This window comes from Ruditapes philippinarum, unplaced genomic scaffold (assembly GCF_026571515.1).
Source record: "Ruditapes philippinarum isolate M1 unplaced genomic scaffold, ASM2657151v2 ctg5347_1_1_1_1, whole genome shotgun sequence".
Classification (NCBI taxonomy): domain Eukaryota; kingdom Metazoa; phylum Mollusca; class Bivalvia; order Venerida; family Veneridae; genus Ruditapes; species Ruditapes philippinarum.
The window spans coordinates 67,457-122,076 of NW_026853221.1; the positions used below are offsets into that span (position 1 = coordinate 67,457).

At 30.5% G+C, this 54,620-nt stretch overlaps 3 protein-coding genes across 4 annotated transcripts; 2 read left to right on the forward strand and 1 right to left on the reverse strand.

Moving 5' to 3' along the window:
* Window positions 1–3,974: 3,974 nt before the first annotated feature.
* Window positions 3,975–6,029, reverse strand: LOC132736150 (uncharacterized). Its single transcript, XM_060723232.1, has one exon. The coding sequence runs from the start codon at window positions 6,027–6,029 to the stop codon at window positions 3,975–3,977; it is 2,055 nt and encodes a 684-aa protein (XP_060579215.1).
* A 3,425-nt stretch (window positions 6,030–9,454) lies between these two features.
* Window positions 9,455–20,700, forward strand: LOC132736154 (probable methyltransferase-like protein 24). 2 transcript variants are annotated; one of them, XM_060723235.1, is made up of 7 exons: window positions 9,455–9,562; window positions 12,285–12,331; window positions 15,335–15,402; window positions 15,710–15,838; window positions 18,233–18,307; window positions 19,032–19,170; window positions 20,041–20,700. In XM_060723235.1, exons 1-7 carry the CDS (start codon window positions 9,505–9,507, stop codon window positions 20,392–20,394), a joined length of 870 nt encoding a protein of 289 aa, XP_060579218.1. In that variant the 5' UTR covers window positions 9,455–9,504; the 3' UTR covers window positions 20,395–20,700. The 2 variants fall into 2 exon arrangements, with proteins under 2 accessions (XP_060579218.1, XP_060579219.1); XM_060723236.1 differs by having other exon boundaries at window positions 19,032–19,063; window positions 20,041–20,160.
* A 6,262-nt stretch (window positions 20,701–26,962) lies between these two features.
* On the forward strand, window positions 26,963–28,783 carry LOC132736151 (uncharacterized). The gene has a single exon (XM_060723233.1). It carries the CDS (start codon window positions 26,963–26,965, stop codon window positions 28,781–28,783), a length of 1,821 nt encoding a protein of 606 aa, XP_060579216.1.
* Window positions 28,784–54,620: the final 25,837 nt, after the last annotated feature.

The following is a 54,620-nucleotide window of genomic DNA, read 5'->3' on the forward strand; positions in this document are numbered from 1 at the left end:
AACGAACTAAAACGAACTAACCAAAACAAGATAACATTTCCTTTTATATACCACGTAATGCACGTAAAAATCATGAAAATCATGTACATATAATTAAACATAAACCCGCCGGTGACAAACCCGGCGGTTACAACAAATACCCGGCGGTCACAATAATTAAGTGCCAAGCCGGCGGATAAAAACAAAATAAACAATAATATTATCGCGTTCTTCGCGATACTCCCGGCCAAAGTTTATAGTTACTCAAAATCATCATAATATTCTTGATCGGCACTCATGTGTGTCTCAATTTCATTTTGTCCAATGTATGTCGTCTTCTTTGTAAATGTTAATATCAAAGTTTGAGTCCTTGTTGTAGCCTTTGACGGCACTACATCTGTGCATTTGTTGTCAATGTTTCCATGTGCAGACTCACCATCACTGCTTAAAATCACTTCATCATCATCAACACTTATATCACTATACTGGTAATCACAAATACCACTTTCATAGTCGTTGTTGTTTTCGTCTTTTGAACTTACGTCACTATTTATATCATATGTAGCACTCACTTTATCACTGATATAATCATGATCACTTTCTTCACTTCTTTGCTGCGTATTAATGTAATCACTTTCCTGTTCACAATCATTATAGTCAAGTTCGCCGCCGTTGTCATCTTCTACCAAGCTATTATCATTTGTTTCATCTCGTTCCTCATTTTCCATATCATTTACGTTTATTTCACATTCTCTCTCATCGTTATCTTCTGCTTGCATTTCATTTTCTTCATTAGGTATTCCACACTCTTTTTGTTTTTCTTCATCTGTTTAATTATTGGTTAAATGTTCATCATTTTGCAGAAGAGTCAGGTCAAAATCCAAGATTGTGTTAGCAAACTGTTTTTCGTCGTGATTTCCATCTCTTTCTGCTAACAAACTAAAAATACTTTCATCTTCGCTCACGTCTTCATAATATTCACTCTCTTTTAAATCTCCTCTTTTTGCACGTAACGCTGCATCCCTTGCCAAGTCTGCTCCATATCTGTCCTTTAAAATCAAATGTTTCCTGAGGTAACTTCTACTTATAAATCTTGACGAACAATCTTTTCCCACACAGTTCCAATATTCTAAGATTGTATGCTTTTCTTTGATATGCCTTTTCAAATTTCTTATATTTTTATAACTTTTATTGCAGGTATCGCAATAGCACAAAGGCATTTTTTTCTTTTTTTATGTCCTTTCTGGTCAATTGACACAAGCATAATGATTCAATTCTTATTGAATTATACTTATAAAAATTTCGTGCAAATCTTTCAAATTTTTTACTCCGCCGCACGATTTTCACGTGAATTTCATGTTGTAGTTTTCACTCTAATACTATGCTCCGCCGTCAAAAACTTTGCGCGTGAATTTCATGGCTAATGTTTTATCGCCAAGTATGCTCCGCCGATGTATACATTTTTTTTAAATTACACATGTTGTAAGCGACATTTTTTTAAAACGACTTTTATTCGTTAGCAATTTAATTGCTTTTTGATCAAGATTTTAGCACTTTCTGCTGCTTTGCGGGGCGGGCGAGATATTTGCTCGTATTCATCTATTTTATCATTTTCAGTACTTTGAGTTAATTTATGATTGATAGTTGAGGACATCTCAATAGGAAATAATAGTTTGAGTGGACGTTTCAGCACTTTTCCCGATGGTATTTTAACCATTGCTGAGCGTACATTTCCGTCCTGACTTGGGATTAAATCCACTATTCTCCCAAGTTTCCAGTTTCTGCGAGGTAAATCCTAAATTTAATAATACTATATTTCCAACACATGGCTCAATATGTGATTGAACTCGACCTGTTTTAATTTTTGATTGAGTTCTTTCTCGAAGATTTAACAAATAGTCATTGCGCCATATAACCCAAAACATGTTGAGTAATTTCTGACCTTTTTTCCATATATTCATTAGGCGATCACTTGAATTGTAATGCGCTATAAAATCTCTATCTTTCTCGTCTATATGAGACTCTGGAATACCGATACTGGGGATTAATGTTAAGAAATGACATGGAGTTAATGCAATGTTTGAATTGACGTCATCGCCGAAGTAAACTAGGGGTCTTGAGTTCACAACCGCTTCGGCCTCTTTAACAAATGTTTGTAATTGAATTAATGTTAGAAGCCGTCGGCCTAATGTTTTCCGAAACACCCTTTTTACTAATCATAGAAACCTCCCATCCATGGAGCAAGTTCCGTAATAAAATTCCATTTGATACTGGAGTTTGACACATATGTTTGCACTTCTTCACTTTGAAGCATTTTGTACCAGATTTTTTAAATAACGGAGCATGCAGCTTTAAATTGTGACGCATTGTCACTCAATATTTGAACAGGGGTGCCTCTTTGAGAAATAAATCTTCGAAGACATAGTAGAAATTCTTCTGTAGACATATCCATCACTATTTCAAGATGAATAGCTCGTGTTACAAAACAGGTGAATAAACATATCCACACTTTTGATTGTCCCTTATCAGATTTGATATAAAGTGGTCCTAAATAATCAAGTCCTATACGTGAAAAGGGTTTACATTCCGTGACTCTCGATGTAGGTAGTGGTGGCATTTGTGGCATCTTATATGGGCCACCATCAAAGCGACGACATTTTGAACACACGTGTAACACTGACTTTACCACTGCTCGACCATGTGGAATCCAAAATCTTTGTCTTGTATATGCTAATGTTTGAGTAAAACCACTGTGTAATAGATCTTTATGCATTTTGTCAATCACGAGATAGGTCAGACGGTCTTTTTTCGGTAAAAGCACTGGATGTTTTGCACTTTCAGTCAGATCAGCGTTTTCTAATCTACCTTTACATCGCAATAAACCTTTTTCATCAATAAAGAGACCTAACTGAATCTGCAAATTGTTTTTCTTTTCATTTTTAATGGCATCATATACACACGCAAAATGTTTTCTTTGAACATGTTTTAACCAAATTTCTTCTGCCTCTTTAAGCTCAACGTATTTTAAGCTTTTACTTTCGCATGGCAATTTGCGTAGTTTTCGTATAAATCTTACAGCTAATGCTGTCACTCTTAACAGTTTTGTAAGTGAAGAAAACTTTGCGATGTCAATTATAAAAGGTGACGAAAGAACACTTAAGTCATTATTTTCTTTTTCAGAAACAGTCATAACTTTTTCTGAATTGTCGTTTTCATATTTATCACAAATATCACTATCATTTTTGAAACTTATCCACATGTCTTCGGGCTCTTGTAACCATAATGGACCATGCCACCACAGTTTGCAATCGCTAATTGTTTTTACCGAACAGCCTCTTGATGCTATATCTGCTGGGTTCTGGTTGCCTAACACATGTTCAAATTTTATACCTTCGTCTGATTTTATCTCACTAATTCTGTTTTTTACAAACACTGGTAATTCTTTCTTACTTTGGATCCAGTGAAGAACACACTTAGAATATGTCCATAAGTATTTTTCTTTGATGTTTAACTGTAGCTGATTACTCACGAATTTCAAACAGCGCACTCCTATCAAAACTGCCATTAATTCTAATCTTGGGATAGTTATTTCTTTCAAAGGCGCAAGCCTACTTTTAGCAAACACTAAATCAACTTTTGTTTCTAATTTGCTTTTCTGATGTAAATATATTGCCGTAGCATATGCTTTTGTCGAAGCATCACAAAAACACAATCTGTATTCTGTATCTTCGTCGTATTTCTGAAGTGAAACAGAACGAGGTATTTTAAAATCAGAAATCGATTTTATATCACTTTTCATAGTTGACCGAATTTCACAAATGTCATCATCCTCTATTAAATCATCCCAATGATATTTTTTCTTCCATATTGATTGCAGAATGATCTTTCCTTCAAGCACCACTGGACACAGCAATCCTAGAGGATCGAAAACAGATGCAATCTGCTTTAAAATCATACGTTTTGTCAAAATGCTTTCATCACTCGACACAGATGATTCATTTAGAGTAAGTGTGTCGTTTTTTTGTATCCCATGTATGTCCGAGTACTTTGATAGAGATACTTTTTGTTTGGTATGTTGTCGGAATCATTTCATTTAATTGAGAACTATTTGATGCCCATTCTCTCAGATTCATAGAGGCATTAGCAAAGATTCTTTTACTAGTCTTGTACAAATCATATGCTTCTTCCCATGTATTTGTACCTGTAATAACGTTATCAACGTAGATATCTCCTTTAATTTTGTCAGCAATGTTGTTGTTGTATGTTTCTAGATGGCTCTCAAGAGTGGCACCTAACAAAAAGGGGCTTGATATTATACCAAATGGAACACGACAGAATCTGAATTCCTGAACATTATCACTACTGACAATTGGTCTTTCTATATCTTTTATCCACAGAAATCGTGTGACATCCCGCTGATCCTGCTGTAGGCCAATTTGTAAAAAAGCCTTTTCAATATCCGAAACTAATGCCACTTGATGATGTCTAAAACGCATCAATAATCCACAAAGATCACGAATCATAACTTGACCTCGATATAAACACTCGTTCAAACTTTTATTGTTTCTATCTGATTTTGCAGATGCGTCATAAACAGCACGTAATTTGGTAGTTGATTTGTGTGGGGTAATTACTGCATGGTGTGGAATATAATGCACTAAATCACTCATCGAACTTCTATCTATTTTCTCGATTACACCTTTACTAAGTTGGTCTTGTATCACTTCATTATATTTTTTCAACACTTCTGGCTTGTTTTTCATTCTTGCTATATTTGATTTCAATCGAGCTAATGCTAGCTCTCTGTTTTCTGGCAATTCTGGAGTTTCTTCTTTCCACGGCCATGTTACTTGATACATTCCGTTGTCATATATTAATGTATCTTTAAATTTCATTAAAGCAATTTCATCATTTGTATTATCTTGACTGTCTGTTATTCCTAACGATTCGATCTTCCAAAAGTCTTCCAACTCTGGTTTGGTTTGAACAACTGAATCAACACTAGCAAACACATTTGTGGTGCTTACACATACATTTGATCCATGCGTAAGAATAAGCATATTTGTTTCATTTTCATATACACTTGTTTCCTGTATTCGGCCTGTAAGTATCCAACCAAGCTTTGAAGCCAGAAGATAAAGTCCTGGTTTTACTTCCATTCTTTGACACATTACAATATCTAGGTAATAATCATTTCCTAGTAATAAGTCCACTTTTGATGACTCTCTATTTGATGAAAGATCTTCAGCCATGTTCAGATTTGTGAACAAATGTTTCATATGTTCGTCAGAAAATAATTTAGCTGACTTTTTCCTTACGTTTCCACTAATTACCGGTACAATATTGGCATTTATTTCAATGTATTTGCCAGTACTAAGTTTCAAGCACACTTTTGTAGAATATGTTTTAATTACCTTAGGTTTGTCCGATCCAAAGGTAACTAACTTTATTTCTTCTTCTTTTAATTTCTTTACTCCAAGTTTGCTCGCTAGAGACTCTGTAATGTATGTCCTTTGCGATCCCGAATCAAGCAGAATACGTGCATTTTCACTCGTAGTCCCAAATGGACTTTTTACTTCCGTTCTTGCTGTTTGCATTAAAACACTTTCATCACAGGACACAAGAGCACTTTCTTCATGGAGTTCATTGTTGTTCAATGAGTCTGTTATTTCAGGATTAACAACACAAAATTCACCTAATCTAAACTTTTTAGGACATAAACTACGATGGTGCACATTAAATCCACCACAGTATACACAATTCTTTTTTCCTTTACATTCAGTGGAATTGTGACCTAATTTAAGACACTTTAAACAGCTTCCTATAAGCTTTCCTTTTCGTTCTGCAATCGTGCGAAAAGTAGGACACTCATCACTCCAATGTTTCTTATCACAATACCGGCATTTCTTAAACTTCTTGTCAGCAACATTTCTTACTTCACTTGTAACCAGAGCTTCAGCTGAACTTAAAGATTTACCTGAATGGTCCTGTGTACTCTGGTTTCCGTAGAAAACTTTACGTCTTTGCTTCTGCTGGTTAGGAGAATTCATTTGTTTATATCTCCGTGATTCTGAGAATGGTAGCTTTTGCTCCGCTTTCTCACGAGCATTCACATAAGCTTTGAACTTATCGCGAAGATTTGCCACTGTTCATTTATCCTCTGTTCCTTTATGCATTTCAAGTTGAAGCAAAACTTCTTGAGGTAGTTTTGAACGTATCATAGAAACAAATACATCCTGATTTATGTTTTGATTCAGGACTTCGAGACTTCGAAGATGTTTTTCAACTTGGTCGAAAAATTCCCTCAAACTTTCAACTCTGTTATACGCTGGAGTTAAATTTATCATCTGATTGTAATGTAGATCAATCACTTCTTGTATATTCCCGAAACGTTCTTTCAAGATATGAATTGCCAACATGTAATTTTCGTCAGAAAGAGCGAGACCCATTACAGCACGTTTTGCCTCTCCGTACAGCTTATTTCTCAAATATGTGAATTTCTCAATATTTGACAGCGATTTATTCTTATGTATTGTGCACTCATACGAGTCCCAAAATTCCAACCATTTAAGCTTATCACCATTATATGATAGCAAGTCTAACTTTGGCAACTTTACCGATGATCGCATCGCTTCTATTTTCTCGTTCATTTCTAGAATTGTCTGTTTTTGTTTCATTCGACTAACAACAATATTTTGCATATCATGATGTAGTTCTAAAATTTGATGTGCACTTACCGTTTCACTTTTATGTTTTGCATCAACAAATTTATCCTTCAATTTGTTAAGATAGAAACACATTTCCACAACTCCTTCAATTTTCATCAAGAATAGATTTTATCAACTCGTCTTCTTTTTCACTAAGTACACATATCAATTTATCCGTTTGATTTTCAAGTTTTTCACGGAAAACATTCATTTTCTCAACACATTTTTCAGCACGATTAATATATTCCTCTTTGTCACTAAAATCAATATCACTTTCCAAAATCACTTGCGCATTTTTAATTTCCGTTTTTAAGATGTTGAGATATCTAGTCCGCACACCTTTCAGGTACGTGATGTTCGCCATTTTGAATCACTGAATGAACTTCCGACAATTTTTTACACTTTTGAATTTAATTCCATATTTTAGAACTTATTTATTTTCGATTTTCTATCCGGTTCGCGGGACCATCATTGTAGCAATCTTTACTACGCTGGAATTAAAATAAGTCTTTTACATCCTTTAAACTTTTATTTCTTTAATTTTCAACATAACAATCCTTTACTTTTAACGAACTAAAACGAACTAACCAAAACAAGATAACATTTCCTTTTATATACCACGTAATGCACGTAAAAATCATGAAAATCATGTACATATAATTAAACATCAACCCGCCGGTGACAAACCCGGCGGTTACAACAAATACCCGGCGGTCACAATAATTAAGTGCCAAGCCGGCGGATAAAAACAAAATAAACAATAATATTATCGCGTTCTTCGCGACAAAGCCAATACAATCAGACAATTTAAATATAACATACTTACATGTAGTGAAAACTGTTTATATCCCTTGATTATGAAACATGTTTGACGAATCACAGTTTACAGTGAAATATGTTTGTCAAACTAAAGTCTAAAGCTAGTGAAACCTGTTTGATAAACTTAAGTTATAGAAATGTGTTTTGAAAAATCGAGGTTAGTGAAACGTGTTTTACAAACCTAAGTCAGTGAAACCTGTTTGACTCACTTAGGTTAATGAAAAATGTTTGACAAACTTAGATTAGTGAAACGTGTTTGACAAACCAAAGTTAGTGAAACGTGTTTGACTAAGTTAGATTAGTGAAACCTGTTTGACAAACCTAAGTTAGTGAAACGTGTTTCACAAACCTAAGTTAGTGAAACGTGTTTGACAAACTTAGATTAGTGAAACATGTTTGACTAACTTAAATTAGTGAAACATGTTTGACTAACTTAGATCAGTGAAACCTGTTGGACTAACTTAGACTAGTGAAACATGTTTGACAAACCTAAGTTAGTGAAACCTGTTTGACTAACTTAGATTAGTGAAACATGTTTGACAAACCTAGATTAGTGAAACTTTTTTGACAAAACCGAGTTGTTGCAATCAACAATAAGAGAAACGTGTTGCACAGAACATGGTAATAGAACTATAGTGGACTAAATTTAGTTGGTAAAAAATGCTCTATATTACTCTTGTTAAGTGAACCCAATTTGAGTTCTTGGAGGGAGCTATACGTAAGATATATGAACTATAGTCAGAGAAAAGGGGAAAAAAACTTGAATTCCAGGTTAAATAATGTGTCCGGTTTCAAATAATACCCTGTTTTATGCTTAATTTGGGAAAATCACATTTTACAGAATTAATTTCACCACTTTGATGTTTGCATTAATTTAAATAATAGTGTACAACACAAAGCAATATATTTAAATAAGCCAGTTACCATTTAATATTTCTGTTCCATTTTCAATACCCTCCACACTGCATTTGGGAATTGTGTGTTATACCTGCCTGCATAAAATATATTAGTTAATTCATATAAATCTCAACTTCTATCCACAATTTTAAGTCTGGGTTAACTGTATATAAAGTAAAAAAAATAATGATTGCTATTTTGAATTTAATTGTGCACAATAGTTCACAATAATTAGAAACAACAAGACCATGCCTCCAAAGTCGTTAATTGCAGCTGGTGTGGTTGCTTATCTGGTACTTTATTAAATACATTAAATATAACCCTCCGGCAAACAACTAAAACATAAAATTAAAACAGACAAAAAAACACACTTATTAAATTTGAAATTGTAGGGAAAAATACAAAACACACTGCTGAAAAAATCAAGGTATTTAAGAATCTGGGGAAAATGTGATCCTCCGGAAGCATTATTCACAACAGAATTGAATGACCATTGCAGACCTGGATTGATTGATGTCCTTATCCGAAGATTGACAGAACGCGCAGTAACATTGAAATTGATTAGTATTGTACAGGACACCGCACTGCGTGAGACTCGATGTTTCAATACATGTTCTTATAGTCGCGAGTGTAGGGGATAGTTCAAGACACGACTTTATGTCACTGTTGCGTTAGAAAGCTATGGCAAATATTTGCTGTTTTTTTTTTTAGAATATTGACATTCTTTGTTTAGAGTCTGGTTATATATTACAGTTGGTGAGACATGTTGGATGTTCATTATAAATGTGAAGTAAAATAACAGATAAAAAAAGTATAGACATTTTAGCAAGTTCCTTTAATTATATTTATTTTGAACAATAATAGCCGAGATGTTCAGATCGCGATTCAACTTAGTAAGTCAGGTCATGCGTTTCTTACACTAAACGACATGTAAACTAGTTTTATTACAAGTTTTGTCAAACATTCAGCTTTATATTTCGCTTAAAGAACTTTCTAAAATACTTAAAGCGGATATATTTCTGTATTCATGATAAAATTTGATCTTCTTTAGTTATTGAATAAAACATATATTAAACAAATATCTTTTATTCGTACCGACAAAATGCGAAGGTATATACCCGTTGTGATTTTAAATGCAATGCTTCTCTTAGCAGTAATATATATGAGCCAATATCAGATTTCGCCTGTAATCTTGTCCTTTTCAATTTTTCACAAAATGCATGATAATTTTATAAAAAATAAATTTGCATGCTTGTAAGTACATAAAATATTGTTAACTAAGACATTTACAGGATAAGATATTCAACATATTTTTTTCTGGTAGTGTCATAAACCTAAATTAAAACTGATTATCCCCTGTCCTTAAGTCAAAATCCCAATTTCAGCTGTTTATCCTGTAAATTTGTATTACTAAAATACATATTTTTGTCAACTAACGCAAAATATAACCTTTTATATAATGTATTTATACAGTAAAAGCCTCAGTTAAGTATTTCAATTTGCAAAATGCAAGTTATAATTTTGTCCCCAACCTGTTTGACAAAAATGTCCTTCAAGTAACAGTAATATAAGTAGATTATTTTAGTTTAAGTAAATTGTTCCAGTGTGCTCTTCAAAAGAAGGTGATAGGTATAATACATGGCTACAGCAACAAAACATATGGGCATTTTAAATAGGATTTAGAAAATTGAAAGACATTGATTAAAGGTTGGAACCATGATTTCGAACAGTGTCCTTTAAGTAACGAGATTCTTATTATTTAAGTTATGAGAAAGATTCCCTTTTGTATTGCTGCTATTAGCAAATATGTTTCAGTCATGAATTAAATTATCAAAATTGTCTCCCTTATCTTATCTGTGTAAACAGACTGTAAAATAACCTGAATAAGTCCTTGCAGTAACTGTCCTTACAATAATGTTACTGCAAGTACAAAATCTGTTACTGAAAGTACAAAATACAACACATATCTTCTTTAACATATAATTATGGATAAAGATACGATAAACATTTTCTTGTTGGCATAATCTATTTATTATTAATATATTTATTCTATAATTAGACATTTATGCCATTTAAAACTTCTCCTTATGTTATTTTGTTATTCGAAGGACAACCTGTGTTATTGAAAGGACTTTTTAATTCAAAATCAATGTACTGTACTAACATATCTACATTCAACCTTGGAGAAAGTTTCCTTTTTGTTTCAGTATATATATTCAATTGGGCTATTTTTTGCTTTTACAGTACATGCTTTTGTAAAATTGAGGAAAATCTGAATAATCTTGCACCCTTTAGAATCCTCAACATTAAGTTACTGTAAGGACAATATACATCTTGTTGTAATTGAAATGCATGTCATTTCACAAAATAACTGTAACGATTTTAGAAATAAAAGTAATAAGGCAGTACCAGTATATTGAAGGAAAGTTCTTAGTACTTATCTCTACAGAGACTTATTTTTTGCATAGAATAACAGTTTACTTTGCAAAATAGAAATAAAACCTAACTTATATCATTCACAAGCAAGCCTTTAAGGCATTTTTACAAAAGAAAATTGTTGTCTTCAAAACTACTAAAATTAGTCATTAAAAAGTAGTCCCGTGAAACTTAGAACATGACTGTTTGTTTACTTTCCTAGTCCTATTTTGGCCTCATGTAAAATTCCTGGCATTATCGTACTTTGTGAACACAGTTTCTATTTTGTTTTGTTTGCTTAAAATGCTGCACCAAAACTCTTAAGGTCAGGTGGCAAATTTCAAGCTTGAATGGTTGAAAAAGACCCCAGGTTATTTCAGACAGAAGGGCCACTGACAATTTGTAAGCTAAATGATGGCTTTGTCACAAGAAAGAATCTCTGGAAATTTATTTACAGTCATTCAGGAGGATTAAAATTATGCATTCTAAAAGGTCAAGAACTTTGCATTTAATTTTAATTATTTAACTTAGAAAACTCCTGATTAAAAATATAGCATGTAATATCAATCTTCAAAACTTCTGATGATATTCTCTATGAACTTGTTTATAAAATTGACTGGGACGAGTTAAGACTGAATTATGCGAACTCACAACATTGCTTGGTTACCTTAAAGACTTGTAACTTTTCCCCATTTTAAATGTTTTTGTCATTTCAGTAACAAATATGTCCGTCCTGTAACTTTAAAAGAGAGCTTCCCTTACTTTTGCTATTCAAATTCAAGATCTATTTAAGAATAATTCAAAGCTTATTTTCATTTCTGTATGTTGTTAACATTTAATTGTTAGTTCAATGATACAAAATAAACGTAAATTTACAGTTATAAGTCCTTTCAGTAACATTCATTAGTCCTTGCAGTAACAAGCATGTCCTTGGTGTAACACAGATTGATTTCTAGTTCTGCAATATAGCAACATAGTAAAAGTTTATTTTTGCATTCAGATTGATAAAACTTACTCTGTTCATAAAAATAGAACAAGAAAAAATGATATTCTTATGTGCGTGCGAAACATACTGACATTGTTTTACTCAATTTCCTGTTTTGTTTACAGTTGAAGACGAAAAAAAGTCTTTTGTAGAGAAAAAAATACATCTATAAAAAAATCCCATTTCAGACTTAAACTGAAATTTATATAAAGTTGTGTTGTTTGTTTTGCTTTGTTGTTTAGATATTATTATTTTATTAAAAATGTAAAAAACGTTATCGTTACTGCAAAGACAAACAATGGTCAATATTGACCTTCTGACAATCATAAACGATATAAAATGGACGAGTTTATGTTGCACTTTGTAAAACTAGCTTTCAAATTCATATGCTTACTAGATGAGATAAAACTTTGCAGCTAAATAAGGTATTCATATTTGAATAAAATCAGAACCCTAATTCAGGCGAAATTTGATATTAGCTCATATACTAGCACCAAAGGAGGAGACGAGAGTTCACTTTGGAAAAGAGGTTTGATCATTTCTACCTTATTTTCGATTTGTTATTGTTAAATAATATTAACGTTAACAATAATTTGAAATAATGAAAACAAAAATATGACTGTCTTACAGTGTATGTTAATATGACATGTTTCTATTTTATATAGATGTTTCTCATTGAGCACTTGTATAGGTATAAAATATCTGTCAAAAACGCACTTTACAAAACGTGGAGAATATGATAGATAATGCACAAAAAAGTGTGTCCTTAATAAAATAGGCGAATCAACTCTTTATTTAATTTGTTTCTATTTTAATTGTGTGTATACTTGCAGTATATGTATTCATTTGTTTGTTCATTTTCAAACATGTAATCAATATTTCACAAATGGACGTATCTTTAAGGAATAACACTTGTTACATTAAATTTACTAATATAACTTAAAACCAAATCATTAAATACAAATATAAATCGATTTATAAATTGAAAACGCATAAGGCTAGATATGTATTGCAAATTCCAGTCATTCCAGTGATTGAAAAAAAAAATGAGTACCTCAAAAATGCCATGTTGAAATACAAAAAACATCATAATATTTTGGTCTGAGATATTTTCCTTTATTTGTAAAAAAAAATAAAATAAAAAAAAAATATTGTGAGCGTTAAGTAACGAGCACTGTTATTGTTACATATTTGTTAGATTATGGGAACTTTTTTTCCTGTTTATTAATTTATTTAATTTATAAAGTAGCTAAACAGCATTAATACTTTTATATACCAAAAATACGAGGTAAATTAACCCCCACCCTTAAACGTTAGTGCAGATTCAAATACAAAACATTTTTATTCAAGAATAATAAAGGTGAAATGTATATTTATAATATTCGATTATCCAAAATAATATGTATTGAGTTTTAATTAATATCTTGATCAAATTTGAAAATGTTTATATTTTGAAACAAACCAATATATCTGCTCCTCTTTTCTGTAATTGAAATTTCGCATTTCTCACATTTGTCTTTCCATCACGATGTTCACTTTACGTGTTATTTTGCATCACCACATCACATATATCTGTGCGAGGGGTAAACTGAAAACAAAATCGACCCGTACATTCAATCGGTCCAGCTAACATACGGAACGTCGGTGGTTCTACTTAGGTGTCCATTCTAATTGGAAATAGCTGAAGGATGTGCACCTGAGGTTTTCAAAACCACCCATTATTGGTTGGTGCAAAGTTTCACAAAGCTAAAATGAAAACAGTGATGTCATATTTGCAATTCTTAATGATCGTTTAGTTTCACTTTATGACAGTGTAAGTACATGGGACTGTAATCATAAAGCTCCTAAGAAAAAAATCGCTTTGTTTTTAAGCATTCACTTGAATCACAGCAGATGTTTGTTTGAAAATTATAGAGAGACTTAATTGATACTATTACACACTTGACCTTGAAAACTGATATGTATCTTTTATTAAGTTGGATACAGTTTTTCAACTAACTAGTCTTCTTATATCAGTCTTTTTATACAAGGCACGTATAGCAAAACTAACATGTATGTAGTCTTAATAGACAACCAACAAAGTTTTTCGTAAAGCCTAAATGACTGGCAACAAAATGATGGAAATGATAGTCGGTGAGACCGTTTATAAGCGGTTAAAAATTTAACTACTATTTAGCTGACATATAAACTTATTAATTTGATATGAGAAATGTTTGAAGAACAAAAAAAAATGTTGGTAAATTGTGATTGTAATCACTAAAAAGAACGGTTCATCTATCAATACTCATGAAGTGTCTACAGTTTTATTTTCTATAATGAAGACAAAAAACATAATTAACAAAGTAAAATTGAACGTTGATATATGTGATAAGATTCAATGGTTTTGTACGAAGAACACATGAATGCTCTATAAGTGCAAGGAAGTTGGTTCAAACAATATTTATTTTCCAAATAGATTTACACACATGTTATACAATTATACACAATCCAGTAATAACAAATAGAAAAATAATAAAAACAATCATTATGCTAGTATAACATACAGAATAGAGGATAAAGCTTTGTAGCTTATACTAAGCCTCGCTTCTGTCTGTCATAAGAATCTGCACTGACGATGTAACTTCATTTGAAACATTTTTGAACCGGAACAAAATAAATAAACGAAAAGGAAGAAATGGTTTTAATTAAAAAGAAAAACAGATAAAACATACCAAAAAATACAAAAAGAAAAATGTATTGATTTTTCAAAACATTTTAGCTACAGTAATTATCAAAGAGAGGAAATAAAGGTAAGGAAAGTCCATGGAGTATTGTAAGGAGGGGAAAAAAGATTTGAGATGTGTCGGTCTTTTTCAGGGATGAAGCGATTGTGGGTTTTAATTAGCGCTTAAGTCTTTGTGTATGTGTTATAAAGACTTGCACATGTTTTAAGATGATGTCGTTTTTGTCCGAGTCGAGAGATTTATTTCCAAACAGAAAAATGTGTAAAAGTGTAAAAGATATGGCTGACTCCAAATAGAGGACCAAAATATTTCGTTCCTAATATGAATTATGAATGTATAAAGGTTGTTTAAGCAAATATTTAGAAATAAAATGTTCCATACTTAACCTTGACCCACTGACCCATCACGCAATATCAAAGGAAAGAATACTAAGAGCAAGTTTCCTTTCTACCAAATATGAAAAAAATATCAATATATAATTTATTGACAAAGTGAAAACTAAATTTAAATAATTAAATAATTAGTGCAATTTACATCTATAATGGATTAAAATATCCTACAAAAAATATGTATGTTTAATTTATATATTTATGAGTATAATAATTGTAATCTAGATAAGTCAACAATGTACTTATTTGCTCAAAAAAAAAAAGTGTCGGCAAAATATATATAACAGATCCTGAAGCAAATAGTTAAATAACAAAAAAAAGAGAAACAAAGAGAAACAGTTAAATGTACATGTACTTAGTATGCTGGGCGATATACTAATTTCAGTAATATATATCACCATATTTATATTTTGTTTTCAGCAAGAAATCCTTAACTTAACATCCGACATCACCATTATGGAAGACAGCTTGTACCTCGAATATGAAAGGTTACTACATACAATTGTTTTACTTAAAATAGGTTCAAAAATGAATCGTATAGGGAAAATGTGTTATATACATTTATAAAAGGGCATTCATTTTCTTCAAACGAACCTAAACTATCTAGTTATAAAAAATAAATGCAAATGATTCGAAGTCCCATCTACAATATAATCAAGGAAGTGCTTTCTAAGTTTCAATACATTTCATACTCATATTTAAAAACAAACAACATAATGTATACATGATGTTATATTTCACGGTGAAGTGAATAATATATGTTGTTGTTTTTTTGTTATCTGATGAAAAACATAGGTATGTCACAACACTGCAAACGGATTGTGAACATATTTCAAGATGCGAACCAAGCAATGATGCAGGATATGACATTTGTATTGACTCCGCATATGTGCCAACGCAACCTTGTCTTGTTTATTCCTTCGGGTAGGTGAATAAGTACACAATATTGTTTTTATTATAAACCAATTCCTTACTTACAAAGCAGAAAAATAAATGCGACAGACTTTAGTTCAATTGTTCCCTATCTCTTTTCTACTTACTACAAAGATAAAAACTTATTGAATATGACAATCATTACAAGACTAATTTAGAAAGAATGCCAACCTTCAGATAACATTACTCAGATATTAGACAAGGTACATTCCCCATTTCCAACTCCGAATGAAATGAACTCAGAGCGGGATAATATCGCACACAAACATGTTTTCCTGTAAATACTGCGCCGATTTCTTTATTTCCTTTTGCAGTTTTTTAATAAATTGATATAAGTAAGATTTTGAATGGATTTTTTTCTATCAAAATTACTTTTTAATAGACCCTTTCATTTAAGCGAAAACCGTCGAATAACTTTCCTTACCGGATGTGACGTAAATGGGGATTCTACTATACAAATCGCGTAGAATGTTAGCTTATTGAAAGTTAAAATACTGATCGTAAATTTCGATTATAACATGAACAATTTGACTTATGGATACATAAATTTCATATCAAGAATATAAAAACCAAAAATACAAAAACAAAGATTCAGATTAATTCTTGCTACATGGTAAAACATCGGACTTTCAAAGTGAATTATTATATATATATATTTGATTTAGTTCCTGGCATGAGATTATATATATACACGGAATTATATATATATATATATATATATATATATATATATATATATATATATATATATATATATATATATATATATATATATATATATATATATATATATATATATATATATATAATGCCAGGAACTAAATCAAATTTTAATATTTTATTAACACCCATACACAGTGATAACCTAATATAAATTTAAAGGGAAATTTTTCTAGTTTTCTGTGTGATTTTCTATCATTTAGAAAATTCCGTGTATTTTGTGACAAAAATGAAAATAAGATTGTTATTTTGTGTAATGCTTTTTTTTCCAATAGCAGAATGCATTCTGTTGACACTTATTGATTCTTTTCTCATTATGCCAGGCAAAATATCGTTGAAAGAACCAGTGTAGGATATAACGTTTATAAATATTCCTGATAGAACGAAAACCATGTGTACATGACTTTTATATCGTTCGATTTGCAACAGACGAACAAATCTATTCGTATGATTATGAAAATAAAGACCCGTTCCTAGTAACCAATGGGCCGTAACCTATCAATAAACAGGGTGCGTACGATGTTTATTATACACGCGGCACTTGACTGTGATATCATAATTCACCAGGGTGCATATTTTAGAGTTCATTTCAGTGTTGTTATATTTTCTGGTCCTTCGGGATCATTGATGTCAACATTATTAAGTGTTGAGAATTGAGTACCGCTCAAGCCGGTGCTAGGGGGCCTGAGGGATGTTGCACCTATTCATTATCCCTGATGTACAGACTCAATCAAACCGAGTCTGCAATTCTTATGTTATTTTCTTGTGATTAATGCTTCCGAGGGATCACTTTGTTTCAGAATTTTATAACATTGCATCATATTACGTCACATTTGTTAGTTGTCAAAATATTTATAATCCGAATTTGGATATTGATCATTTAAAAAAAGATAATCAGAATATGAATTAAATAAATAAATATCAAGTTTAAGATATCACTTTACAAGCTTTGATGTAATTGGCAGATGAACGATTTTTTAGAGTTGCTTTTTTGCCGACACAAATAGTATTCAATTATGTACATCCAAAAGAATTTTAACTTTTTTTTACATGAACACATTTTTAAAACTATATAAATTCATATTATTGATTTTCTATGTCTTAGTACTGCTAAAATCAAAGTTATTTTTAATCAACCAGTATCTCGAAATTAATTATTACGCAGCCTTGTGTCAAAGCTGCAGAATACTTACAGTTTTGAAACTCAAAATATTTCTTGGGAACCTTTTATTAGAAGAGACATAAATATCTGGTATTATCATGTTAGTTCGGTTTAATTGCCTGGTTAAACAAGGTGCGACAATTTTCATTATTTAGTATCAAACGAAAAATGTAAGTATTTTCAGTAAATTTCCATATGGTATTGTATTGAAACAAATAGTTTACCTTATTATGGTGAACAATAATATCATTTTATTCATTTGATCATTCTTTTTATATTATACATTTTTAAATTACACAAAATGTTGGCAATTTTAATCTGCCAATCTTACAAGAGAAAGTATTAAGACCATAATATCCCTTTATTAATATAAAATATCGTATCGGCAATGTCAATCGTATTCACCCATGACGTCATTCAAGGGCAACAACTTAAATCCGGTCTTAAATGAAAGGGTCTATACTGTTGATGTATTATATTTTCCTACACTCTTCTTTCTGTAGCTCACATTTCCATTTTGGATTTGAAAATGACGTGTACAGACGATATAACTGCGAAATACATACATTTGATCCAAGGTAACTACAAAAATTAGGTCATAAAATACAATTGACTAGCAATGATGGACAATACTATAGTTTGGCTGCATATTAAGATTGAATAAATGACATGATAAACAATGTGCAATTCATATTTTCAAAAACAAAATGTCATAGCAACAGTGATAATCATTTTTCTTCAGTTTGTGTATTGTTCTACAAACACTAACTGAGATGAATAAAAACGTGACATAACATATAACACATAAGTCAATTTACGTTATAGTTAAACGAATTTCATTGATTGTTATAGGAAAATAATAAGCTAGTTCAATAAACTGTTATGCTCTGTGAATTGTAGGCTAGAAAAAAGACATAAAGATATACTATGCTCATCCTTAAGTAAAAATAAATAATCACAAACATTGTTTGAAGTCTATATATTTTTTATAAAAATATGTTTAATGTTAATAAAGGAATTAAAACATTATGCACTGGAAGCTGCATTCTCTATTACGAGATAAGTAAAGTTGGTACTTTCTTTAAACAAAACTACCTCTTTTTTTACATATATTCGTAGTGTAACCGCCTATAGTGTGTAAAGTTTTAAACATGACATATATACCTTTTTGTTGTCAAAATAGGTGCTTTTTTATATTTACAAAGAAACTGCGTATATTTTTATATCTAATGCAAGCATATTTTATCTTTAACTTCATGCAAAATTGACCAAATAATAAATATTACCATTTATCATTTTCAGTATGCCTATAGCTGGACATCGAATCCCTGAAGGTATAAATTTCCATTTAATTGGATTATCAGACTTTGACCATAAAAGTATATTTGGCTGGAATATGAAAACATTGTCGTCCATAAGAACGCTTCTTAATCACAATTCTGTAAGTTTGTCTGTCTATGTTCTGCATATATATTCATTTTATATGATTAACAAAATTGTTATTTGGTAGATCAACTATACACATCATATCAGACTAATATGAATTTAATATTACACATTAATTATCTCGTAAATAAATTTAGCTTTCATCAGATTGAGTACTATGGCATACTTTTACATTAAATTGCTTGATTTAGATTCACACTGTTTGTTCATACAAAACGACTAAATAGGTCGTGGTCATAAGAATATCAACAATTGAGTCGACTCCGCAATTAAGACCATTTATTTCATGCTTCCCACTGTTTAACTGTAATATATATCAGATGATTATATTTTGATAAACCACTAGTGAAAAAATGTTCACTGTAGCCGAACTATATCTGAATGCGGATGAAAAGAATATCATAACTAAATGGAAAAACAGTCAAAAATAAATACGGCCATACGTACATTTTGCCTTTTTCAGAGAATGATAGTCGATGTTACCATGCATCATGCTAAAATTTTACAAAATTAGAGAAATTTAACAGAATAGAGCTATATTTCAAAAGTTGATGATGTAATATCATTTAATTTATATGATGACGTCATAAAGGAGAGTGCACGAAGTAACGCGATAAAACCAGTTAAAATACTTAAAATCACTTATTAAGCATAAAATAAAAAGAAAAAAATATTTGTTTTGCATATAAGATTGAAATATATTTCAATTGTGAACACCAGTTATTCTATGTTCACTCGTGGCTATGGCACTCGTGAAAATATTGCATCTAGTGTTCACTCAGTGAAATATATTTCAATCTTACATGCAAAACAAACAGATCTCCTCTTGCCTTTTGAGTGTATATATTTTCTATTGTTTTTGCAGAAGGTCTTGGACATTCTTAAAATAGACATTGAAGGAGATGAATGGAAAGCAATACCGCAAATCTTAGCATCAGTATCAAATAAATATATAAAACAATTGGTGATTGAAATTCATTTCGGCCGACGTACTAATGGCTTAAAGAAAGATGGTTTTATGTCTTATATGCATAATTACTGGGGTGATGCAAATCCATTTGTACAGTTAGATACCTTAAAACAGTTGGACAAACATGGATTTAAGATATTCAGAAGTTATAAAAATAAAAGAGCTAAACTTCAACTACACTATTCTAATGAAAATATTGTATTTACAATGCATGTTGTTTCATTGAAAAACACAAACATATCAACATGATGCCATCTCATTTGCTATACTTTGACATATTGAAGATAAATAACAATTAAGGGAAACTAGATCAATATGTTCATACAACAAAGTATATAATCAAAGGTATGTACAAAAATTTCAGATAAAGTGCAGTTTTGGTAAAAAATGTCTGTGTAAATATAGACCTTAATGTTCACATAAGTGGTTCAAATCAGGAATGAAAAAAAGTCAACTGTTTTAATGAGACCTTTATTAGACCTTTATTTTTGAGAATTAATTAGTGTGGTTATAAATGACAAGTTCTACATGTGTTGTTTTATTTCGGGCACAATGTTTGGGTAAATTGACGTAGTTTTCGAAGAAATAGGCCATTTGAACTACAGCTTAAGATCAGTTTTAGCATAATTAAAAATAAAACAATCGACAAGTTAACACCCTTGCCAAGTTTAAAAAGCATTTATCTTCATGAATGTAATATCTTTAGTACCTTGAGGTTTATTCAAAATTCCATACGGAAGATGAAAAATTGGCGATTTTGCTTAATTTCATGCATAAATTCTGACAGAAATAAGCAATGTCAGAATATTTAAATACATGTACGAAATATTTTTTATAGGCTGTAGATTTATACTAATTTTGAAAGCGCTCTTTTTGTAAACAAAGTCATTGGTAAGTTTTAAAAGTCATGAAAAAACAGTAGTAATAATTTAAAAAAGGACGGTATTTTTTTTTACAATAGCATTTAATAAAATGAATGCTGAAATCCGGTGTTGCGTGATAATCACATGAGCGTAATATTAACACAGTTTTTACATGACTTTTAAAACTATATTTATAGTGTTTATATTGTTGTAAATTTGTTGGGTTCCAAAATCGATATTTGTATTCTAATTATTTGTTCTACCTTACGGTATCGTATAATAATAATTCGACCTCACGTACAACTATTTATGATTTGGTACTTAGGTTGATTTGTTCAATTGTTTGACCTTATGACTATATAGTAACAGAATATTTTGTACAATAATCATTAGTACTATTATAATACTGTACAAAAAGACGTTAGTCGAATGTATTGAATGTGTCACTGGGTATTTAGAAATTAGGTCTTAAATTTATATAAATTATAATGTCGGATATATACAAAATATTAAAGATATGTTATTATTCCATTATATATATTTATATTTCCTTTAATTAATATCAGACTTATGTCGAACACATTATTAAATCGCAGAAGTTTTGAGAAATAGTCACAAGATTCTTTGCATGTTTTCAATTTGTAATAAAAGTATCTAATCTTAATTCAGCGTTCGTGTTAGTTACTTATATACGTTTATTGTTCTTTGTCACAAGAAACACGTTCAGTTGAGATATAGAATGTTATTTTATGAGCTATTTTTACCGCTCTGATCAATACATAAATGATCCTGTTAACCACTTGTTTGTTCTGGCTTTTAGCCAGGTGTTTTGTTATACAGTAATACATTTCTTGAAAATTGTTACTTGTATACTTATTTAAAGAGAAAAGACTGCTATGTGGTACTCAGGAAGGAAATACATGATTATGTCTAAAGATCCTGTATGTTGTGATCAAAGTAGTAAACCACATTAAATGAAATTATATATATGTACAGAATTATGCAAATAAAACAATTTACAAAAATCGGAGAATATGTAAAATATGTATGCAGATATGTGTGCACATAATATGTTATCATTAAAATGTATGCATCAATTTCTTATTGTAAAAATTGACTAAAACTTTATAGAAAATAAATTTCTAAATGCCTTCCTTTATTTACATGAAATGTTAAATTCGGTAAAATCTTTATTATTTTTGCTTTTTGGAATCTACAATATTGATAAATCTTAATTTGAGCATCATATTTATAATTTAAAACTATAAAAAAATTGTGTTACAGGATCTTATAATATTACGTATTAAGGTCGACTCCAAAGAAGAATTGCTATTTAGCATATATTGAATGTTACAATGGTACCTCAGCAATAAGTGCTTATTGCTGAAATATAAGCTGTCGAAAAAATACTAAACCCAAGAAATCGTAATTGTTTAAAAAAATATATTGCTTCAATTTATTAAGAAAGTGTCTTGTATATCAATACGAAAAGACTTATCATTATTTGTTTCCATACTTAGGTCGTACCAAAACAAAAATCTTCGATCATTTAAAAAATGGAACCTTATCTAAATTCGAAAGCATTCAGAATTCGAGATAGAGGATATTCATTTTTTGAAGTATTTTTTGTATTATCTGAAACAAACACATGTTAATGTTAATGCTAAGCAGTTGTTGTTCGGTCATCTTGGAGTTTTATTAAGCGGTTATACAATGCTGGTTATGTATATATTCTTTTTTTTCCTCCAATATTTGAAGAGCATAACATATATACATACATAAAATACAAATATTTACATGAAATGATAAAACACAAAACATGTTATGAAACACAGCATTAATAATAAGTGAAGAGAGGCAATTTCCTTAAGACTGCACATGTCGAAAAAGAAGTACAGGATCAAAAACTAAGGAAATTAATCTTATACAACAGGAGTTATATTTGCTGTCAAATTTTCTAATATATCATATGAACATGTTTCTTATATTGTCTTATATTATAATATTAAATACATTCTAGCATATACTGTGGAATCCGCAGAGTTCAATGCTTATCGAAACGAAACACAAGAACTGAACAGCGGATGAGACATGAAATTACAGTTTTATTTTTGTTTTAACACAGTCTATTGTAATGTAATATCACGATGTATTTCCCTAAACTCTGAAGTTAAGACAAAGCTTTACTTGAAATATATGTGGTCACTTACAAAGCCTAAACAAATATGTAAGACATGAGCATAGCCGGGCATTATAATCAAACGCAGAGTTATAATCTCTAAAACCCGACAAAATATCGCACAGTTGGTTTCTCTCATCTTGTATAATATAGTCTAGATAGGCATTTTTTCCTATACAATTCAAAATATATAACCACATATATCTTATGGAGAGTAAGTTTATTAGTCAACTCATTACATTTGTTACATTTGTTACAACACTCTATATCTGTATATGAGTATAATCTTCCTAGAATATAAACAGCATTGTAACATGCATCTTTCATTGAGCGATTCCCTTTACATAAAGACCAAAACAGGCAAATATTCTCACCCTGAAACACAGTGCTTATATGCTGATAAGACATGAGCCCTTGCAAAGTTTCGTTTCTTTCATTGATATACCACTCATGAACTTTCCGTTTAACAGCGATTTTCCAAGCTTGTTTCTCTGGGAATGTACCACATACAGAATACACGTCTAGTACATGGAGCAAATTAAATTTACTTAATAGCTTATACATATCAGGAATATATCCGATCACTTGTCTATGTACAAAGAATTGTTTTGCAATATATTTCTCTGGGAGTCTGCAAATCTGACCAAAGAATATCAGTTTGCGTTTAGCAATTTCAGCTTCAATGGGAAACATACCTAATGCACCAAGGGAGATAACTGTCGATATATTGCGGGGTATTTTTTGTATACACTTAATACATTCTCTGTGCGCTCTCTCTAAGCGTAAAATTGCCGATGACTGCACAGAATTCCATAGCTCGCGGCCATATAAAGCTTTTGGTAGAACAGTAGTATAGCAATTGAGCGTGTCTAGACCACCCCACCAACACAAACAATATCTTCTCGTTATACCCTCAAATGGAAAAGTGTAGAAATGCTTAAATTATGATAATTATAGTACCCGGTTCGACCCCCACCAAAAAAAAAAAAAAAAAAAAAATAATGGGATAACGGAATGAAAACTATTTCAAGGTTGGAAAAAAAAATATCATCCCGTTATACCCCCAAATTGAAAAGTACAGAAATGCTTAAATTATGATAATTATAGTACCCGCCAAAAAAATTAAAATTGTAACCTCTAGAGGGATCCCTCGAAAAAAATATTAAAGATGTAAGAAATTGGAGACATGAAAAAACTGGGAGAAAGTAAGTATTATAGTAAAGAAATATAAAGAAGATCTAAAACTCAGTAATCTGTAATTGTCCTTTATATTTTTATATATGTTTTATGTGATGCAAATAAATTATTTATCGGAAATCAAAACAATATTATTTTATATTTTCACCAAAAGTTTAATATATTCAATGTATTGATCTGTTAAGTATTGACAACTTTCTATAGTCATTGAAGTATATATTTCTAAAGACATATTGATGGCAATAGACGGTGGTGAGATTTGAATAGATTAAATCGATCATTGAAAATAGTTACATGGCTGTCATCACATGTTCATTAGTTACCTGTAAACATACTGATGCGGTCTTTCATTTCAAATTAGCAGTTGTGAGAGGACGTCTGAGCTTTTTCATGCTTTTTATGTAGGATATAAACACCTATAATTAATAATGTAAGTACACATTTTATATATTGTTTCATATATTCTAATATAGTTTATCTTTTGAAACATTGTTTAACATTTTAAAAGTGTTCCCCTTTTACAGTTATGTTTATAATTAACCTGACTGCCAATTTATTAAAAACTATTAGTATGTGAGTGTTTTACCGTTTCTTTCTATTTAGTTTGTTGGATTGTATTTTATTTTGTAGATAGAATACAGCGGAAATGGAAAGTGTGGAAAGTGCTTCTCCATCCCTTGAAGAAACACTTCTGAGTAATGATGATGCTCATCAAAAACTTTTGGATTACAGTGTCGCAAACTTTGCGAATTTTTTGTAAGTTATACATGTTTTGATTTATTTAATAATTTTGTAATTTCATAATCTTTTATAGCAAAGTTAAATTGAACTACTTTTCATTTGAGTATGCTCCTGATTTTGTTAAAGTAATAAGAAAACTCCTTAAAATGTATTATTTCATTGTAAACTCCTTTCTCTTTTCCCGCCGCATGCTTTATATGCTTTTCTTGATTATTTTCCCGCCTTTTATTAGTATATAAGCTTAGATGATTTAGCATACAAGTCAGAAAATTATTTAGGTTCTTAGTGTGTAAGGTCTTCTTGAAACTACTTTTGGATTAAAATTAAAGTGATATATTTTGGATATTTAAAATTATTTAGTTTCTGTGGTTACATTTAAAGATAAAAAAGAGTTTTATATTGAGCATAGTAAAATTGATGTTTGTTAATAAATCATAAAAGTTAGGTATCATATTAAACTGTAAAACGTTTCTTGTGTTTAGTTCTATTTTCTAATATTAAAAAAGTAATTGTTATAACAAATAGTTATAACAAATACTTAGTAGTAAAAAACATAATACAAAGGGTGAAATAAATTCAAACACTGTTTCAGTGTGGTAGAAAGATTTCAGTCTATGAAACATAAGTTAAAAGAAAAAGAAAGTCTACCACATTGATTTGGCGCCGGAACCCGGGAGTGTAAATTAAAGTTTAAAATATTGTTGTGTAGTGATGTAAAGTGTTACTTAATAAACAGTTTTAAAACGTAGATTGCTGGTTGCTAGCTATGCCATGTTAGATAAAGTAGCTATATATCGCGTATTTGTGAAGTGTTATAATTTTGTTTTCGCATTCATATGTTCAAAGTGATGTGTATTAATGCAATGAAAAGTGTCAGGAGCAAAGTGTAAAAAATGTGTTAAAAACAGGAATTGTGTTGTGCTTTCATGGATTATACAAAACATTAAAAGGAAATACATAAAGGATATTCCCTGAATTGTGTGTTGTGAAAAACTTGGTAAACAAAATAAAACTAAACATATTTCATATTTACGAAATGAAACAGTTTTAAACTGAAATTTACTGCTTAAGTTTAAATATCATACACTTTAAGTGTTTATAAAATTAGGTGTTTATAAAATTAAGTGTGAAAATGACTACACTCAAATATCTTAAAGGAGTACGAACAAGGTTCGTGAACACATTAAAAAAGGAGATACATAATGGAAAGGAACTTATTAGTCTAGATTTAAGTGACGTTAATAAAAAAGAAATATTATCAAAAGTGATAGTGTCAATCGATAAACTACAAACATATATGTCAAAACTTGAGGCTCAGTCAGAAAAAGTGATTGTTAGTGCCGAGGAGCAAAAAGAAGATATAGAAGACCAAATAATGTCTGAAGATACTAAATTGTTAGAAAATGCGTTGGAACTGACTCCAAGTTTGAAAGTGCTTGAAATACATCTAAACGATTTGATAGAAAGTGATACAATTACAGGTGAAACTAAACATGTTGATAATACAGAATTAAAGGAAGTTATTCAGTTGCAAAAGGAATTATTTGAAAGTAAAATGATAGAATTTTCAAGTTTTAAAAAGAATAATGTGAAATTACCAAAACCTGAAATTCATACTTTTTATGGCGATAGACTTAAATGGACTGAATTTTGGCAGTCTTTTGAAAGTTCAATACATTCAAGTGATACTCTTAGCAATATTGACAAATTCAATTACCTCAGGAGTAAACTTACTGGTGAAGCAAAGGGTGCTATAGCAGGATTTTCGAATGAAAATTATTCAGTTGCAATTAAGACCTTACAGGATAGATTTGGAAACATTCAAGAAACAATTGATATGCACTACAATAAGATAGTGAATTTAAGATCAGCGAATGATTCGGTGGAAAGTTTACGACAATTATGTGACTCTGTTGAAAGACATTTGAGAAGCCTTGAGGCTCTTGGTCAAAATGTCAATCAAGACTTGTTTGTGTCGGTGTTAAAGTCAAAACTGCCATCAAATGTGTTAAGACAACTTGAAATAAAAAAGGGTTCGAGTAAAAAGTGGACCATTGTGTTATTACGTGGCATGATAATTGAATATGTTACTGCTTGTGAACGTGCTTCAACAGTTAAAAGTGGTTTTGTCAAATCTGAAAGGCATTTTGATAAAAATAAAAGTCAAAACAATCATTACCAAAAATTTTCTAAAGACAGTTATGCACATTCCACTAAACCAGTACTTGGAACAGCATTGACAACAAATTGCACAAAAGTAGGGCAGAATAGGAACAATTCTATAAAATGTAGATATTGTTCAAAGAGTCATTGGAGTGACGAATGTCCACAATATAAAACAATAGATGAAAGAAAGGGTTGCTTAAAGAAAAGCTGTTATAGATGTTTAAAAGAGGGACATAGTTCAAAAGAATGTCAAAGTAGAAAGAAATGTGTGTATTGTAATGAAGAAAATGTACACCATAGAAGTTTGTGCCCTAAAAAATTTAAGAAAAGTGTGATTAAAGAAAGTGCGCATGTAACAGAAGAAGGAAATGAAAGTGAAAGTGAGCAAAGTCAAAATGATGAAAACGTGCTTTTATCATATGGCGAAAAGGTTGTAATGCAAACAGCAAGTGCAATACTGTGTAATGAAAATAAACTGATTGAAGAAGATGCGAGGATTTTGTTAGATTCGGGTTCACAAAGAACATATATAACAGAAGAGTTTGCAAAGAAATTAAAATTATGTAAAGAAAATGAACAGGAAATAACTTTAGCTACATTTGGAAGCAAACAGTCAAAGAAGATCAAAACTGCATCTGCAAAAATTAAACTGAAATCTAAATTTGGTGAGGAACTTGAGATTACTGTGAACATTGTTCCGAACATCACCGGTGTAATACAAAGAAGATCGGTGAATATTGAAAATAGAGAGCGTTTTGATGAATTAAAAAAGAATTTATATTTGGCCGACAAAATTCCAGAAAAAGATGAAAGTGACAAAATTGATTTACTGATTGGAAGCGATTATTACCTAGACATAGTAATTGGACATAAAATTGAAGTTCAAAAAGGTTTATATCTGTTATCATCAAAGTTAGGTTGGATACTTACTGGAAGAACAGGAGAAAAATGTGACAATGATTGTGATACGAATCTATTAGTGATTGGTAATGAAATGTGTTTTCCAAATGCAGAAGATTTATCATGTGTAGATGATTGTATTTCAACTAAAGTGGATATTGAAAACTTTTGGAAATTAGATTCTATTGGAATAAGGGATGAAATAGTTAACTGTGATGATTCCAATGCCATGTCACAATTTATTGAGAATCTTTCGTACAAAGATGGTCGATATCACGTGTCTTGGCCGTGGAAAGATGAAACCCCAGATATACCTGAGAATAGACAACTTGCAGTAGGTCGTCTAAAATCAGTCGTCAGAAAACTTGAAAACCATCCTGATTTGTTACAAAAATATAGTAGTGTCTTGAAAGAACAATTAGAAAATGGAATCATTGAAAAGGTGACACAAAATAAAAGAGATGGACTGTGTCACTATTTACCTCATCATTCAACAACGATAGTATATGACGCATCCGCAAAAACAAAACTAGATCATAACAGCTTGAATGAATGCCTTTATAGAGGAACCTGTTCTATTGCGATGATTTAAATGTTTGAAACATTTATAAGATTTCGTTAAGCATAAAATAAGGTATTGTATCTGATATTGAAAAGGCTTTCCTCCAAATAGCATTTAAATACTGATCAAAGAGATGTTTACAAGATTTATAGGCTAAAAGACACCGAAAACACATTCAATTGATAATAATTTACAAAGAGGTTTAGATTTTGCCGTGTTCCCTTTGGTTGGTAATCAAGTTCCGTTTATACTTTTTGAGTTATTGAAGTACCATTTGCGATTCTTACAACAACGCTATATTCCAAACAATTAAAAAAGGAATATCTATATGGATAACATTAATAAAACTGGTTGTAGATACCAGTACAAACAGGCCGAAAGAGTGTTACACACTAGCGAAGCAAATCCTTTAATGATGCAAGTATGAATTTAAGAGAGTGGGCGTCAAACAATAAACAAGTAACAGATTTGTTTTCTGTCGGTGATAAAGCAAATGAAAGGATCATGAAAGTTCTCGGAATGAATTGGGACAGTGAATCTGACACATTAACAGTAAAGCCTTGTAAAATATTGGATATAAATACTGTTACAAAGAGAACAGTTTTAAAACAAGTCGCTAAATTATTTGATCCTCTTGGAATGTTTGCTCCTGTTACTTTGAATGGAAAATTGCTTTTGCAAAAATTATGGATAAAGCATTATGATTGGGACGATAAGCTTAATGATGAAGATGAAGAAAATTGGAGAAATGTGGTTGATGATATAAACAAAATATCAGATTTTAGAATAAACAGATGTGTTACTTTTGGTGATCAGTTCAGTGTAACAAATTCTCTAGTTTGCTTTTGTGATGCATCAGCTAATGCATATGCAATATGTATTTATTTGGTGCAATCTGGTGAAAATAAGTGCAATTCTGAACTAGTATTTGCAAAAACTCGTCTCGCGCCAACAACTAAAGTCACCATACCGAGACTAGAGCTTTTAGCTGTATTAATAGGATGTAGATGCATTGAATTTGTACAGAAGGAATTAGAACTACCGATAGCGAAAGTTTTTCTGTTTTCTGACTCTCAATGCGTGTTGAAATGGATCAATACTGAAAGACCTTTGTCTGTTTTTGTTGGAAACAGAGTAAAAGAAATAAAAAAGCATAAAAACGTACATTTCCTATATGTCCCAACTGAGGAAAATCCTGCGGATGTGGCAAGTAGAGGCTGTTCTGCAGAAAGTTTGAAAGAAAATAGAAAATGGTGGAAAGGTCCTATTTGGCTAATCAAAAACGAATGTGATTGGCCAGTAAAAAGTATTGGTACCTTACAGACAGTTACAGAATATTCTGAAAGCATCATACCTTTGTCTGAAAATATAACAAATGAGCATGAAGCAAGTATCTTTAGTGAGATCATAGTCAAAAACAAAATTTCAAAGTCTACAGAGAATAAAAATGCGCCATTTGAAATAAAGTATGACAATTATTCCTCAGTGACAAAACTTCTGAGAGTGACTGCCTTTTGCCTACAATTCATTAAAATCTTAAAAGGCAAAAATCTAAATAAGTCAACATTAAACAATGAAGACATTTCAGAAGTAGAGGAATGGTGGATAAAACATATTCAACATAAATCATTTCCTGAAGTATATCTTAAATCATCAAAGAAAAGTAAATTTAAATTTTGAGAAAAAACAATTAGGGTTATTTAAAATTTATTTTTAAATGGGAAAAATTTTGGTGCAAAGGGCCGGGAAATTTTGGGAAATTCCAGGATTTTAACAGGAATTTTGGGAAGTTTCCCTATACTTTTGCCATCGAGTGACAAATTCACGTATTTGATTATTAAAAGAATACATGAAAAGGTTCTTCATAGTGGTGTTTCACAATCTTTGAGTGCTTTAAGATTGAAATACTGGGTACCTCGCGGTAGAGCTACTGTTCGGAAAGTAATACATGATTGTTTAATATGCCGCCGAACAGAGGGTGGGCCCTATAAAATGCCGCAAATGGCCCCATTACCAAAATCACGAGTCTGCGAAGGAACTCCTTTTTTGAACACTGGCTTAGACTATTTAGGACCATTATATACGAAAGTAAATGCTGAACTCAAAAAGGTGTGGATTTGTCTGTTCACATGTATGATTACACGAGCTATACATCTCGAAATTGTCGGAGATATGACAACAGTTTCATTTTTAAATTGTCTTCGGCGATTTATTGCAACAAGAGGAACACCGCAAGAGATTATATGTGATAATGCATTACAATTTAAACTTGCTAGTGAAACAACAAGTCATGTTTGGAAAAACATTTTCGTTTCTGAAGATGTCATTCAATACAGTGCAAATCAAGGAATAAAGTGGTCCTTTAATGTCGAACTTGCCCCATGGATGGGGGGATTTTTACGAACGACTTTGTAGGTTTGGTTAAAAAAGATCTTTACGCAAAAAATTGGTAGAAAAAGTATTAAATTTTGACCAACTTATCACAAGTTTTAAAAGAAGTAGAAGCCGTTGTAAATTCAAGACCTCTAGTATATGTTGGTGATGATATTGATTCAACAATTGTTATAATGCCAGCATATTTTCTTGGATTAAACCCCAATACAGGTATACCAAATACAATTGACGAAGAAAGTGATCCCAATTTTGAACCAACAAAAACATCTTCACAAACGATATTTAAAATCTGGAAAAAGGGAAATAAACTTTTAGATATGTTTTGGTCCATATGGAGAACGGAATATTTATCAAGTTTAAGAGAAAGGCTACAAATACATCATAAACCATTGAAAAATAGTTCAAACATGGTGCCTACGGTAGGAAGTGTTGTTCTTATAAAAGACAATTTACCTCGGGGAATGTGGAAATTAGGAAAAATAACAAAATTAATCGCCGGAAAAGATGGACTTATAAGATCAGCAAAGGTTAAAACTTCATCCGGTAAAATACTAGGACGTCCATTGTGTTTACTGTATCCTATAGAAATGTCCGAAACAGATGTTGATTCTATTGAAAACGATTTTCAAAGTAAAACATGCCAAACTGTTGATAATAAGAAACAACAAAGACGTGCTGCTGCAGTAGCAGAAAGCAGAATAAAACAAGTGTATAGTATCAAAAGTGATAACGAAGTGTAAACTTTGTTTGGGAGACGGTCACTTTGTGTGATATATCATTAAGTTATGTGATCTAAAAAAAAAATGTTATATTTGTTTCAATGCTTAAACAATTGAAATCAGTGTATACAAAAGTGAATGCATTGCTTTTCATTCATATGCGGACGCAATTAAGCATTTAACCTGTACATATTGTATAAAATGTGTTTCAATTGTGTGTTTCATAATATTCAGTTGAAAATAAAAAGGTGAACTTATTCACCTATTGTGCGTGTTTATTGTACTTAATTAACTATTGTGTGAATAGTTACGTTAATATGAAATAAGTATTATATATTATATAATTGAAAAACTATGCTTTGTAAGTTAGTGATTTGTTTCATAAATAAGAAACAAAACAATTTAAATAAAATGTTGTGTGCATTTTTCTTATGTTAACTTTTCAATTGATATATGTTTTAAACAATAAGTGAAATAAAATTAAATCAGTTATGTTTTACTATACATCGCTCAGGAGTTTATATCTACATAACAAAATACAGGAGTTTCAATTTACAACACATGTAACACAGGAGTTTAAATATACCTTAACAGGTAGTAGTACATAACCATGAAATTCATGAAAAAATCATGTCTTTAAGGGTGTATATTACTATATAAACAGCTGATACATTGCTTGATTTTTATCTGTGAGTCGAGTAATATAGTACAAACATGCCATCCTGCGAAATTTGTGAGAAAAAATTCACTAAAGCAAGAAATCTAAAAAGACACGTAGCAGAACAACATGGTAGTAGCAGAATATTCATATGCTATGTGGATACATGCAACACAACTTTCAAGAGAAGAAGCAATTTAACTCAGCATCTAGAAAAGAAACACAACTTTAACAAAGAAGATGCCAGATCAACATGCATTAAAATGAAACCGAAAATGCCAAGTTTAATCTCTAATGGATTTTATTCGGACATAAGTCACAGTTATAGTGACATCAGTTCTGATGACGAGGTTTTAGACTTAGTTCAAGAGTTAGACAGCTATCTTGATACTTACATACCGGAAGATGTTTCTAATTCCTTTATTGATGATCTGCTAGATTCTACAGGGAACTCAACGGGAGATTTTCCACAGTCAGTCACTAAGACCATTTCACAAAAGAGACAGCTGAGACGTAAGCTACTCATACTTCCCAAGATGAGACGCCGCTGCTGCCCAAGGAAGTTACTTTTGATGACATTACCAAGCAACATCAGAAGATTGTTGAAATAGACTTTTTACAATATCATAAGATCCATATTGATGTACTTTCTATTTATTGTATTTGCTTAAATTGTTGGCGGGAGTGTCGCAAACTTTGCGAATTTTTTGTAAGTTATACATGTTTTGATTTGTTTGATAATTTTGTAATTTCATAATCTTTTATAGCAAAGTTAAATTGAACTACTTTTCATTTGAGTATGCTCCTGATTTTGTTAAAGTAATAAGAAAACTCCTTAAAATGTGTTATTTCATTGTAAACTCCTTTCTATTTTTCCCGCCGCATGCTTTATGTGCTTTTCTTGATTATTTTCCCGCCTTTTATTAGTATATAAGCTTAGATGATTTAGCATACAAGTCAGAAAATTATTTAGGTTCTTAGTGTGTAAGGTCTTCTTGAAACTACTTTTGGATTAAAATTAAAGTGATATATTTTGGATATTTAAAATTATTTAGTTTCTGTGGTTACATTTAAAGATAAAAAAGAGTTTTATATTGAGCATAGTAAAATTGATGTTTGTTAATAAATCATAAAAGTTAGGTATCATATTAAACTGTAAAACGTTTCTTGTGTTTAGTTCTATTTTCTAATATTACTAAGTAATTGTTATGACAAATAGTTATAACAAATACTTAGTAGTAAAAAACATAATACAAAGGGTGAAACAAATTCAAACACTGTTTCAGTGTGGTAGAAAGATTTCAGTCTATGAAACATAAGTTAAAAGAAAAAGAAAGTCTACCACATACAGTAAATCTAAGGAAACTTTGATTATTCCAGACAATGAAATGGACTCTTCACCAAACTTACAACAGGCCGCCAACGTTGCATTACCACCCCCAACTCAAGAATTTAGCTGGTCTGAGGAAGATAAAAGAGTTATTATGGAGCATGTGTTGTACCATAAAAAAATGTTAGAAATGCTGGAACATGTGAAGTTAAATGGACCAGTTAAAAAACTTATTTCTCCCCCGAAACGAAAACTCATGGACGTGTTTAATGAGAGACTGGGGAAGAAAAAGAAATTAGATGATACCATGTCACCGGCTGGATTACATCTGTATCTTCCAAAACATATTGCGGACATGACTAAATCAATTTCTAGAGAGAAGTTTATTTTTAATAATCCAAAGGATCTTACTGACGCTATTGCACAGCATACAAGCACCTGAAGAGACAGAACGCTCAGAGTATGCTTATGAACATTGTGTTCGGTAACTTTTTAAACAGACTATTCATTTGGTTCTGTAAAGAAAAACAAAATGTTTTTTTCACACAACCTTGGGATTCCTGGCTACAAACAAATATTGATATTTTAACATCTTATTCCAGAAAATTACGACAATTGTCTACTTTATTATATGACTATAAATATTTTTGGCAAGTGGATTTACCCATCAACGAAATCCTAAGCAAAAAAGCTGTAATTACAGAGATGTTAAGCATTGAAAGACATTTTGGAAACAGGAAGTAAATCCGTCACAATGACATTACTCAAAAGCAGGAAGGGCTTTCAATGAAATTTAATGTGTGTGTGTGTTGGACAGGGTTTAACAATAGCTCGCGTTCTCTGTAACTACCAACCCGTAACAATATTGGACTGACATATTTGCCCTGGATTCGCTTGGATATAACGAGTGAACCAGCGTGGTAATTATTATATCAGAACTGTGTCGCGATCATGGATGATCGCGGTCTAGTTAACTATTCGGGTTGTGGGAAAACGTTATTGACACAAAACAGTAAAATCATAAAAGAAATGCGCAAAGAATTAAAATGGTAATAAAATGTAAAAATCAGCATATTTGTATTGTCTTAGTTTATGCGTGAAAATGTGAGAGAAAGTTCATTTCCTATAAATAGGCGGTGGATCATTCATTATTGTAATTTTAGGGAATAAAATCAAGCATTTTCCATTTTTTTTAACTCCGCAAGAGCCTGGGCCTTGCCTTCCTCGATAAGTTTTTTTCTTTCTGTCTCACTCATAGCTGATTGTTTTGAACGTATGCTATCTTTCAATTTATTATATTTATCTAATTCATCTAAAATCAATTTAAATTCATTTTCAGATATCTCTCCATCTGTCAAAGCCTTAGAAATCAAATCTTTTATACTATTCAATTTACTATCAGCAATAGTTTTAATCTCATCATGCTTCTTTGCTTTTGAATGCAGTCTCCTTCTAATAAACTTTACACATACCCCCGCTACACCACAAACTGCTGCCACAATTTCTAATGGCAACATAAACGGTACTACGATTCCAATGCCACCCATAATCACACTCCCAGAAATGAGAGTTGTATCAACACCATCAGTAATATTAATTCCACGTTTATATTTCTTGTATAATGATTTACGAGTATTTTTCTCATTAATTAATGTTTTCTCAATCTCTGATATTTTTTGTAATCTATAATTCTGCCCGTCTTCACTAGGTAACTCTGGATATAAATTATTCGGCGCTGAAGGTTGCTTCATTTTTATAACTATTTTTTGATGATTATTTAATTTCTAACACACAACTAATTAGAAATCCATTGTTGTTTATTTTCTGACCGTTCTCATCACAAACGCTTATACTTAATTCTGAAATATCGCCATGTGCCAATTGTTTGTATTCTGGATTACTAAAATGCGTATGAACGATATCACCAAACGCTTTATTCTCAACAGAAACAACACCAAGAATATTACTAGGAGCACCATTAAAGAAATTGTAAGAACTATTTATCTGCTCAAGATGAACGTATAGTTGTTTATAAGGTGCAAAATCTATTGTTCTTTCACCATAGTGTGTTTCATTAGCGCTGAATATTTTCTTATTTCTAAACCCTAATAGTAGTGGTAGTCGGATAGCGAAAGGTTTTTAGTTTGTTTTTTTTTGGATCTGGATCAGGGATTAGTGACGTAATTAATCCACTTGAAATTAGGATAATCCTTTTCAAGTGTTTATCATGTCTACTTGAGACGTATTATTTTTCTGTAAGTGGTTATCAAGTGCTCTTGAGATGCCAATTTCCTTTTAAGTTCTTTTCAATTAAAATCAAAATGGCGGTAAGCCTTTAAGGTTCTTTTCAAATTAAATTAAAGATGGCGGTAAGCCTTTGAGTTAATTTTTAAATAAGATTAAAAATGGCGGCGCCTTATTGTTAGGGAATGCTAATAAAGTTCGATACACACAATACATGACATGAATAACGATAATAAAAATAATATATAACAATAATAAGACATTGTACGTAATTGCTGGAGGCCGTTGCTCGGACAGCCGGTCTAGAAATTCATGTATTCAACACTGATGATAATTAAGTCAGCTTTACTCTTTTGATTCTGAAAGGATATTTTTTGACGCTTACCCGAACTGGATTGTACAAGAACGAGCATGGAGGAAAGCAAAGTAAAACCTGACGGTTCGGACGTGGCCAATTTCCGACTTACGTGCATGTTGGAGTTTTCGTTACAGACATATTATGCACAGGCAATTGTTAACAAACTAGGTGCGGTCTCGCGCTCACTGTGTCTTGGTTGCAAATACGAATGCCCGTCTCAACTCAGCCACTCGTGCATCATGCTGGACCGTGACAGTAAACTTGATTATCACTTCTGGGACGTGTCTGAAACTCTAGACGACGAGCAAATGATCGAGCAGTGGTACGTAAGGCAAACATGCACGGACTTTGACCGTGCCGTCCTTGACTTGTTCATGCTGAAGTACAGATGCAAGGACTACAGAGAAACTGGTATGAAGGACGACACGTGGCAGAGAAGCGTTACTAAGATCGCAAAGACAATACTTGGAATTGAGAAACTGCACTGCTCGGAACGGAAATGAACATATTCCGATTCAACACACACACACACATAACACTTACTGAGCTATATCGAGATAAAGCTGAAAATGGAGAACGGTGACATAAGCTAGTTCAAAAGCAGGGATTGCGAATATTTTGTAGACGAAAATGATTCGTTGGTGAAGTTCATCGCTCCTGCGACACTTTTACTCGTGAGTTATATATTGTTGTTTCGAATGCACGATAATACGAGAAGACTTACAGTTTTGCGTTGATTTATAATATATATAAACCTATTAATGAACGATTGTTAGTGCATCAACATAACTTAGCTATTTCAATTTCAGGTCGGTCAAAGCAACTCTGGAAAAACATCGTACATGCGAAAGTTGGTAGAAATGGGGGAAAGGGTGTTCACGATTCCGCCTTCGAAATACGTATGGCTTTACAACATATACCAGGACGTATATGATCAGATAGGCAGCACCCTGCACAACGTACAGTTTGTGCAGGGTCTGCCGACCAGGTCTGACATAGAGCAATGGGCCGACAACGAACGACATCTTGTTCTAATTGTGGACGATCTTTATCACTTAATGATCAACTCGAGGGACATACTCGATTTGTTCGTGCTACTTTGTCACCACCTTACCGTGTCGGTCATTATAAGCTGTCACAACATCTTTATGAGTTCGAAATACGCCAAGACAATGACCACGAATTTACATTACATTCTATTGTTTAGACTACAAAATCGCCTTCAGCTATCATGAATTTACGATATATGCGCTATGAATTATCTATTGTTATTTCTAACAAAATCGTTAACGAATTTGTACCATGAAAATGGACCCTAAAAGAAACCGAAAATTATATTCATTCCGTCTTACATCTTCTGAATAAGAGTGCTTTCAAACGTTCACTGGTAATATAACCTGCCTATTAACGCTTCCGAGAGACCACCCTTTCTCCAGATATTTACACATCATAACAGCAGGTGTAAAGTGTAATGTGGCAGCTGTAAAACGGCGCCCCAAAGCAACACTTTAGTGTTGCTATATTTTCCGGTTCTTCGGGATCATTGAGTCCAGCACTTTTAGGTGTTGAAAATTGAGTACCGCGCGCCGGTGTCAGGGCGCGTGCCAAAAGGTTGAACTTTTTATTATCAACATGTACAGACTCAAACAGTATGCAATTGTCATGTAATTATGTTGTGATTAATTCTTCCGAGGGATCACCCTTGCTAATTACAATGTAAGCATTCAGTTCATCATTTATTGCATACAATTCAAGATAGAAAGGATACAATTCTATAGAGAAAAGATCTAAACATTATGAAACATACAAAATAATTCGCAACCAATTTTGTGAGTTTTTCTTATTAGTGAATAACAGAAAATATGTCGTAAAATAGAATGCAACAGTGTTCCGTGAGAAATATTTTATTTGATCCTAATCGTCTGTTAGTTGAAATTTAAGTTTAAAGAAATTAAAGACATGTGTTTGCAATGCTATAAAAGGCTGGTCGCACAAGACATGAGTCTCGACAAAACGAAAATGGTGACACTAGACATCGAAATATGTTTAAAGCTGCATGCCTCCAGATGAGCCAAAATATTTCAAGAAAATCGTACTAGATAAAAAGTACTGGGATTTTAAGAAAAGTAAAAAGATTCAAGATGAAAGTAATAATGTTCATGTTATGTGTCATTTATGACATATTTTACAGTATTTTTCACTATTTTTCTACTGCGTTACTAACGCAGTAAGGACATTTTTTTCATATTCTGACTTCTTTATGGGTATTTATTATGGTATGTAAGTGCCGTGTGCAGTTTGAAAGCTATATTCTTTTTATTTGAAATAATTTACTTTTTAATACATTTTCCTAATTTTCATGAAAATAAGTATTGATCTGGAGGCGTGCTGCTTTAAGACCAGTTCGAATCCAGATTTTATATTTATTATACATGCATGTGAGTGGTTCAGTTTAAAATGAGTTTGTAAGTGCGCATTAGAAATATCTAAATATCATGAAAGTGTTTAATTCAAACCTGTGCGAACTGTATTATAATACTGGGTCAATGTTTAGCGGATATTTGGCTATTTTTTAAGATGTTATATACAATGTTACAATTAAGTATATGCTGTTCATAAATCAGAAACATGGCCAGCTACTTTGCATAATGGAACAGTGTTTTATAGTCATGCTGTAATTGTTGATGTACAACTTTCAAGTATGTCAAAAATCAATGGCATAAAACGACTACACTTTGTCTGATTAGATAACATTAGTTCTCTATATTAGTTCTACATTAGTTTGCTTTACCGTTAACAGATCGAATTTTAGTGTGTTCTCATATTTACGTCTTTTGATAGTTGCAAAGTTTTAATCTTTGCAATAAATACGATTGTTACAATAATAATGTTTTATCTGTGTGCAAAACAATCACTGTATCCGTCCCTTTATATACATTCTGTGTAACAATGTTATGATGTATGCTTAATCTTTCCATAAGATTTGTTAACGGTAAAGCAAACTAATGTAGAACTAATATATAGAGGATATTTGTTTAGTTCAGTGTAAGATCGGAATATATTTCACTGAGTGAGCACCAAAAGGTATATTTCACGAGTGGCGCAGCCACGAGTGAAATATGAACTTTTGGTGTTCACAAGGTGAAATATATTTCGATCTTACACTAAACTAAACAAATTTTCTTTTTATTTCACTGATATATTTCTATAAACCACCGAAAAGCATGTAATAAAGAGAACTAATGTTATATAATCAGACAAAGTGTAGTCGTTTTATGCCATTAATTTTTGATATACTTGAAAGTTGTAAATCAACAATTACAGCATGACTATAAAACACTGTTCCATTATGCAAAGTAGCTGGCCATGTTTCTGATTTATGAACAGCATATACTTAATTGTAACATTGTATATAACATCTTAAAAAATAACCAAATATCCGCTAAACATTGACCGAGTATTATAATACAGTTCGCACAGGTTTGAATTAAACACTTTCATGATATTTAGATACTTCTAATGCGCACTTACAAACTCATTTTAAACTGAACCACTCACATGCATGTATAATAAATATAAAATCTGGATTCGAACTGGTCTTAAAGCAGCACGCCTCCAGATCAATGCTTATTTTCATGAAAATTTTGAAAATGTATTAAAAAGTAAATTATTTCAAAATAAAAAGAATATAGCTTTCAAACTGCACACGGCACTTACATACCATAATAAATACCCATAAAGAAGTCAGAATATGAAAAAATTGTCCTTACTGCGTTAGTAACGCAGTAGAAAGATAGTGAAAAATACTGTAAAATGTGTCATAAATGACACATAACATGAACATTATTACTTTCATCTTGAATCGTTTTACTTTTCTTAGAATCCCAGTACTTTTTATCTAGTACGATTTTCTTGAAATATTTTGGCTCATCTGGAGGCATGCAGCTTTAAACATTTTTCGATGTAAAGAAAAATATGTACAAAATGTAATGAATACAAATTACTAAGTGAATATCATAAAGCAAAAGGTAGAGCGATGGGGGTCAAGAGTGCATGTATACAATGTAATAAATATATGAAACAAAAACATTGTCAAAAAAACAAAGAAAAATATAAACAGGCTTATCAAGAATTTATGCTTAGAAATCCTAATTATTATAAAGATAAAAAAATTATAGCTAATTAAAATTGTTTTCTAATAAAATGGGACCCAAAAAACCCAAAGCTACAAAATCATTTAAAGATATTGCTACTGAAACTATTATTGATGATATAGAAGAAACTGATATAACTAAATATATAAAATTATTAAAAGATAAAATAGTTATTAATCAATTTCCTTTGAAAATAAAAATAATAATAACAAGTGAATTTTCAACTCCCATGTCATTTGATATAATAGAAAGTCATTACTCTCATCCTGTTCAAGTTATCCTAACACAAAATAATATATCTACATTCTATGAAAGTTTAATAGATAAATTTGAAGCTTGGATAGATAAATTTCAAGAAAGAGGATCTGGTTTTGTTTTCAGAAATATTAAAAGTGTAAAAGTGAAACAATATAAATATGATTATCAGAAAGCTTCATCTTATATTCCTCTTCAATTTAAATCAATTAATATTATTAATGTTCAAAATAAAAATGATAATAAATGTTTTCTTTGGTCTATATTATCAAAGTTATATCCTGCTTCTGAACATAAACAAAGAGTAACTAAATATAAAGCATATGAAAATAAAATTAACATGAAAGGAATTGAATATCCTGTATCAATAAAAGATATCCCAAAAGTAGAGAAACAAAATAATCTAAGTATCAACGTATTTGCGTTAGAAAACCAAACAAATAAACAATCTTTATATCCGGTTTATGTTTCAAACATAGAAAGTGAAAATGTAGTTGATCTCTTATACATTGAAAGTAATGAAAATACCCATTATTGTTTAATTAAAGATTTAGATAGTTTCATGTATGATAAGAATAATCATAAATCATTTACATGTAGAAATTGTTTACAAGGATTTCAAAGAGAAGAAACACTAATAAAACATAAAGAAATATGTAATGATAATGAATATTGTAAAACCATAATGCCAAAACCAGGAAAAAATATTCTTAAATTTGAAAATTATCATTTTCAAAATAAATTACCATTTGTTATCTATTCTGATTTTGAATCAAACAATATTCCTATAAATTCATGTCAACCAAATCCTAATGAATCTTATATAAAACCAATAAGTAAACAAGAAATAAATAGTTACGGTATCTATGTTCATTCGGATTATCCCGAAATCTTTAAATCACAGTACTTTTCTTATGTTGGGGATAATGTAGTAGAAAAATATGTAAAAAAAGTAATTAAGATATTTAAAGAAATAAATTATAAGATCTACCTTAATGAACAGAAAAAAACCAATATTAAATAAGTATGAAGAAGACGAATTTCAAGAAGCAACTGAATGTTATATTTGTGAAAAAGTATTTGAAGAAAGAATATGTTGTCAATATTGTGATGAGAAATTTCAATTTGATGATTTCTATTGTTATAATTGTGAAAAACAAAGTGAAAAATATATTAAAGTAAGAGAACATAATCATCTTTCAGGTAAATATAGAGGAGCAGCGTGTCAATCGTGTAATACAAAAGAAGGTAAAGCAACAAAATTAATACCTGTGTTCTTTCATAATGGATCAAATTATGATTTCCATTTCATAATTGAAGAACTTATGAAATATGAGGATACATGTAACAAAGTAAATGTTTTAGCTAAAAACTCAGAAGAATATATTTCAATAGAATATGGATCAGCATATAAAAAATTAAGATTCCTAGATTCATATAGGTTTTTACAAAAAGGTTTATCAGATATTGCTAAATCAATGGATGAGTTTCCTATTTTAGAAAAAGAGTTTGATGGAGACTGTTCTTTATCAAAGGGAGACACAGGCAAAATTTTAATTTCTTAGTTTTTAATTTTTCATTCATTATTCTGTAAATGTCATCAAAATGAATACACTTAACAGTCAAAAGAACAAAACTTTTCTCCATATAAAGAATAAAATGGTGTTTTCCTAACTTGACCCGCGTGGGTCAGGTTAGAGCGCTATGATTTCAAAATAGTTGTTACTGTGTACTCTGGAAACGTTAAAGAACATGTCAAAGCAATTACTTAGACTTGTTTTAATCATACAATATCCACAATACCTGTTATAGTAACTTCCAGGGTTTGTTCAAATCACATGACTTGTTTTTAAACTATTCGGTGATTATGTTGGCGACCAAATTTCGTTCAACATATATAGATATATTTAAGCTTCGAACCCAAAATATATAGAATCTATACAGAAATTCATGCTGGGACTTTAGGAAAAGTCATTTTAGGGTGATTTGAGTAAAGATGATCATTTTTGTATTTTTGTCATTATTTTGCCTGTGTATCGCTTTAAATTAAAACAAAAAGGATTCTATCCATATGAATACATAGATTCTTTAAACAAATTAAGAGATAATAAATTACCAGATATTGAAGAATTTTATTCAACATTAAGTCAAAGTACAATTACAGAGGAACAATTTAAACATGCACAGAAAGTCTGGAAATATTATAATTGTAAAAAATTGTTAGATTATCACAATTTATATCTTAAAACAGATGTTTTGATATTAGCTGATTCATTTGAAAAATTTAGAAAGTTCTTTTTAAAACATCATAGAATAGACCCCTGTTATTGTTATTCTGCTCCAGGATTAACTTGGCAATGTGGCTTAAAATATACAGATGTAGAATTAGAATTATTAACCGATGTTGATATGTTACAAATGTTCGAGAAAGGTATTAGAGGTGGTTTTGCTGGTGTTTTAGGTCCTAGACATGTAAAAGCATTTAATAAATATACTCCTAACTATCATGATAATGGAAATAGAATATTAGATGAAAATGAAATGAACAAATGTTTAGAAATATTAAAGAATAGAGGAAACTTAAACGATTTCTTATTAGAAAAATATTTACTATATCTTGATGCGAATAATTTATATGGTTGGGCAATGTCACAAAAGTTACCAACTAAAATTTTAAATGGGAATAAAATTCTAAATATTATAAAAATATTCCAGAAAGAAGAGTGTGTTTAGTTGAATGTGATTTAGAATATTCAAATGATTGTAAATTTAAAACTAGAAACTATCCACAAGCACCGGAAAAGATGAAAATAAGTAAAGAAGAATTATCTGATTATCAATTAAATTTATTAGGAGATAAACCATCAGGTAATGAAGAAAAACTATTCTTAACATTATATGATAAAAGAAATATATTATTCATCATAGTATTTTAAAAGAATATATTAAACTTGGATTGAAAGTAACAAAAGTACATAGAATAATCATATTGGTTAGCAAAGTATATTAATTTTAATACTGAACAAAGAACTAAAGCAAAATCTGCCTTTGAAAAAGATCTTTTTAAACTGATGAACAATAGTTTCTATGGAAAGACATTAGAAAATATCAGAGGTAGAAGTGAGGTGAAATTATCCATCAACAGAGAAGAAGTAAAAAAATACATAAACAAACCAAATTTTAAAGACTTAATAATATTTAATGATAACTTTGTTGCAATTGAAAATAATGTTACTTCTATTAAATTTAATAAACCTATTTATTAAGGACAGGCTATATTAGATTACTCAAAACAATTAATGTATAACTTTTATTATAATGTTATAAATAAATTATGGGAAAAGAATGAACTAGTAGCAAGCGATACTGATAGTATATTCTTTTGTATTAAAACTAAAGATATTTACGAAGATATGAAAGAAATAATAGATGAATTAGATACATCAGATTATCCTAAAGATCATCCTTTATATTCAGAAAAAAATAAAAAAGTAATTGGTAAATTTAAAGATGAACTTAATGGGAAAATTTTGAATGAAATAGTTTTTTTTTAAAAAGTAAAGCATATTCTTTTACGTTAACAGATTTAAGTAATCAAAAAGTAGAAGAAGAAAAAAAATTAAAAGGAATTGGAAAAACTATTATAAAGAAAGATATTAAATTTGATGATTATAAAGATTGTCTATTTAATGATAAAACTAAAATGAATAAGATGTATTCTTTCAACTCTAATAATCATGAAATGTATGTTAATGAAATAAATAAAATAAATTTGTCTCCTTTTGATGATAAAAGATATATATGTGATAATGGAATAGATACATTACCTTATGGTATTAACTAGACTTAATTTTATTTTCTTATATCAACTTCCATGCAAGAAATCCAGTTAATACAATACCACCAACAACAAATGCAATCTCTCTATTTTTCTGGTCCTCTGACGGAGTGTAAAAATCACTTAATGTAGGCTTTTGTGGTAAAGCTGGTAATTGTTTACCAGTAATATAATAATAATTTTTCATTGCTGTATCAGCATCATCGAACTCATCCTTAGCATGGTGTTCCTTTTTAAGTTGCTCATTAATAAAATCTAATCTTTCTGTTCTCTTTTTATTCCATGCAGTTGTTGCTGCTTCTAATTGTTCCATCGCTTTATCGTGTCTTTTTCTCTCTTCATCACTATTTCTACCCATATGCGAAAACAAATAATTACTACCCGAAAATGCTAACGCATTCACCGCTGCTCCACCAATCATCATTGCTACTGCACTTGCCATTTTTTATATATGTTTTTAAAAAAAATAAAATAAAATCTTCACTCACTTTCTTCCTCAGATTCTTCTTCATCAGTAATATTAAAAAATAACTAGAAAGCCATTCCAAGCGTTGTAATATCAGATAATGATGACAGTATCCGCAATGTAATACGTTCCTCTTTTGCAACTTCTTTTAATAAATATTTTATAGACTCTAATGTAATTTTACCAACAATCAATTCTTCCATCATTTTTTATACATTTTTTTTAAACTTTAGTTACTTCATAATATCTGCAGGTATAATACCCTGCTTAATTAACATATCTTTTGTTGCCATTGCGAGTAATATATCAATAGATAACATTCCAATATCACCCATATTAAAATCTACTTTTGGTGGTGGTCTTTTCAATAGTTTTCTTCCTAGTTCTGAATACCCAACTGTTAATACAGTTTCCACTCCAGCATGATATAACATGTTCGCTATTTGTTTTCCGTCTATTTGTGTTGCCATTTTTATATATTAAATTTAATTAAATTCAAATGGGTCAATTTCTTTTTCTTTTTCTTTTATTATAAAAGGTTGCTGTTGTATAATAGGTGTAACTTGTTTATACTTATAAATACACATTCCCAACAACTCCAATTAGACATAAAGGTATATAACTTTTGTATACATTTATACGTTGAACTTCTTTAACTTCATCATCATCTTTTGTTATTCCTACTACAGGTGGTATAGATTTTAATTGTATGTTTTCTTTTTTCATTGATTCAATTTCTTTACTTTTTAATTCAGCTTTCATTTTTTTTTGCTTCTGCACCTTTTTTACCAGCAGATACTCTTTTTGGATTTTTTGTTTTTTCTTTTTCATTCGATTTTTCTTTTTCATCCGGGATAATAATTTCAACTTTTTCTAACTCGTTAATTTTTTATTCACTCATCTTTTTCTATTGTAATATTTTCACTGTTTTTATCATCATTAAAATCAATATGCCTTGCTGTTGCCAACATAGCAGTTAAAGGAGCAAGATACATTCCATATTTATAATACAATTCACAACATGTGCTAGTCAGAGCATGATTGATAAATGGATCTTCTTCTAAATCTTGTATTAGTTTTGGTGGATTAACAAAATTAAAATATTTTGATACTTTGATATTTTGATACACCAATGACATATAAATTGATAAAAGAGTTTCCTAATGTCCTAGTCATACTCGCTCCTAATCTAGCTTCATATCTGCAGTATAGTTTGTTTATTTGTTCTGGTGTCATTGTATCAATGTCTGATATTTGTAAGTCTTTACCAAGGTATTGTTTACTTCCTCCACCAGCAACAATGGCTGATAATCTTTCACGTTTTGTTTCATCGTGGTCATTATTTTGATCACTTTTTATATTTTGATCACTTTCTTTAAGTATTTCTTCAGCATCCATTTTTAAGCGAAGAATTTCTCTTTTTATTTTCAAATAATTAAATATAACATATCCGACTATTGATAAGACTGAAGTGTTTGTTATAATTGTTAGTATTTCAAGAAGCATTGTTTTTATTTGTATATTTTTAAGCATTACTAAAGCATTACTAAAGCATTACTAAAGCATTACTAAAGCATTACTAAAGAATTACTAAAGCATTGCTTAAGCATTACTAAAGCATAACTTAATCAACAAGCCAATAATCAGTAGGTTGGTCAGTTTTCAAAATTAATTTACGATGCTTCTTTTTCTTTAGTTCTTCCTTTATTCTTTGTCGTTCTTCCAATGTAGGAATAACATCATTTTCTCTTAAACAATTTTCAAAGCTTTCTCTATCTTTAGTGTAAAACATACATAACCATTTTGTCTGTTCTCTTAAATCTTTCAAAACTGAATTGTATCTTTGCGATATAACCCATACCGATTGTTTAGCGTGTCTCCCAGAAAAAGCTAATTCTGAAAGCATATCTTTTTTCTTCGTTAATTCTTTCGTAGCACTGCAATCATCAATGATGTATAGAGTTGGATAACCAGCATATTTTTTGAAAAACAACCTTAACAATTCTTGTAATTTCTCTTCACCATTGATTAACGGATTTACGTTTATAAGATTCTTTGTTATTGGTTTTTTGACATCACTAATCCACTCACGATTTTTGTATGCCTTGTTCCATTGAATGGTTGGGCAGAGAATAACAATATATTTAAATACACCAATATATTCACCTTCAAGCAAATATAAAACTAATCCAGTCTTTCCACAGCCAGTTTGACCACAAATAATTGCACAATGCGGATATTTAGGTAGTTCCATTTTTAATAACTATTTTTTTTAAATCTACCATCTTCAAAATTAATTTGCGCATCTTGTATAACAAACAGATAAATATTTATCGGATCATCTGCTCCTGCTTCTTTCGTTATTTGTATTGTGATACCTTCTGATGCATTTTCAATTCTTCTTCCCGAACCGTGTAGTGAGTTGTCATCCGTTGAACGTAAATCTAACCATAATGAATAATTGTCAGTCAGATACTTTTCTAATGTTGTATAAGTTAAATATAAATCTTTTACAATCATACTTGTTTCTTTATTTCGTTTTGAATTCAAAGCAAAGAATTTATTTATTTCATCCCACTGTTGATATGCTTTCATTCCTTGACTGTAAAGTTGATTTGGTACTCCTTCTATTGTCATTTCTACTTTTGTTATTTTAGGATTGTAATAAGTTTCACTTGATGTTCTGTCTGGGTCTTCAAACAACATCAGAATACCTTTCATACTTCTAGCTGGAACATTTAGATTAATATTCCAAAGCGTATCAGATTTTGTTTAGTTATTTTCCTGTGTCTAAGTATTCTGTCATATAAAAAAGCAATTTTACTACTGTTGACCTGTTGTCTTATTTGTCTTGCAATTTCTGTATCCGACACCATATCAAATTCCAAACATATATTTTTGATTGATCTGATGAGAACGATGAATTTAATAGAACTATACAAAACCGAAGTGCTCATATTGAGGATATCGGTGATGATGTTGATACAAGAACACAATTAATAGTAGAACAGAAAAAAATATGAAGTAAAAGAATATTACAAGTTGATAAAATAAAAGTATGGGTTAGACCCAGTATATATTGATTATTCAAACTTTGAACTTGGTCCTGATAATAAAACAAATAAAATAAAGGTTGGTGATAAAGATATTCAAATTACTGCCAAAAAAGGTGGTAGTTTTATAAACTTGGGTTCTTTGGCGAGTAGAATTGGTAGTGGTGGAGCAAATGCAATTAGAGACTTATTAAACTTACCTACTTATAGATCTACAACTAAAACATTAACAGCACAAGCGGTTAAAAGTTTGCAAAAGGTGAAAGATGATCTACCTAATGTTGATAATATAGAAATGATTGATTTACCTAATGCAGCTGAAACTGCAGTGAAAGTAATAGAAACATCATTTACTGACGAACAAGAAACACAAACAGATATGACAAAGAGTAAAATGGATGGTGTCCTCAAAGCGATGACTACTGCAAATGAATTAGTTAAGCTACCTGAAACAAATAAAGACATAGAAAAAAAAGAAAAACATAAATTAGAACAAGCCAAATCAGATAATGATGAATTCCAAATAGAGAGGATAAGTAGTCGAATAAGAGATTTGGAGTCTGAGAAATGTGCAAGACTGGAAGTAATTGATGTTAATAGAGATAAATTACGTAGTCAGGTAAATAGAATCAAAGAAACAATAAATAAAGTATTAAAAGAAGACACTACATTAGCTGAAAGTATAAAAACTTTATTTAAAGAACAAGGAATTACAATTGTTAGTGTTTTAACTGCTTTTGGAATGATTATTGGTGTTATTGTTGAGACTTTTATTCCTACTACAGGTGGTGGAACTACAACTCCATCAAAACCTCCTCCATAGATGGTGTAAATGTTTGGATAAAAAACAATTAAGAAATCTTGGTAAACTATTAGCCAGTCTTGCAGGAAAAGCAGCAGAAGCATTATCTGGTATTATCGGTGCTATTGTTTCTTGGTTGCTTTCCTCTGCCGGCAAGGTTGTATCCTGGTTTGGTGAACATTTATGGTCTGTAGTTTTGTTGGTTGCTGGTTTATTGTATGCGGCGGCATCGGGGTTAATTAAACGTTAATGAATTTTCGTTTTATCACCTAATTTTCATTTTTTTCAAGGGGGTCCTCTAGAGGTTAAAAAAAATTTTTTTTTGGCGGGGTAATATATCTTATACCTTATTAATTATTTAGCATTCTTAACGCACTTACTATAACATTACTAAAGCATTACTAAAGCATTTCTACACTTTTCCATTTGGGGGTATAACGGGATGATATTTTTTGCATCACATAAAACATATATAAAAATATAAAGGACAATTACAGATTACTGAGTTTTAGATCTTCTATATATTTCTTTACTATAATACTTACTTTCTCCCAGTTTTTTCATGTCTCCAATTTCTTACATCTTTAATATTTTTTTCGAGGGATCCCTCTAGAGGTTACAATTTTTTTTTTTTGGCGGGTACTATAATTATCATAATTTAAGCATTTCTGTACTTTTCAATTTGGGGGTATAACGGGATGATATTTTTTTTCCAACCCTGAAATAGTTTTCATTCCGTTATCCCATTTTTTTCTGGTGGGGGTCGAACCGGGTACTATAATTATCATAATTTAAGCATTTCTTCACTTTTCCATTTGGGGGTATAACGAGAAGATATTTTTTTTTTGGTGGGGTGGCCTAGACACGCTCAATTGCTATACTACTTAGAACAACCGTTTGATAAATGGTCGTGAGCGTCGGAGGTATTAAACCATCTGGGTGAAGACCACAATTAAGAATACCATAAAATGTTGTCCTTAATTTACTTACTGCTTCGTCTATGGAAGGATTCATGCATAGATTATTATCACAAATGATCCCGAGATGTTTGTATTGGTTACCATATGGAATAGGTGAATTCCCTAGTAAGAAAGTTTGTTCGTTCATATAATTGTCGGGGGCAAAGTATTTCAAAACACAGCATTTAGAAGCATTGTATTCGAATCGCCATTTTTTTAAAATGTATGCATCAATTTCTTATTGTAAAAATTGACTTAAACTTTATAGAAAATAAATTTCTAAATGTCTTCCTTTATTTACATGAAATGTTAAATTCGGTAATATCTTTATTATTTTTGCTTTTTGGTATCTACAATATTGATAAATCTTAATTTGAGCATCATATTTATAATTTAAAACTATAAAAAATTGTGTTACAGAATCTTATAATATTACGTATTAAGGTCGACTCCAAAGAAGAATTGTTATTTAGCATATATTGAATGTTACAATGGTACCTTAGCAATTAGTGCTTATTGCAGAAATATAAGCTGTCGAAAAAATACTAAATCCAAGAAATCGTAATTGTTTAAAAAAAATATATTGCTTCAATTTATTAAGAAAGTGTCTTGTATATCAGTACGAAAAGACTTATCATTATTTGTTTCCATACTTAGGTCGTACCAAAACAAAAATCATTTTAAAAATGGAACCTTATCTAAATTCGAAAGCATTCAGAATTCAAGATAGAGGATATTCATTTTTTGAAGTATTTTTTGTATTATCTGAAACAAACACATGTTAATGTTAATGCTAAGCAGTTGTTGTTCGGTCATCTTGGAGTTTTATTAAGCGGTTATACAATGCTGGTTATGTGTTTCTTTGTATCTATTCTTTAATTGTAAAAAAAACGGATTGGATGATACTCAGGCATATAAGACATGTTTGTATTATATATTTTCCAAACTTAAGTCGAATATATTGGATGTGTCATTTGGTAAAAAGAAATAAGACCTTTATCCATTTATATCACTGATATTTTCGGATGAACACAATATATAAAATATTGTTGTCATAAATAGTTTCAGATTAAATGCAAGCAATTATGCTTCTTCCAGTAAATATATTTACTTCGACGAATAGCAGACTAAAGTCGAAAAAAAAATCGCAGAAGTCTTTAAAGTTAGTCAAAAGATTGATTGTATGTTCTTAATTTGTAATAAAAGTATCTTATCTTAATTTAGGGTTTGTGTTAGGTGCCTTTATCGGTTAATTGTTCTTAGTCATGAGTAAACGTTCAGTCAAAATATAGAACATCATTTTTATAAAGTATTGTTCGCGTTCTGTTCAACACATTCAGGTTCCTTTTAACCATTTGTTTGTCCTGGCCTTTACCCAGGAGTTTCGTAATACAAGTAAATAATTTACTGGATATATGTTTAATTTAATATATTTGTATACTTTACTATGGAGATTAGATTGCTATTTGATACTCAGGAAAGAAATACATGATTATGTTTAATATATTCCGGACTAAAGTCGACTCAAAGAAAAAATATTGCATACACTGACTGTGTCAATACTAACTTAGAAATCAGTGCTTAGTAGAAAATATTCCAGCCTAAGGTCGTATGAAAAGAATAACTCGAATCGAAAATATTGAAAGTGATACCTTTACTTAAAAAAACATGCACATTTTCGATCTATCTTGTCTGAATTCAGTGTTTACTTATGTTCGAATTAATTAAGTAGTTTTAGCATCTTGGATACATTTATTGTTGTTAAACTATTGTAAATAAAGCGTTAATTCGAGATACAAAATATTCATTATGTAAAGTATTTATTGCATTTACATTCTTGCATTCTCTTAAACATATACATGTTGGTGTTAATGCATTTTTGGATATTTGTTTCTTTTTATTTATGATCATCCTATAACTGTAAAAAACTATAAAGGACTTTAAAGGACGGACTCATGAATATAAGACATGTTGATAATCAAGTAATATTTTCCAGACGTAAATAAATTTAATTAATGTGTCACTGAGTACTTAGAAAATAGATCTTAGGGCAAAATTCATCAAATTCTATAAATGATAACTTCATATGAAACGAAATATAAGATATTTATGTTATAACTAGTTTCAGATTAGATGAAAGCAATTATGCTTCTTTTAGTATATAAATTTTATTTGAGTAATAGCAGACTAATGCCGACCAAATTATTAAACCACAGGTGTCTTTAAAGAGAGTTAAACATGTTTTTGCATGATTTCAATTTGTAATAAAAAATATCTTATCTTAATTCAGCGTTTGCGTAAGTTACATGACATAAACTACTGCCTTTTTTTTCTTTGCATTCATAATCTGTATATAATTATTTATAGAAAATATAATACTCAGAAGAACGAAAGTATTTTGTATTTCTTTTTCAGTATGATAAGACATTTCTATCATACATGGTCGTATCAAAAATTAAATTGTATCGAATATATTGAAGTGATACTGGCTACTTAAAAACTAGTGCACGTTTTCGATCAATAAGCAAAACTCTTGCCTGAGTTTAAGGATTACATATTTTCGAATTCGTTAAACAGTTTGAGCATCTTGGATGCTCTAATTGTTCTTAAACTGTTTTAAAAGCGTTCAGCAGAGATACATAATTTTTATTTCAACAATTTATTTTTTGCAATCGCTTAAATAAATACATGTTAATGTTAAGCACTTGTTTGTGAGGTTATCTAGGAGTTATATTATCTGGTATATTTGTTTATTTGTATCTAAGCTCATATAATTGTTAATAAAGAACGGATTGCGGCATAATACGCAAGGAATATAAGACATATTCATATTTAATATTTTCTAGACTTTAGTTGAATTTTTGCACATGTCACTGGCTACTTAGCAATTAAGTCCAAATGCAAAATATATTCATATATCTAAATGGCAATTTCGGATGAATACAACAACATATAAAATATTTATTATTTTGTATCTTTTCACTAATTTTTGTGAATACATTTAGATAAAAACGTATTTACTTAGTGACAAAGATATATTATTAACAACCGATGAAAACAGATATATATATGTAAATGTACAGTATATATATATATATATATATATATATATATATGAAAGAAAATCATGAACGGGAAGTTATACATAGAAGAATCGCACGAAAAAATCGGCACATCGCAGCCCGGACTCGAACCACAGGTCTCTGGATTGCCGGTCCAGTATGCTAACCACTACACCACAGCGGTCATTGCTTTTCCTTCGTGCTAATTCACCTTATATATTTAAGTTATGTTTAAGTTTATTGTGACGTCATCACTTTTCTCACCATAGCGGCGAGCTATTTATAGCTTCTTTTACCGCAGTTGGCTGACTCAGTCACTATTACTTTTCTTATTACAAATATCTTATGGCAAACACATTTATTGTTTTATAAGACAATTCCCTCCCAAGAATGAATATATATGAAAGAAAGAAAGTCATGAGCGGGAAATTATACATAGAAAAATCTCACGAAAAATCGGCACGCCGCAGCCGGATATCTGGATTGCCGGTCCAGTATGCTAACCAACAAATAAAGTTAAAAATAACTCAAATATATAAGGCCAAATGGTATTTGTGCATTTGTAATTTTAAAATCCTTTAGTGTATGTCGAAGTTGCAGTCCGGAAACAAATGAAGTGGGGACGCACAGACGGGTGGACAGGCAGACAAGTTATTAATAAATCCCTTCATGTAATGACAGAGGTATTGACTGGGAAAATGTATTATTGTTTATCAATAAAATAAAAATTGTTTATTTAACCTATTTGCCTTAAGCTAGGGCTTATGACATGCGCGTAACAGGTGGTTATTACTACTCCTGACATTATGGCTCATGTAATTACCATTGTATTTAAAAAAGCTCCAAGTATATGAATATTATAAAGGTTCAATATCCATACCCAATATAAAATCCTTTTGTTTTTAGATTCAAGTGATATCCTTACGGAAGAGTATACTGACCCCCTTATATATTTTATATGCCTGTTTAAAATACGACGATACATGATAACAACATAGTTCGTAATGGTTTTTTAAAAGTTATATATATAGTTCATATTGATCTTTTCTGTTTTTTGGCTACTATACTGTTAAAGATACGTATTATAAACATAAGTCTTTCTTAAGACCTTACTTTTATTTATAAGAAATATGTTTTTTCTTCTTTTCATTGAAATTCTACCTCAAGAAGCAGACGTTTTCTTCGAGTAAACGCTTTTATTTATTTGAAAACAGTATGTTTTCGAGGCATTATTTGTGTGACAGATATAGAGATGATATAATCATATGTAATATATATATTCTTTACCTGAGTTTTTAGCTTAGATGATGTTTTATATGTTTCCTAAAATAAGTTGATCGTTATGATAACACGCTTGCGGTACACGAGTATTATATAAAATATTATAATTTATCTGATATATATTATAATTATATAAATGGTTTTGAAACTTTGAGTAACTTATACTATAAATATTTCTTACATCTTTTTCAATGATTATACATGTTTTTTTTATATCAAAACGAGAAAAGGGCCATTTAATATTATAATAATAGATGCGACTTATTATACCAAGAGAATCTTATTTAATTTATA

What these genes read in the sequence shown, in the direction of transcription:
- LOC132736150 (XM_060723232.1), bottom strand. Translation starts at nt 6,029, where the DNA reads ATGAATTCTCCTAACCAGCAGAAGCAAAGACGTAAAGTTTTCTACGGA.
- LOC132736151 (XM_060723233.1), top strand. Translation starts at nt 26,963, where the DNA reads ATGCACTACAATAAGATAGTGAATTTAAGATCAGCGAATGATTCGGTG.
- LOC132736154 (XM_060723235.1), top strand. Translation starts at nt 9,505, where the DNA reads ATGCGAAGGTATATACCCGTTGTGATTTTAAATGCAATGCTTCTCTTA. An exon ending in TTGTACCTCGAATATGAAAG is followed by an intron (nt 15,403 to 15,709) that starts GTTACTACATAC and finishes TGAAAAACATAG; the next exon opens with GTATGTCACAACACTGCAAA. An exon ending in CGCTTCTTAATCACAATTCT is followed by an intron (nt 19,171 to 20,040) that starts GTAAGTTTGTCT and finishes TTGTTTTTGCAG; the next exon opens with AAGGTCTTGGACATTCTTAA.